The following is a 72,089-nucleotide window of genomic DNA, read 5'->3' as shown; positions in this document are numbered from 1 at the left end:
AACTATTGTCAGAGTATGGTGGCTTTTAATACTCTTGAACCATTGGACAAACAAGACATCTGCCTTTTTGACTGATTCGCAGTATGTAACATCATTTGGTATTTGGTTGAATGTATTATTTTCTCTCTCTGTGTTCCATCCTCTTACTCTCTTCCCTCTAGTTCTCCCTCTATCTCTCTCGTGTTAGTGACAACATCACTCTGATGGAGAGAGAGGATGGTTCAGTGCCCATTATCTTTTTTTTTATTGATGATTTTCCATTCGCTTTTATGAAGGAATGCCACAATTGTCATTTTGAACATTGTGATGTTAGTTTGACATCTTTCATTATCAGCAGATAGATTATAAAAAAAATCTACTTACAATGTCAAAATCAAGTTTGAATACATGTGTGCATGTTTTTTTTTTTCTCATTTCTGAACTCTCTGAAAGTTGAAACTAGATACAGACTGTAGCAAGTTACTTCAAACTAAAAGTGTAGCTTGGTATTCCTCAGTTTCATGTTGATCACAAGAGTCAAGCAAATGGACAGAAGTTTTTAACAAAATTAATATGAAATGTCAAAGTCTTGGACTTTTGTAATTTCATATTTGGAGCAATGTTGTTTACATCCACATAGACAAGGTGATGAGAAGTTACCTCATTTCATTGATCCTCAAAGGCATACACCCAAAGGCTATCATATTTGGCTATCATACAGCAGTGGAACATTGTTAAGCTGTGATTACAAGTTAGTGTCAAGGCAGATCAGAAGGATCACATTGCAAATGACTGCTGACATGTGTGCTTAAGTGTCCAGAGAGTCTGTCAACACTAACAGCAATTATGATCAAAATAGTCAACCAATAAAGGCATGAAGCTCTTCTTTATTAACTTAATTAATTTCAGATACATTATGATGAATCAAAATTTACAAGTGTCTTTGTCAATGTGCTCAGAACAATGAGGTTAAGGAACAATGGAAATTAGAACAACAACAACAACAACAAAGAACTTACACAGGTAGAAATTTTCTGCAGCTGTCATCTTTTGCACTAAATTTGTCAAAATTATGCAGCGTTGTGAAGAATCGGAGTTCACTTTCTTGTTCAGTGTTCCCAAAGGTTGCATATGTGGTCACTGTCCAAATTTATTGTTTTGCTCACATGCATTGTGTTGACCAATTCAAGGTAAAAATTTCAATGTTGGTAATTTGATTATATGCAATTTACGTTTCTTTCCCTCTCTCTGAAAAGCATTCAATAGCACCTTAGGAGCACAGTACTGAATGCACATGATAGCATGTAGTCAATCCTAACCTATCTCCCGTTCGTGCAATTTGAAGACCCTTCAAGCTTTCTCTTTAATTAAGTGAGTACCTTATTTTCAAAATGAGCTGATTTTGTTCATAGCACACATTTTGGCATAGACACCTGCCCGAGTATTGACCGATTCTGTGACTGCTTTGTGTATTATCGGCATGGGCAACGCCATTACTGCGGTGTCCCAGCCGACCCCCCCCCCCCCCCCCTCCCCCTCCCCTCATTAGCACGCGCACGGAATGAAAAAACTGAGGCCTGGCTGTTTCAGCCAATAGGCGTCTCGTACTGAGTGTGCGAATGCTTGCTAAATGCGCGAACCTTTGTTACAAGTGCGTGATAAACATGTTGCCCGGGGTGGGGGTGGGGAAGAGGGGGGTAAGCTGGGACACCGCACTTTGCGCTAAAGGCTGCGCCCAGTGCCACAAATTGTCTGCTGCCCTCAACGAACCCGAATCGGTCAATACTCAGGAATAGTCTTCAACAGGTAAATTACTTAAGTACAGTCTCCTCCAAAGCCCATGTCAGTACAGACAGGATTAGCAGCATTGCACAAGCCAGTTTCTTCAAATAATTTCATGGCATGAGATCTCCTCAAAGGGATAGTTTTGGTTGGCACCCAACTTCAGGTTTCTATTTGTGTGTGTGTGTGAAAGAGCATACATTTTGTACATAATTCCAAGAGGTACTCAATGTTTATTTGATGAAAATTGGATTTTAGATGGTTGAGATACCCAAAACAGAGCAATTGTAATAAAAAAAAAATGTAATTCCTGGATCTGCCCTGCTGCTGTGAACTGTTCAAACCAGCTAGAAGATGTACATTGTACAATGCTGAATTTGTTTAAAAAAAAAACCAAACAAACAAGCTATGCGTATAAAAGATGGATGTAGGGGGGGGGGGTGTGGAGGATGTCAGAAGAAGGAATGAGTTAAGAAACCAAAATTCTTAATGGAAAACTTATGATCCATGCATTAAATACAATGACAAAAATCTTGTGGAAGAGACCAAGTACCTTGTGGTACACATGTATGAAGAAAATGATATCTTTTTGATATCAACTCTCCTGTACATTGGAATCCAAAGAGTGGCTGAGGGCATTCAGCAGAACAAACGTGCAGGCTTTCATGGCACTTTCACACGTATCTAGATCATTTCAATGATATTTAGGAGATGATTTGAAACTTGAACTTAATAAGGAGCCATGGTCATACTAGGACATATACAACTGTTCTACAGTTCGGCTCAATACAAAACAAGTATCACAGTGAAATTAATAAAAAAATCAAACAGATGTGAGGATGGCACTACATGTAGCTTTCATTAATCATGCTATGAGTGGGGGAGGGGATGGCAACTGCAGCTCATCCTTCTGTACTAGACCTTGATGCTCTTGCTTTTCTAATGAAGCTATGCAGTGCTGCTGCCAGAAGAGATTCAATGGCTTATTGCCACTCCTCATGTTTTTTTTTTTTTTTAATGCTTAAGGAGAACAGTGTCAACAAGGGATGTGAAAGAGATAAATATAAACTGCCCTGCAGTGTACAATATATGCTTTACTTTTCATTTCACATGGTCACAGTTTGTGCTATTAAACAAGGACACTGTAGTCATTACCTTCTTTCGTGTCACTTATGTGTTAAATGCTGAATGTTTGGATGAAGCACTGCCAGCTACTTTTATTGAAAGGATTCCAGAGCTGAAAAACTTTCATCCAACTCTTCCCCCCCTGCATCCAATTCCAGTCTTAATTAGTGAATGGTATCAAGGTCTAGTGAACAGTATCAAGGTCTAGTAAATAGTATCAAGGCCTATTGCAGATGAATGTGCTACAGCTGTCACAGTGTTTTATATTGTACAAAGATCCAGTGTGAACAGTGACCCCTTATAAGATATTTCCTATCGTGTAGTGAAGGGATATGTATCTAGGAAGCTCCTATGAGATGAATAATTCATGTCACTTGGCCACTTTTATAGCTGATTAGTTTCAGCCATGCAATCATGCATGGTGCATATCCATACATGCTGGCTCTACATGATTATTTATCGAGTATCATGGAAGTACTCCCCCCCCCAAAAAAAAAAAAAAAAAAAAAAAAAAAGAGAGAGAGAGAGAAAAAAAAACACTTTGTAGATGACTTTTTGTTGCAATTGGGTCATAATTTGCATGAAAGAGTTATAATCACTCATAAAAGTACAGTGTAGTGCACTGTGAAGTCTTGTGAAGTGCTTTGAGCAGTGCTACAGGTTGACAGGTGCTGCTTGAAAATGTATGATTAATGTACTTTGGCTTGTAGCATGGTAGATGTGCCCTCAATTATTGTAGACTTGCTACTTTAGACATGTTTCAAAATAGTAATTACAAGTACATACAACTGTTCCTGCATACCTGAGCAAGGGTATTCAAATTCATAGATGCGTACTAATCTAAACCTCTGGTGAAATATCATGCTCTCACCTAGTCTTCACATGATATCAATCAGAAATTACATCATACACTTTGTACACATCAATTGATAAAAGCACACAAAATTGTATGGATGTAGGATTGATTTAAAATAACAGAAACCCCTCATTTGCACTTGTGCTGAGTTAACCCATTGAGGACAGGCTGATTTTGCTACAACACACATTTCCCTAGACTCATGCCCAGTTATGTACCAATGGTTATAATTTCCCATGCCATGGCAGTGAGATAGACATAAATACACAGTGTGCGAGTCTTTTGCAGTCTTTGCAAAATTTTAAGTACAATTGTAATATGGGGTGCTATATAAGATATAAAAACCTGATAACAAAACTGCATGTGTTATGATAAGTCTACAGATAAAAGAGCATTAAATGCCAGTACTTTGTTTAGATAAATAGGAATGCAAATGTTACCTAAAAGATGTTTGTTGTCAACTCTGCTTGTTCATATACTTGTACTGTTTCACTAAATATTCCAATGGAGCTTGTGAAGCCATTTTCACAAAGGACAAGACTAAAATGATCTGTGCGAAAAATCAATTAATGTAATCAACTGGTACTAGTGTATTCTACGAGCTGTACATGTAAATAATTATGTATTTCATTTTGTTGACAGTTTGACAAGTAAAAGCCTTTTGTGAGTTTTATAAATTTTTTATATTCTTGCCTCTTTTGCCTCGTTGTCATGAACAAACTTTCTTGGTGAGTTTTAGTACAATTGAATGTCGCTACAATGTTATGGTGCCTTTTCACCCCACACAAAGCTACTCAGGCACTCAAGCCACTCAAGTACTTGCCGCTTTGCGTGGGATCAGCTCCAAATAAAACAATAACGTGCCCATGAGACTTTTAAATGATTCACCTCACTACACACTTGAACAGCTCTTGTACCTTAAGAATCATGTTCAATTCTGAGTATAAAATGATGCATAGCTTGCTTGACATCCAGTGAACTTGGTGAGTGCACATGTCACACATGATGTAGAGATATGGCTCACAGGGAATTCTTCCTGGGGAATACTACACGAATGTGCATCATGATCAATTTGTTGTGCCTCTCCCACAAAGTGAGGCCGGAGGCATGATGTTGTCAACCAGATTACTTCTTGTCCATGAGCGATCCATATAAATGTTTTTCCAGGCACCATTGTATGAAACTAAAGAATGTCTTGAGGGATTTGCAGACAAACTGATGTGTGAGATAGCCTGACAAAGACATTTAGCTAGATTGTGAGTCATTAGTTGTGGGGTCAAAGGTCAAATGTCAGTCATATTGTATGCCACATTTTTTCATAGAATTCGTGCAAGGTATAGGAGATCGAAATATGGATGAAATTTCATCATTGTATCTGTACAAATGTGGAGAGACAATTTTGTTTGCATTTTTTTCTTTTTATATCTGAGGAGAGTTGAATTTCAATTATCAATCATGCCTAAGTTTTGACATTCTGAAGGCTCTCCTCTTATTGAGAAATATCTGATGAATATAAAGTGGGAATGTTTGGGGAAAAATTGTTAAATTCCACAGAGCAAATGAAAGTTCAAATTTCAGAAAATTTTCTTTGAATTTCATTTGTAGTAAGACTTGAAGAAAGTGTAATATCTGACTTTCTGAGCCACATTTTCATTCAAATTCTGCTTACCACTCATTCATATTGACAGAGTAGTTAGTCAATAGGAATAGAGTCAAGTTTGATATCTTTGAGTTTAAGAGTCTTGAAGATATGTGCACTTTATTCAAAAAGTAAAGTTTTGTGGAATTCTCTTTTTATTTTCCTTTGTAGTTGTACGCATGTGACATCATACACTGTAGTAGTCTTCTCATCCAGCAGTGACTGCACAGATACTGAAAATATTCATAACTTTTGAACGAATTGTCCGATTTTCCTCAAACTTTCACTGATGTGTTCTACTTATATTGCTGCATTCTCTCAATCCTAATGTATGTGAAGGTGGACTTATCCTTTAACTGATGGTCATTTCTCATTGATCGAATGACGCTTCTGACCTGCTTCAATACTTTTCAGTATTATAGTGTGCCTTATGTGAGTGCATAAACAAAAATAATGAAAATGGGATGGTCAATGTTTTTAACTGCTGCCGAGAAGATTATTATTATTATTATTTTTTTTTTGCTGGTGCCGGGTTTTCTGTCTCTTAGTTTGTTTGCAAAATAACTCAGAAAGTTATGGACAGATTTGGGTGAAATCTTAAGAAAAAGTCAAAACATAATGAAACAAGGAACAGATCTATTTGAATTTTGGTACTGATCAGAATCATCATCTGGATCCAGAATTTATTTTTATTCTTTTGAAGGATTCTTTGTCATTACCCCTACAAGGTTATGTTTTTTGTTGTTGTCAGCATTGGTTTGTTTGTCTGTCTGTCTCTTTGCAAAATAAATCAAAATTTTTGAACAGAGTTGGATGAGAGATTTAGGGAAAGTCTTAGTACTATAATGACATTTATGGTACAGATGATCAAATTTTAGCAGTAATCTGGACTATACTGTCTTGATCAATGATTTTTTTTTTTAAGGATGGAAATCACATTATGGATAGAAATGAGCTGCTTGGTGGAGGGCTTTGCTTTGAAAACTTTTTTTTTTAATGCTGTACTACCACTGCCATGTGTCTCTGTAGTTTATTGAACAAAAATAGATTTAAGTTAAAGAATAGTTTGCTTCACTGAGAAGGAGAAAGAGGGAATATTTTTGCTCTGATATTATTTCCTAGTATTCCCAGTCCAGGGAGCTTTAATATTTTTCCTGAGCATCAACGACTATTCATTGCCCTTAAGCACCAAGTTGTGATAGGATTGCATTTTGCCCATAATAATCCACTTCTCACAGGGCTAAAAGCTGGAAACCTACCAGGGATTATGTCTAGACATGAGCGCAGTTAATACTACATGTCAGAACCTGTGATCAGATAGCTCTCAAAGTCATAAATATCTTTGTTGTTTTTGATTCATTTATCTGTAGGAGCTTTTACTGGTTATGCATTGTGAAGCCAATCATTATTTTTAAAGATCTGTGTGAGTGTTTGGACAAAATTTTAGTAAAGTGTGACTCATGCTCTTCAAAGGGAGGAATATGTTCATGATTGCTAGTCAGTAGTGAAACACGTAAGGAAAACTTATCCAGCCTTCTCTATATTATTGTACAATAGATGCTGTCCTTGGATTTTAATACATAACTGGAATTAACAGCAATTGAATAATTATACACTCTCTTCAATCATTTATTTAGACAAGAGTATCACTCTATTTTACCTCTTATCTCGTTTGTAAGAAAAAAATAGTATTTGACTCAAATGGAGACTGCTCTATAGCAAGTTTGATGAAAAATCGGAAGCATATCCACATTTAGTTTTGTAGCAAAAGAAAAGGGGAGATGTATAGCAGAGCTCCGCAATTGCTTTGTTGAGTCAACCGCTAGCCTGCCCTGTGTCTTGTGCTGATGACACTCATTGGTGAAGAAAGATGACCTCTCCTCCTCCATCCATTTTTGTTATCTTTTATTTTATTGCTACAAGGAACCTATAAGTTTCATGATGGCAAGCCCTTCCTCCTCAGGAGAAAGGTACGGTCATCAGGATGATCAAAGTGGACAGATGTGGACATAGGAGCATTGGCCCGTTGGGCGTAGTCCAAACAATATTGATCGCATCTTAGTTGTTCTTTCATCAGGCACATCCGGGTGTCACTGACCGGTTCGATTGACATAATTCTGATCCGGGCTTTGCTTCATTTCCGATGATTCCTTGCCCATTTGTGAAGCAGGGGGCTTGATGGTCAGTTTTTGGAGTCAAGCTAATGGACTCGACTTCTTCACATTTTCTAGCCAGCTAGAATTTACTTGTCAAGGATGTCTGTCTGTACACCAGTCTGTCAGTTCAACAGTCTGATGCCACGTCTAGCTAAGTAATTACGTTAACTCAGTGGCACTAGAACTAGATTGTTAACTTGATGTACACTTTTTTTTTGATAGTCCACCAAAAAAAAAAAAAAAAATGAAACCAGAAGTAATCAATTTGATTACAAAAGATGGCTGTCATTTGATGTTTGAAAAAGTAATCATTAAAATTCATTATGTTACAATAAATGTTCATACAGTGCGAACAATAGTGTTGAAAAAAGCCATGTAGTTCTCACACTGTAATTGCAGAAGTATTAGAAGGATAGCATTTTTTTTTTAATCAACCAAATTAAGAAATTAAAGGAAGAGGGTAGTACAGTGTCTGCTGCATACTAGTAGTCTAATCTGGAGTGAAAGATGTTGAATTGTCCTCACAAACCCGTTGTAGACAAGTCCCGAGTAAACTTGGGGCAAGTATTTATGGGAAATGCGTGTTGTAGCAAAATCAGCTAGTCCTCAATGGGTTAATGCTCACTACAGAAAAAAAAACAACTGGTGTGTACAGCAGTTTGTTCACAGTTTTCCTTGATAATAGTTGAGTGTGCCCTTTACAATCCCACTACAATTCTCAAAGCATGACAGATCATGGCTTGATCATTTTAATTCTCCTCCATCGTACAGTGTACAGTGTTTTCAGCATTTCTACAGCATCAAGGATTGCCACTATCATCCTAACGTAGCATATTTACCCCTGACATTTTTACCTTTGACATGACTTTCCACTGTCATTTTTCAAGCATTTTGACACTTTTGCTTATAGGTGACATATCTACCCCTGACACTTATACTTGTGACATTTTTACATACAATTGTATTTTCCCTCTACATTTCCCCCCTGATATTTTCATCTGTAACATATTTACCTCTGATGTTTTCCCCTAACATTCAAAACCATTATAGAAATGTGTATGTACCCCCTGACATTTTTACTTTTTACATTTTCCCTCGACATCTAGACCTCTGACATTTTTCACCAACATTTTTACCCATGTCACATTTTAGCACTTACCAACATTTTTACCCCAGATCGATGATTTCCTTCATAGTGAGATGGGGCCCAGATGCATTACATGTCCAACAGCCCAGTGCATTGTATTTCCCTCCTTCTTATGCTCACATGGGGTTCATTTCATGAAATCACCACATTAAAGTCTTATACATAAATCTCAGAATACCAAAGTTGCTCATACTGTATGTAGCTATGCAGAGAAGTAACATCCGTTTCATGAAGTCTCTCATGTGTCTTTTATGAGCTAAAAGTCTCGTAAGCTTTTCATGAACTCAGCCACCAGATTCCACAAGCACCTCACAAAACAAAATGGTAGTCATTTCAAAGATTTATTTTTACAGCAATTTGATATTGATGACAAATATCATCATTGTATCATAGATTGTACAGAATGTGTGTAAATCAAACTCCAAAGAAGTCTTGCTCCAGTAGAAACAAGGTTATGCAGCCCCATTTCTTGAAGATTCAATTTCATTGCAACACACATTCCCAAAAGGTCTCCACTCCAAGTGCACATTCCCACTTTTGAATTGGTTTGAATTCCTTTGCTATATAGCAAACAAGTGTCTGTAAGCCAACCAAAGTATCCTTTAAGACAAAGTACATCAAAATTTACCAAAGTTGTAAATTGGAGTTTAATTTTCTGTTAATAGATCTGAAAGTGTATCCATACATGTTTGTATGTACAGTAGCTTGAAAATGTGGTTTGTGCAATGTGGACAGTTTACTGGGAAGGGACAGAGACAGTTTAATAGAGTGTGACATAGCTGTAGGATGTGTCAGCCACATGCTCACACCTTTTTATTATCGTGATAAGGAAGTTGTTCTGACAACCAAAACAATGTTTAATCTGTCTGGATGCAACATTGGATCTGTCTAGACTCAGCATGCTGTAAAGTGGTCTGTCACATGATGTACCATGTGATGAATGCCTTTTAAAACCCCTTATCCACTCAATTATTTTTATCTACTCATTCCAAGTTCACCTTGAAGGGTCTTGACAATTAAAAGGGAAAACTTCTCTGAAATTCAAAGCTGACTGTAATAAAGAGAGGGAAGTGTGGCCAATTTTCACTTTTTCATCTTCTTCGTGAAAATGCATGGTCAAATTTGTTACCAAACTTAACAGCTATAGCTTTGCTAGGGTGATAGAATTTTACAAATGAGCACCATGCCCCACATGGCAGACCCCAATATAGAGAGTCAGTTGAAAAAAAAAAGATCTTCTATAAAACCAGAAATGATAGTGCTTTAAGTATGATTTTGAGTCCAGTAAATCCACCTAAGTTTTCTGTGTTCTTCTTACAGTGTTGGTTATGGTCAGCAATTTTGCGTGAGTGGCAAATGAACTTACTTTTATTTCTTTGCTGATCACTTTAATTTAGAAATGACTTTGAATGGGAGGAGCTAGCAAACTTTCTTGTCATGATTTATTCCGTCTTTAAAATTCATTGCTGCAACTTTGTGTAACTCATTCAATGATTGACAAAGGAAAATTGAGGTTGATATGGGAATGAGAGGGAATAGCAAAGAAAACCAAACACGCAGTTATCAGGTCAGCTAAATCTAGGGCTCATTTCTGCCAGATTTATGCGTATGGAATGCTACACTTCCATTAATATAACCCTTTCATTGAATGCTGGAATTCAATAACTTTGCTGCTCCAGAAAGTACAACCTCGATTTCCACCATAACAAAATATAAATTTGTAGAGCAGCTGTCACATTCAAGTTGTTATGTCTATCAAACACATGAAGAAGAACTGATCACTTTCTTGGATTTTTGTTTTTGTTTTTTGTTTTTGCCATGGCTCTGAATTTATATACACACTTTGACAATCGGAATGAGGTTGAGAAATGGAATACAAGTACAGCTACGTGTATGTGATAATCTTTTCCTCATGAAAATCAGAACATATGTCCGCATTGCTTTGAAGATAGTAGAATTATAGAGGATTTTTTGCCTGCAGGTTTTTTAGAACCCAAAATAAAACCACCCACCCCTAAAAAAACAAAACAACAACAACAATCTGCAACCAAAAGACTTAGACAAGTTCACCTGCTTTGTAAATTCTATACATGTGGATTGAGAGAATGCATCAATATTAGTAGAGAATCTGTGAAAAATGTATGAATTTTTGAAGCTTTCGCATGAGAAGACTGCAAAAGCTTGTAATGTCACATACATGGAACGATATTTAGGAAAACCGGTTCAAGGAAATTCAACATATTTTCCCTTTTCTTGCATGATAAAGGAGCATTTGACTTGCCTAGTTCAAAAGGTGGGGTAATAGTGAACTACTCACACATCAGTAAGAAGTCAATTCAGTGTGTAGGCCTACTTTAAAAAAAAATGAATGTGGAATTCTATTTATATTTTCCTTATATCATTCTTCACATGTGACATCATAAACTGTAGTTTGGCTTCTTATCCAGCAGTGACTGCACAGAAGCTTTGAATATTCATTACTTTTGAATGGATCGTGCAATTTTCCTCCAATTTTCACTGACATCTAGAGATAGATAGATGCATTCAACTGATATTGCTGCATTTACTCATTCCACAGGGGCATGTATATCAAGGTGAACTTTTCCTTTGATGTATCTTTCATTTCTACCTTTGGATATTAGTTACGGGTATGTATGCTGATTTTTAACCGTGTAACTGCTTTTATAGAGCATTTCAGGCCCTTGGCTTGGTTAGCCAATGATGTACATGTAGACTGTACATGGTGAAGTTTGATACCAGTGCATTTTGCTAGAATGATTGATGTCCCAATGCTGTAGATGAAGAACATGCAAGAGTCATTGAATAGAGCACTTGGTAGATTGATGATTGTCTAGCTCAGCAGAGCTGCATTTTATATAATGGGTCAATCAAGAAGTATAGTAGTTGAATTGGAAATGTGATTTATGGGAACACTGCCTTGTAGGACAATACAAATTGTGGCAGGACATCCTTTCCAAGGCATGTCATTTTCTCCACTAATATGTGGAATGATATTTTGGTTAAATGCTGCACAGTTTTTCTAATGAAATCAAATTAGAAAGTTCTAATCAAATCTAACTTGCTGAAATGATGAATTCAATAAAGTAACTACTCAGTGTGATTTTGATTGTACATTGTAGATATCAGATAACCTCTTCAGAATGGAAAATACATAATATGTACATGCACTTTACATGTATATGAACGAACAGTTAACCTGTTTATTGCTGGTTTATTTTTCTTGTGCAGTTTTACAAAATTAGTTCACTGACATGCTGAGCTTCTGCCTTAGGTATTATGTTGCAACTGTTGCATTGCAATTCAATTTTATATCAACAAATACAAACAAACAGTCAATGATATTGGATGTATTATAAACAAGCTGCCTAAAATATTGCGTACCAGACAACAAAGTTTGATACTTTGCATGAAGTTACTCAGACAATTTTTGATAAGAAACTAGGTACCGTATTTAAAGGCAGCCGATCGCCATCCCTAATGGTACGGAAACTCTGAACGACCAAAGTTTGTGCAGGCAATTGGGCAATGCCAGACTCAGTGCTATATCCATAAACGTGTGGGACAATGCTACCACTGAGACAAGTGTGTGTGTGTGCGTGTGTGTGTACACATCATACACAGACATTGTCACCGCGAGCTGCGGTGATTGGAGGAGAGAGGCCAGAAGACACGCGCGTGTGTGTGTGTGTGTGTGTGTGTGCGTGTGTGTGTACGCATCATACACAAATATTGTCACCGCGAGCTGCAGTGATTGGAGGAGAAAGGCCAGAAGACGTGTGGCTCTTCTGGCCTCTCTTCATGCGCATGCGCACTGAGAGTGTGCGTCCATTCGGAAGCTCTCGTGGCTCGCTGGGACAGCCATTTTGGGTTAGGAGAGTAGCTTTATAGGGAGCTCTCTTGTAGCCTAGCGTTTTGTTCGCTGACCCATTGAGCCAGCGCTATTCTCATTCGGGGGTCACTACATTTGATACAGAATGGGGGAGGCAGCGTGTTGCGTTCGTCTCCGTGCCGCACAAACCACTAGCCACGACTGAGTGCCTTTAATTGTTTATACCTCTGTCATATGACTTCAACTGAAATATATCACGGTAACTTACACATTTTTAGCCAGCTCCTGGCCTGTGCTAAAATAGCCTATTAGATGTACACCAACCAGTCAAAATTGCATTCAGTACCTGTAGCAGAGTCAAGCTACTTTAACGAATACCCATTCACAAACTCCACCGCATACAAGATTACTGCCCTGGTAACTGAATGCGAAAACAGGGCTCCTGCGAAGGCATGGCCAGGGAATTGTGAGCTTTGTCCGTGCAAGGTATTTTGGCCGTACCCTAGTGCTGCTATAGTTCATACCCCTTTGGTCGGCGCCAGACCCATGCCTGGCGCTAGCATGCGCCAAATTAGCTCATAAGGGCAATTTCACGGTAACTGATGTTACGCGTAAGGATTTTCATAAAATTGTTTATGTTGTAGTTTTGTGAATGAAAGCACCTTGGGCTTGTAATTAGCATTGATGAATGAGTTTATGAGAATGAAGAAATAGGTGGCAAGTTTTTCTCTCAAACTGCATTTGTTATCACATAGCAAGTGAAAATGTGTCGGTAACTGACGTTACGGAAAAAGGACATGGGAAATTATGATGTAGATTTAAATGGAAATATCTCATGTCCCTGACTTCTAAACTTTATGTGTGTAATATGGCAATATACCTAGGTTCTTAGGAACAGGTGTGCAAAATAATGTGCACTTTGGATATTTCCTTTTAGCACCATGCCAATTTCAGTGAAGGCATGACGGTAACTGACGTTACGTAACTGACGTTACGCTTACATTTGCCATAGGGTTTACACATGGAAAATCATGTTTAGGAATAGTTTTGTGATATTTCATAATTCTGACCTTTCAGAGTGATTTGTTTGATATGGAATCATACCTTGGTTCATCAATTACAAATACCCAAATGAAATGAAACATAAGTCCATTTTCTTTATGTTTTATGAAAACTTAAAGGTAAACATGTCAGTAACTGACGTTACGTAACTGACGTTACGTAACTGACGTTACGTAACTGACGTTACACATACGTTTGCTATGGGGTTTACAGAAAACTAATTTATTTAACAGGTTATTATACTGCAGTATACCAGTAACAATCCCAGGCAATTACTTAGCAACAAATTAAAACAAAATCTAAAGACACAAATGGGGTGGGGCTCTTAGGGGGCAAGCAAGCCCCCCCCCCCCCCCAAATGCCATAGGACATTTGGGTAAAAATAATGTAAATGCACCAGAGGATATTTCTGGACATCTGTCCTAAGATTGAATGCTTATTCAACAGTTATGATTACACAGAGTCATTTAGATTCAGCAGTTCCAAGTATAAATATTGACATAACTAAGGTTTTTTTTTTTTTTTATGAACAGGAAAGTTTGTACCCATAATGCCCTGCAGTACTACACAAAACACAGATGTTTTTGTGTGTGAAAAAAAAATGTCTTTCAGGTCATGGGGAAAAAACACATACAAATAAAAATATTCATGAATATGTATGAAATCTACTGTGATATATTCTTTCTTCTTTTCTTTATTTTACTCCGTCTCCCTCAAGGCATTGTTAGGGCCACAAATAAAAAAATGATCTCCATTATCAATAATGATTTAAAGGAGTAGTGTTACACTTTTGATATTTTTTCCGTGAAGAAGAAACATGCTTTTTTGGTCAGAAGGGCATTATTTGTTTAGTCCTTGCTTGAAGGAATGTAATTGTTTTTCTTTTCCTTTTCACTGGTATATCAAGGCTTGCAAATACATCCCAGATACCAAGAAATAGGACTTTGCACCGAAAGAATTCTAAGATCAATATAAACGAATCTTCTGTTCATAATTATCATGTATTACAAAAATGTCCCTGCATGAATGAAATAAAGTAATCAACAAATATGAACAGTTTTTTGTTTTACCCTAGAATCACCTCTCACTTTTAGCAACATCAGTGTTAGTTTCAAACAGTAATAACAGTACATGCCTTATGTCAGGCCTGCTTATGTACCATTTCAAGATGTGCCATATTAACTATTAACTCTTAACGTGCCATGGTCGCCGAACGGCGACCTTAGTCCTGACGTGCCATGGTCGCCGATCGGCGACTAAGAACAGAGAGAAAAGCATTGATCATTTAAGTTCTTGTGATACCGTAATGTGTTACACCAAGCAACTGCCAATGATATGTACTGGTAGCTGATTAGCATAGCCATCGTTTCAACTAAAAATATGAGCATGCTTACATTGGAAAATTTTGAGTAAATACACAATTTTTCAGCTAGATGTATTTTTTTCACATCGGGAAAATCCGCAGCGGGCGCACCCTCTGCGAGATGTGTATGGATCAAAAGTCTCACAGGTAAACCACGCGTGTGTATGCTATTGACTCTGCGTGTATTGTCTATGCGCTTCCACTCGCATTGTTCCGCTTGGACGCTATCCTGCGGGAAGCTGCTTTGATTTTGTCCCTCAAAGAGGGTCAGCTTTCGTTCGTCGGTCAAGTGTTTTATCCTTTTGTTTTGGTGAACGTCACTAATCGTCCCCACGCTAGCATAGGAATTGCGCTCGGACAAAGGCCTGCCGATTTCAATAGAGTACGCCCGCCTGCGGTCCGCTTAGACAAAAGGAGGATTAGCAGGTTCTTCCTTCTCAGGTGGACAAAAGACACTATTCCAGGGCCCGGGACAATTACTTTAGTTTCAAATACAGGATCTGGGACTAAAGGACTCAGATTTGGGAATGAATTACTGAGGCAGAAAGAGAAATTGCTAAGACAAAATAAACTGCTAGTATCTTTGGAATCATACAATTCTAGAAGGCAATTTTGTTATCATTTGAAAGAGGAGATGTTGCTCTAAAACTTTCTCACAGAGTCAAGGGAGCGTTCCATTGAAGAAAAAACACGACTGACTCTCTTTTTCCATACTACACAAAAATTTCTAATATTTTTTTTGATGTATCAAATATTTCTGCAATATTTCAGATTCAGATAGATATTGTGGCAAACTGACTGCATGACAGGAAAGAGCAAACATTTCTTGATATATGTTGTGTAGAACTCAATTCAAAACAGTCAATAGTTTCAGAGATATGGCGGTTTTAAATTTAATTGTCAGTCCAGTTTCGAAACGTTCTGGCGTAAGGTAAAATCCTCTGGCACGTTAGGGGTTTTGGGCCTGGCACATTAAGAGTTAAAACCACACATTTAAGTGCAAGCGAAGAAATATATCTGTTCCTGCATTTGCCTTGAGGTAGAAACTCCACTAAGTTTCCAGAAAAAAAGAAAAATGCTTGCAAAAGCAGTCATTAGTAAAGATTATAAAACTGTTGGTATAAAGCTGTACACAAGCTTTTTAATAGAAAAAGGTGGTTACCATGCAACCACATCATTGATTAGGCCTACAAATTTGGTAGCTTTATCATCCCGTAGGACAGTGAGTACTGTATAGTAATTTGAGTGCATTATATATTGCATGTGGTAAACCTAAACTTCCAGATGAATTAATCTTAAACTTGTGCTGAACCGAAAATCAAAATCAAAAGCTCAAGCCTCTCCCCCCCCCCACCAAAAAAAATCTGATAAATAAATAAGTAAGATAAAGTGAAAAAAAAAATGTATCCATGGATATACAGTGTACCATGGTGATGACATCATTCCCTATCAAAGGGATTGCTGCTCTTTGTTGATAACCTTTGACTTCCCAGATGTATTGAAATGGCCTAAAGTCAAAAAATTTGCCTAAATTATAATTACTGTCATGGTAACTGACGTTACATACTGGTATATGACCTTTCAGTAACTGACGTTACACATTTTGATGTGTTCATTTTACTCTCCTGTAAGCCAAGTATCCTTATTTTCTGGTATTGAAAGGAAGGCATATGGGCATACATTAGAAATCCTAAGTTACATCACACACCTCACTTTCTTCGATGAATAAAGTTTAAAATTCCTTGTTTTTGGTAACTGACGTTACATTCATCATTGTCAAACTAATCAAAAGTTTTTATAAAATTCTTTAAAGCAACCAGCTTTTTCTTTCTGATCATGTGGTAAAAGACTTGTCTGGTAAGTGCATGCATATAAAAGATTGTTATTTAGAGTACTAGTGAAGTGGATATACAGAGGGTAAATTATGTGACAATACACTCTTTCTTACCATTGACTTATAGGCATATTTTGGCAGCCATTTTGAAAATCAAAATGGCCACTTTTATTGAAAAACATAATGATTCTTAAAACTTCAACTCAAGTATTGTCTGAAAATGTATGGTGTTTGAAACAAATATCATTTTGAATTTTCGGCATCTGTGTCCTACATACCGTGGAATTGCCCATAAACTCAAAGTTTTACAGCTTGGCTATGGCCTGGCCCTCACCATAGAGTTCTGAAAGGGGTGTGAGATTACTCCCTGTGGCCACACATGAACTACAGTATGCAGTTATGATTGCATGCAGGCAGCTTTCTAATCTCACCACAGTGATTTATAATCATTAGTATCGGGATATTTTCCAGTGATAATAGGCTCATTACAAACAACTGATGCATCAAAACTGACATTTTCACAGAATCATGAAAACTTGCAGAACGTAAACTTCTCAAGGGACACCAATCCTTCCAAGTAGGCAGAGTGTGAAGGAGCGTAACAAGAAACTGGCATTAATTTGTTATTGGAAAAAAAGCTGTGAAATGAATACATGGACTTGTTAAGTGCTAGACTCTTCGATTTCAGATCCTAAACAGATGTCCTGCAGGGGCGGATCCAGGAATTCCAAAGGGGAGGCGTCTTTACAAAAGTAAAGGGGGTGCATGCGTCCTCCACCCCCATTTGTTTCTTTTTATTTCTTTTGTTTTGAAAAAATAAAAATAAAGAGGGGCTTGAGGCAGGTGCCCTCCCCTCTGGATCCGCCACTGCTGCTTTGAGGGAAAAATATGTAGACACTAGAATGGCCGCCAGTGGACAATATCTTAAATCTTGACTAGTCCCCAGGAAAAAAAAAAGTAGATATGTTATATACATGTAATATAAGTCAAATTTCACAAAGAGCAACAAGTAATTTTTCCTATAGCCAGTCAACCAGCTACAATACATGTAGTCAGTTTATAATTCCACTTTCTGCATTAACAGAAAAGGGGTTTTTTAAATTCACTGAGATACTGATCTGGGATGTTAAAGGATTTTTCATGTAATCCTTAGAAATGGTACTTGCCAGCACGTCCACCTGGCAGCAACAAATTGTTAAAAAGATGTTCAGTAGTTGGCAGTGTTGATGGAAAATCTATTTTATTTATTCAAATCAAATGCAAAAGCATGAAATGTTCATGCTTCCCCAGCTTATCCGAGTGTTGTGTGACAGACCATTCTGGTCACGTAGGCCTCGTTTTATCAAAAAAATATAATCGATTGTATATTTTCTTACCACACAGGCTGTCATAGACTTACCATAGAAATGAACTATATAATCAATTATTACTCTTCATAAACCAGGGCCGTGGACTATGCAAGTTCATTCTTTGTTTGAAAATGAATTCCACAAGTTGATTCATTGGACAGGCTCATGCATTATGTCACTCTGAAAATGAGTGAAACACCGGACAATTTTGCCTCATCAGATCACGCCCGACATGCCTACACTGACCTGATAGTTGACCAACACAAGTCAGATTCGTCAGACTGCAATCTAATACACTTCGGTTGGTGGCCGTAAGCAAGAAAACTTTGATTATGACGAGTGACCGATTAGAAAAAACCCCTCTGTGAAACAGGGGTACTAAGTAACAGTACATGTAAGTCTGTAGTCTGTCAGTTGTTAATTATTTTGCAGCCACCCACATTTCAATTTGGAGCCACTGGTAAACATGTCTAGGAATTTGTGCCATGCTATTAAATTGACTTTACTTTCTCAAAACATCCGGAAGCAAGCATTTATAGTGAAATGTGTTTAGAATGCATTTCTCAAATCATATGTAAAAAAAAAAAAAAAAAATCACATTCCAATTAGTATGTGTATTCCTATGCTATTCTGGGTACAAGCTTGTCTGCATTTGTAATCAGCATTGTTAGACCATTCTTTCTGTAAGGTGTTTTATCTTCTTTCTTTTCTTTTTTTTAAATAGGGTATGTTATAGTACAGTGTATGTAACTTATTGCAGTTCTGTTGAATATTTTGATTAATTGTTATGCTAGAGAAATGAGTCGGAGCTTGTGCACCCGAGTGGGAAATTCATTAAATTTGATGGAGATTTTCTGGCATTCATAGAGAAAAAAAGAGCTGTTTTTCTTTCTTTTATTCTAAGAGACTTCACTGTCAGGTTTCAAGCCTACAGAGTCCTATGATGTATGCAGAAACCACAAACAGAATACCAGGTAGTGCAAAGATTTTGCAAGTACACTGTATCTACAAAAAAAAAGAAGTTATCAATAACAACTTACTGCTTTTCAAAGAGATTTCTAAAGGTTTCAATACCGGTACTAAAATTCATACAATGGTAGATCAGAGCCATGATATAAGGTACACAAAATATTTTGAGTTTTTGTAGTGATACATAAAAAGAATGAAACAGATTACTGGTACAAAAAATGAAGTTACATGTAGAAACGTATTCAGATCATTGGAAATTTCAATGTTCAATATTAAGTTTTGTCTACAAATTATTAAGATGCGACATTTGTTTTAGCAGCCAGCAGCCTGTATGGTACTTGTAATTTGTTTGTTTGTTGTTGTTGTTGTTGTTGTTGGTTTTTTTTTTGGGGGGGGGGGGAAGGACGGGGAGGGAATTTTCTGACATTTTCAGATATTTTCATGCACAAAATTTCATTAGTTGTGACGGCTTACAGTTGCTTGTCAAACCAAGCTTGGACAATGAGGTCGCCAGCACAAGATACAGAGCAATCAATAGTTAAACATGCCATTCCTCACAGGAGTGCATCCATGCATGTGCTTTGCATGATGTAGATGTGTCCAGAGATGTGCTCTTCGTGTTTGGCATAGCTGACAGAGGTTTCTTTATTGAATATTAATGCTTCATCAGAGATTTCATATGATATGAAGATAATATTTCATAACGTTTGTATGGAATGGAACATGTGATATCTGGCAAGTTTAAGTAGGAGCTATGATCATTCATGTACACTTAACAGACTGTATGAGGGTTTCTTCCCCTTCTTTTAATGTATAGATTGATGCTGTTGTATGATTTAGATGTTTAGGAAGCTATAGCATCAGAAATTCTTCTTGTAAAAGAGCAAGTTTGAACTGTCAAAAATAGAAAAGATATGAAAATTACATTAAGTGTGAAAACACGAAAATATTGTAAGATGTCATTAGGTACTGATCGAGAGGATGTTGAACGTTATGGGGCAATGACTGCACAAGAGTATTGTAGAGATATCAGTCGGCATTCTATGACATTATCCTGTGTCATTTGTGGAAATGAGATCTAGAAGGATTGGGGAAAAAAATCATAAAACAGTTAAAGTTGCAAAGCAGCAGATATTGCCAGAGAACATATTTTTTGACAAATATGTTATTGTTGACACGCGCCCATATCTTCGCCCATCTACATATTGCTTTTTATTCCGCACGCCGATGGTACTGTAGAGTATGAAGGAGAAATGAGAAAATGTGTGCCAGCAATACCCGACTCACATTACTCCTCCCGGAGTGATTCCAATCTTTTTCCTTTGAGTGATAAGTGAATACAGCATGACCTATATTTTCATTTTTTCCCTATCTTTTTTTAGCAGGGCACTGTATCCCATTGCGATACAGAAATATCAAAATTGTCAATAACACTTCATCATAGAGCCAACTGTAAACAGGATATGCTGCTGTCTTCAGTAGTTTGCAAAATTGACAATATTTGGTGTCAGCGGAATGCTTGTCCTTAAAATGAAGAATAAAAATAGCTGAAGCCGCCTCTGAACTAGGTCAGAGTGGGAAACAAATGTAATAAAAAAAAAAGAAAGAGGAAAGTAGTGTAGGAGATAATTTGAGGACATTTGAGTGTTTTCAGTAGTATCGTACCTCACAGTCTCTTTAAGCTTGGGTGTGGATGTTTAGATGATTTTAGTTTTGTGTGTTTTTTCGTATAATTTGGTTATTCTGTTTTGATTGTTTTTTTCATATCAAATATAACCATGTAAAGGTTGAACTCATACACTTGTGGTACATCCAAAATGGATGGGTTTTGTAATGAAAATGGACTCATTAACCCGTTGAGGACAAGTCCCGAGTATACTTGGTGTCTAGGTGTTTATGGGAAATGTGTGTTACAGCAAAATATGTCCGTCCTCAGCGGGTTAATCTAGCAATGCAACTCAGCCATTTTTGTCTAATGGTATAAATGGCATTTATGTCTGATACAGTTCTGTACATGTAGGTAATGTAAGAAAGGTGGTTCCATAAAGGTTAGAATTAAAACTAAAATGAACAAACAAATGAAAGATACCTCCTCCATACATGCATACATACACACACACACACACACACACACACACACACACACACACACACACACACACACACCCTAAACCAGCTGGTGTAATGGTAATGTGCAGAAAGTTGACACCTACAACTAATTACCATTATTTTTTTTATCAAATCATCCAAACAAATGATGCTCTCTTATAGAATGAAAGAATGCTTCCACTATTTAAAGGCAGTGATTCATTTCATATACTCAAGCAAGTACAGTAATAGATGAAGAAGATGAAAGTTTAATGGAAGTAAAATTCAGTGAATTGAAATGAAGCAAGGTACAATGTACACAGTGACTGAAGAAATCCCTCCTTCCTTTTTACGACACAGAAACCAAGGAAAAACAAAGCCCTGACTGAGTCTGAAGTATAACAAGTTTCCACCGCTGAAAATTCAAGAGAAAAGAGAGACACACACCCGCCACCATGTTTGCTGCCCGCCTAGCGAGGATCCCCACAGTCCTGTGCACCTCGGCCTCACAGACCCTAAAGAATGCCCACCCCAACACCACCCCAAGGCTGGTCATGTCCCTGCGGTCCCAGCCGTACGCCAGTCAGACCCGTCTCGGGGCCAGGAGGGCTGCCAAGGTCAAGTCGCTGAGGGAGGCTGCTGAGGCTCCGGCCGCTGGCACAGGTCAGTCCACCTTTCATTTATTAATTCATACCATCAGCATACATACACTGTATGCCTAAATCACATTTCTCCCCTCTCTCAGTTGTTGTTTTGTTGTTGTTTTGTTGTTGTTTTTTTGTTGCCTTGAGTACCTAGACAATGATAATACTGGTAGTTTGGAATGTGAATCCTTCATGGATATTCATATATCCCTCTCCGACCTGTCGATCAAAATGTGTAAAAATAGCTCAAACAGTGAGAGCAAGATGACACTCAATACTCGAAGTGACGTGTGGGATGTGAATACAGGAGAATCCTTATTATCTGAGAACGGGAGTGAATGACGTGGGATTCGTTGGCAGACGCCTGATTCTGTTGTATACACGTTGACATACATTTGATAATATTGCCATGGTTTCACGAAAGTGTGTATTTAAGAGTGTCTTTGCACAGAGAGTTGGTGCAAAAGGAACCACAGCACATGCTGGTTCTATGATATTGCTTTTGAATCAATCCCAATTCAGTGCCAATGCCCAATACAATGATTTGTATCTGCAAACTCTTTGCGATGCAAATAACAGTCCTGGAAAGTATGTTAACCAATCCAACACATTTATCTGTTTATCCTCCTTGTAAATATTCAATTTTTTAAACCATAGTAAGATACTATAGTAACAGTTTTGGGGGAAAGTGGGACATTGTAAATGAACATATTCACGACAATGTCTTTGTGAATTGAGTGCAGTTGGTGGTATTTATTTGCCTTCAACCCTTATATTCAGTTTATATTCTTTGAAACTTTGATGGGCAAAAGGTAACAAAAAAATTCTTTGCCCAGTGAACAGAATGTATTCACCAGATGTGGATTTTGTCTTTTGTGTGATTGAAGTCATGCTGTGAGGGTAACATTAGATGTTCTGTTGGGGTGCATTCCCCTGTAATGTGCTTTCAAGACCTTTGGTGTGTGTCCCAATGATAGATGGATTGCTTTTCACAAAGCGGCAAGATGATAAGTGAGAGCTCCATGATATATTTATTTTTAGAAACCCAGAGGGGCTTAATTTCTAAATTTCAAAGTTTTGCTGTTGAAAGTACAATATTGTATGTGATGCGCTGTACCGATGATGAAAGTATGTGAAGATTAGGAGGGAACATGAAAAACAACAACTACAATGCAGGGTGAAATTTAGTCAGCTGCTTTTTTTTTTTTTATAATAATTCACATTAAGGGAGTCATCACTATTGATCATATGATTAATCTTTACTCGGAATATGGTTTTATTTCTAAAGTGGATGGATGTTTTGTTTTGTGTTTTCAGCTGATATGATGGGTCGAGGCCTCCTGATTGGTGCATCAGCTGCAGGCATTGGTGCGTTGTGTTACTACGGGCTTGGCTTATCACGAGAAGTTGGGGCGATCGAAAGAGCAGCGTAAGAACCAACAGCCATTTCTCCCCCAGGTTTTATGTACCACATTGATTTCATTATGCTCACAAAAATGCACTTTTCAAGTAGATTGAGCTTCACCATGTTCATCTTTTTATATGTACAGATACTGTATTACATTGAAGGTCAATTTCATTCATACTGTATGTGTTCTTGTGTGAGTGTGTGTACTATAGTACTATGTATCTTTATTTATTTGACCTTTCAGACAAAGTGTCTGCATAGAATGTCACAAGGCAATTTTGATTCAGCATTGCATAGAAACCAATTGAAATACCGGTATAAAGACACAGTACTTTATTTACAGCAGCTATCTACAACTCTGTTAACAGTCCTATTGAACTGAAGCTTTTACAGTAGTCAGAGTATATCTTGTCTTAACCCGTTCCTTACTGAATTCTGAAATGCCCATAGATTTAATATACAGGCCACCAGGTTCCCGTATGGAACGGGTTAAATAAAGTAGACCCATAGATTAATGTGCAGTGTAGGTATATTATAATATGAATATCTTGAACTGAACAAAAAAAGACTCATAAAGTAGCATAATATGACTACGTGTATGTTTGCTGATAATTAGTTCATCAGTGGAGAATACAAATAAGTTTCTGCCCAGACTGTTTTATGCACACTACAGATCTTGCAGTGTTTATTGAACCCTTGGAAAATTGCCTAAACTGCAAGCATGCTTCCCCCATACATGTAGGAACAGAATAATTTTTTTTTTTTTTTTTTTTGGTCATCCTAATTACAGCATACGCTCGGATTCTTGGAATTACCAAATTACTTTGAGCTCCCATTGTTTGTTAGGTTACATCAGTTCATGGAAATGTGTGCCTGCTAGAGATGTCATATTTGTGTTTTTATTAGATTTTAATAGACCATATTTAGTTTTTACAACAAAATATGACATCACCTAGAAAAGCAGATACTGAGAATACAAGTGCATGCTGGTCAGCTTCTTCAGAACATTTTATACGTGGGGTTTAGTTCGAATGGTTTCAATTCAATTCAATTCAATTCAAGTCAATTCATACATTTATTCAGTAATAAAAAATCGTTTGGATGTAAAATGTTTACAAAATGTAGCAGGTACAGGTTTCTTTTTAATATCGAGGTTCATAATTATGTCAAGCATTCTGTGCATGCATGATTCAAGGATTACAATGTATTCCTGAAAAGAAAAAAAAAAGTAGATGGGGTAATCTGCTTGGCAATTATGACTATAACAAAGAGCTTTGTCCATGTCAACATTTAAATTGTTATCATTTGGGAACAGTAGGGATGCTATTCAAATCCAAAGCAATATTATACAAATGATGCACAGGATAGAGTGCGTTAGTGGAGATGTAGCGTACTCGAGGGTATTTACAATTGTGAAACATGGACGAGGCGAAGCAGAGTGCATGTTGCACTACATTGTAAATACCCGAGAGTGAGCTGCATCTCCACTAATGCCGCGAAATAATCCTGTGCATCATTTTTAAAATAAAATGGGTCAAAAACTAACAGCATTTTTCACGTACCTTTGTGGATCAAGATGTCCAAAGATGTTCGTCCCAAACATTTACGCACGTCGCGTCACACTCGGACATCCCGCACATATAAGTACTGTATGTACAAGAGTACTAGTATACGTACGCCACATGCTATGCACAAGAAAGGCCGGCCGGCAGCCCGAACTAGAAGTTGTTTACAGGATTGACAGCGTGTATAGTAGCGCGCAACGCACTTGTAACAACGGATTGAGTGCACACTGCTAGTGTAAACATTGATGTCAGGCCGTACATGTTAGTGAGAAATTAATGCACGCACACGTGACTCATTTCAGCGCTTCCAATTGGCTACATTCTTGAACCCATTTTATATTCTCTTCTAACTCACTTCCAGTATTGCACTCTGCTGCTATTGATAAACAATTCTTCTATGTTTATTGGTATCTACTGTGTGTTATTCATTAGAGAGCCAGATAAAGGTATGAAAATGTGCTTTTGAATCGTTTTTGCAAAAGACAGAAAGAGTAATTATTGTACCTTTTTATGAGGTTAATAAAGAATATATTAAATGAAAAGAAAAGCCTTGTCAAAATAATATAGTGAGTATTTAACCTAGATAAGTTTTGGACATGCAGGTTTTTTTTTAGATGTAACATACATTGATACTTCAATTAGTTTTGAAAATTCATTTTAAAAGTATTTTCTATTTTCCACCCAAACAAAACTGTAGATTTTAGTACTTCAGAATATGAATTTGTTTTTTCGTTTTATATGTTTGTTTGTTTGTTTGTTTCTTGTAGAATCTGGCCCCAGTATGTAAGGGACAGAGTGCGATCAACGTATACCTACTTCGGTTTGGGTGTGGCAGCCACTGCAGCATCAGCGGTTGCCATGGCGAGGAATCCAGCCCTGCTCATCAGGCTCACGCCAACATCATGGGTGGTGAGATTATTGTCTTTGTCAATCAATACATTCATATCAGCTGCTGATTTCACACAAATTCCATTCAGCTATTGACTGTGTTTGATTGACTTGTTTTGCTTATGTACTGTTGAATTTGTTAGCATTTTATCGTCAGTGCATTTATGAGATCAATATTTATGCAAATGAAAAGAGAAAAGATAAAATGTGCACATGTTGATTAATCAATGTACACAAAAGCAAAAAGAATGGGAAAAAAATGTAGATAGGTCAATTTACATACAAAAACAGTAAAGAGAAGGTTAAAGGGAAAAATATATATATACATATATTGATAGTCCCTGAAAACACTACCATCACTATAAACACTTTCAATGCCAGGGATTTTAGACAGTACTGTAAAACCAGAAATATTCATGGCATGAAATGTTCACAAATTGGAGACGAAGACCTTTTTCACAGCATGAGATTTTTGCCCATTGCCACTGGCATTCAATGCATGTAGTGTAGGGAAGAACTTTTGTGTGCATTTTTAATTTCACGAATCTTGGTTCGCCCGAAATTATGTACAATACTATGGGGTGTTCTTTGCCAATTGGCGCTCAAAGCACACAAAAGGCTAATGAAACCGTATTCTATTCTATCCCCCACTTTTCAACTAGTGGGCTGGGATTTCGGCAATAGATAAGATGAAATAAATAATATGTGATCTAATGTGTCTAAAAAAAATGTAGGAACCAAAGTGGGCCTCGGGTTGAATAAATGTTTACGAGCATGGTTCTATTTCACCCTCTTTTCTCGTATGCAGCGTAGTTTTCTGTTTAATAATAATAATAATAATAATAATTGATATGATTTATATAGCGCCAAATCCACTCTGCAGAGTGCTCGAGGCGCGGAAGGAAGAGAAAGTGACGAGGTAAAAGACATACAAATATCAAGTACATGTAATGAGTAGTCAAATTGAGGCTTTAAACAAGTGAGTTTTTAGACTGCTTTTAAAGGAGTCTGATGAAGAACAATTTTTAATGGCTGAAGGTAAGTTATTCCATAAGGTGGGAGCAGCATGGCCAAAGGCACGTGTGCCCCATATTGTAGTGAATCTTGGAATTATCAGAGAACCGGAGTTGGATGAGCGTAAAGATCTAGCAGGGATGTAATTATGGAGTAAGTCAATGTTATACTGAGGAGCAGCGCCCTGAATGCAATGAAAAGTCAAAAGTAAAATCTTAAAAATAATGCGATCTTTGACTGGTAACCAATGAAGTGATCTCAAAATAGGGGTGATGTGAGTGTGCTTCTTGGATAGTGTGATGATGCGTGCTGCCGCATTTTGAAGCCTCTGTAGCATGGAGAGCTGAGTTTGTGGTAAGTTAAATAAGACAGGGTTTAGTGCAAAGTAGGCAGGAGAAAGAAAAATGATGGGGGAGGAAGACGGGGAGAGCAAATACCAGAATGTATCGTCAATAATGTGATGCACATGTCATAAAACCACCCCCACTCACCCACAGTTAAACTTTTTGAGCTCTGCCCTATGCAGCTTTAGATACTGCGTGTAAAAACTATCAAAGGCTGGTGAGCGTAATTTCTCATTCTGTGGACCATCAGCATGGAATACCTTGGCAAAAGAACTCCGCCCATCACCCTCAGTGTCAATATTCTAAAAAGAATTTTAAAAGTTCTGGTATTCTTATTGAGACCATGTATAGCACATTGATCAGTTTGATTGGAAATGTGCCATACAAGACACTGTTTATACCATGATGATATATTATTATAAACCTCAAGAGATGAGCTATGCTCCAAAGTTTCCTTGCCTGTACTTCCCAGGGAGCACTGGGCGGCATGGCGGTCATCATGGCCTCTGGGATGGTGACCATGTCGGTTCCGTACACAGAGGGGCTAGGCTTGAAGCAGCTGGCCTGGCTGGGCCACAGCAGCCTCCTGGGGGTAGTTCTGGCCCCCATGTGCTTCCTTGGTGGTCCCCTCCTCATTAGGGCAGCATGCTACACGGCTGGTGTGGTTGGAGGTTAGTGATCTTTCTATTATTCTTACTTCACCTGTCACATCATCTGCAGAGAAACTAACGGTTTGTTTTTGTCTAGGATTTTGTTACTGTTTTTGCCAAAAATACTGCAGGTCTTGTAGAAAAATACTGTTTTCCTCCAAAATTGTGCTTCTACACTTATCTTTTGCAAACAAAGTAGAAATACTGTTATTTTACCAAAAATATGCTTTTTCTGACCTCTGAATACTACGGTGCTGTTTTACACATGGCTTCCACCCCTGAATCTGCTTTTTTAAAGTTTTCAGTGTTTGTTCCCTCTACCTTGAATCTTGATTTTGTTCAGCTGCATTTTATGTATTATCATTGGATCTTGTACACTAGTAGCCATGGATTTTGTATACATTCCAGTAAAAGAGACTTTTCCTGTGTTTTAGTTGAACTTGCACTCCCACAATACTCATCATGAAACATACAGATGATAATTGATTACATTTATATGGAACAATGTTTCAAAGTGCGTCTGAAAGAACATAGCATATTAAGATGTCCAACATTAATAAACATTAGAATTACTGCAACTGAGAATTTGCAAGGTATCAAATGCATAACTATTGTAAGTAAATGTGTCTTAGAGTCTTGAAGATGATTCATTGTCATGTAAGATGTAAGTACAACTGTAGTTAGTGAATGTCTGTCACTTTAATAACTGCATTGTTCTTTCAACTCATAACTGTTAATATCGTACCACTGTGTTTATCTGTCAGGTGAATGACGAGTCGTTATATTAAGATTTCTTGTCAATCCTATTTGTTTACTTTGTCAGGACTATCATGTGTTGCTGCCTGTGCACCAAGTGACAAGTTTCTGTACATGGGTGGAACCTTGGCAATGGGCCTGGGAGCCGTGATTGCAGCATCTATTGGTATGACACTCATAGTGGCTTGCAGATTGCTATACTCTCTTTACATTGCTTTACCTGTGCCATATATGGCATGGTCTTTTTTTATATCTCTCTGTGTCTTTATAAGTGTGTGTGTGTGTGTGTGTGTGTGTGTGTGTTTGTGTTTGTGTATTGTATCAGTATGTTAAAAAAAAAGAATGTGATTCAGCAGCACAAGTAAGAATACAGAACTGTTTATTTTTGTTCATACTAATTTCATTGTGGAAGTGAGCCTGATATCTGATGAAATTCAAGTAAAGAATATCATTAAAAAAATGTGACTCTGTGTTTGATGTGCAGGCCCTGTGGATCTTTTACCACAAAAGCTTGATAATGTCGCAGAAAGCATGTTGAAGGTTCAGCATCAGATTTGCACAAGTGATGATGGTAATAATGATAGTAAAATTTAAAAATGCTAATAATACATTTTACATTAATTGATCATATAAAAATGATTATGATGCTTATTATAATGATTAAAATAATGACATTATTATTGATAATACAGTGGACTCCCATTATAACGAAGTCCTCGGGACCGGCAGTTTTCTTTTGCTAAAGTGTGTATATCGAAATTTTGTTATAACCAAACAAATAAACAATAAGAATACATAGACCAGATAATGTTTTGGCCTGAATTTTTACTTCGTTGTAACCGGAATTTTGTTATAACTGTGTTCGTTATAACGGGAGTGCACTGTAATAATGAATAATGAATGGTAATGATGATGATGATGATGATGATGATGATAATAATAATAATGATAATAATAATGGCTGTACTGTAACAAAGAGAATGCATCATTTTGTGCCATGTTCTCATGCATGACTTCAGTCAACAACTTGCTAACTTTGTATACATGTATTTTGCTCAAACTCACAACAATATACATCACAGCAAAGCTTTAAAATTTCTCTGCAACTTTGCTGTAGACTGCATGTCTAGTAAAAGCACTTCTTAATTACATGGCTTTGAAAAAAAAAAAAAAAAAAAAATTATTTCCAAAAGTGCTCCTGCATTGCTGTGTTACAATAATGTGGCACACACAAATTGCACATTGTAGGTTAAAAAAAAAAAAATTGAGGGGCATTTTACACAGAGTTTTTGAAGAATGTGCAATATTTCTTGTACTTGAACTAGATTGAGCTGTACATGTAATGTCTCTTTTATACAAATGCTGACCCATCTTTTCTTCACCTCGGAGATTTTGTCTTCAGAATTCCCCATAACACGTGGTACGTCTAATGTGTAGGCAGTGAACAGTGTGTACCCAGATCAGTTTCAATTTGCATGCAGGGATGAAGGTATACCTTGCCTAGATATAGTGCTGGATTATTGAGAGGTAGCCTTAGCCTGATAAATGGTGATGTCTTTCCTGTTACCTACACTGTATATATCAGAGGAGATAATATGCATTGTGAGATGCAAAAACATTTGTAGCTTTAGTCCAGGGGAATATCCTGATATTTCAGTCCCTGAAGTAGCGTTGTAGTCATCCTGGGCTAGTTAGTGCGCAAGCTTTTTACAATGTCAGTGTTAGAGTTGATAGTGTAGGATGTCTTTTATTAGAACTTTGTGCAGATTGTTGTAGCACAAGTGCCTAGTGAATTTGAATCCTTCATGCATACAAGTATGGAGAGAGAGCCTCGAGCAATTTCCATTCAAAGAAGGCATCATGTTGCGCAATAGCCACCGTGTCTGCACCCAAGTGCATTCCCTAGCAGACGTTAAGACATCTCATGCGTTATGTATGAGGTATAAGTGGTATCATTTTATCTCCCTCTTGAGGTATTTAGTAAGCGCACGCTCAGATTGAGATGCAAATCTCAGCCGTAAATTCCATTCATGGGGCTGTCAGTATTTTGTGTCAGGGATACTTCTCAAGTCACAGGTTGCTCGTTTAATGACTTTTTGCCAAGAATTCAAGGGATGCTTCTATAGCCATTATGTGCGTGATCACTTTAAGGGCATCTGAATGGGGTCAGCCAACATCAGAATCTACTGAGCTCAGCCTCGGTTGCTATGTACGTCTTTGTGCAAATTTTACAGCAAAAACAAAACGGGGAAAAAAATCAAGAAAAAACAAGAAATCACATCTCGTATTGGAAGAGATACATTACGCAAAAAAAAAAAAAAGAAATTCAACTCTTAGACAGAGTAAGAACAGATTTTGGTAGCAGAATCTCCAACCTATCGCTAAAAGTCATTTTCCTACTCAATATGATACAAATAGTAATTAATTCAGGCCACAAATTTAGATACTGACATGTACGTTTCCGGAATCATGTCTGTTACAAAGGAATTCCTGATATACATGTAGAAAACCACACATTTTTTTTTCTTTTTTATGCCTCCGCCACGAAGTGGTGCCGGAGGCATCATGGTTTTGGGTTGTCCGTCCGTCCGTCCGTCCTTCTGTCCGTCCTTCCGTCCGTCCTTCTGTCCGTCCTTCCGTCCGTCCTTCCGTCCGTCCTTCTGTCCGTCCTTCTGTCCGTCTGTAATGAATTTTGTGGACAGGGTAACTATCAAAACCTTTTGAGGTATCCTGATGAAACTTGGCATGTATGTGTATTAGGGGATGAAGTTGTGCCTATCAACTTTTGGGTGCACATGCTCAAGGTCAAAGGTCAAGGTCAAATACAAAAAATTTCACTATTTCCACCATATCTATGCAATGCCTGAAGATATTTTCTTGAAACTTTTTTAATAGTGTATACATGTATCACCCAATTAAGATTCTCTGGTGAAAGTTTGGGTCATGAGGTCAAAGGTCAAAGGTCAAAAGGCCAAGTAAGAATATTAAAACTTCACCTTTTTCCTCTGTACCTTGGAAATTGTTCAAGGTATCTTCATGGAACATAATATATATACATGTACTGTTTGGGAGTGATTATCTAGAAAATTTAGGGTTCATGGGGTTAAAGGTCAGGGGTTAAAGGTCAAGGGCAATACTTAAAAATATTTCCCTCATGTTTATGCAGTGCCAGCAGGACTATGTTTTTTTTTTACACTTGGTGTATGCATCTATAACCTAATAGAGATTCTCTGGAAAGTTTTATTTTTTTTTGCCTCAAAGGTCAAAGGTCAAAGATCAAGTGAAAGTGCTGAACTCATTTTTTCCTCCATATCTCGGAAGTGGCTCAAGTTATCTTGACGCGTACTACATATTTATGCATGTTCTGCCTGACAGTGATTATCTTATGAATTTTAGGGTCAAGAGTCAGATGAAAATGATAACAATTTGCTATTCTATACAGAAATTGCACTTTTTCTCCATACCTTAAAAATTACCCAATGCTTAAAAGTATGAATGGGTCAAAGTCAAGTTAAAGTCCTTAAATCACAAATGCTCTCCTATTCATCCAATTGAACGTAGGTCAAGGAAGGTGAACCTTCAACACATTTGTGACAAACTTGTCATTTTAATATTTTGCCAATTTTGTGAAAATGTAATCACACATTGTCCTCATGTACTATAGACCTATTAGGAGAATCATGCATTATGGAGGAGGCATACCAGTCGCCATAGCGACATTTCTAGTTGATTATACTTCAGTCCTTATCTGTGGTAAATGTGTTGTTTGCAAGTTTTGTTCGTGTCTACTAATTGCTTCTCAAGTGGCATTGTTTGTATATGATTTTATAATAAAGTGAAATCCAAAATCAGCAAAACAAACTAAAACAAAATATTCAAACTATTCGAATATAGATCTTTGTACAAAGTTGTATACAATGATGGTTTTGCACCAAAAAAAAATCGAATTTCACAGTGTAATTTTTGTAATACATCTGAATGATCAAACTTGTCTACCTTTTTATGCTATTATTTAGGGGCTTTGAGAATAAGAAAATGCAAGGAAATATTGCCTGTTTTCGTTTATTTAATGAAATTTAACAACATGTCATACTTACTTGTTCAATACATGGTGTGGCACCTACATCTTACGTAGCTCAGTACTTTCTAGATAGAGCAGACGTCAAACTGTCGCACCAATTTCCATTGTGCCAGAATGATAAAGATTTGTATCATTGTCAATATTCCTAACAAGATGTGTCATTGACAGTCTCCCGTGTCATTGACAGCCTCCCCCGTCATGGCATTGGAAAAGAAATGAGGCTGTATAAAGCCAATTAGTGGGTATTCGTGTACTATATGATGGCATTCTTAGAAGTGACGTACATGTTGCAGCAAATACATACTGTGACCCCTGAGAGAAACAGTGGCATAGTGTTAATTTGTCTTTCAATTGGTGATTGCGAACACATTGAGCAGTTTATGATTACCAGGTGTCAGATATTTACTTTGGTCAGCCAGCTGCTCCACTGATATGAAGATGTTTCCAGGAGATTGTCCTCATTAGATGAGTTGGTTGCTTCCTGTACGGTCTGGTAGTTGGTTGCTCTCAGAATTTAATCAACACCAGCACAAAAAGTCTCGAGAAATACAAAAAAAAAAAAAACAGTCCACAAAAGTTTCATGTGGCCTTAAAAACAATCTCTGGGTATAACCTGGCATAAAAAAAAAAAATAATAATAAAATAAAAATGCTCAAGAGCTAGAAAGTGACCTTCATAGAACATAATGACCCCATTGGGGGCCATGGAACGGGGTTCCCAATGGCCCAAATTCTGCTAATTTCGAATACCAGCCAAACGTACAACAGAAGCAGTACAGCGAAATCATGCTGTGTTCTTTAAATGCTGCATAGGCGAAGAAGGCAAATTGTGCATGACAGTATTAGTGAGGGCCTAATTAGGACCCTTGGGGGTTGGAAGTACCAAATGGGGGGGGGGGGGGGGAATCGACGAGAAGCAAAGCTGCTTAAAGGCATACAATCGTGGCGAGTGGATTGTGCGGCTCGGAGACGAACGCAACACGCTGCCTCCCCCATTCTGTTTCAAATGTAGTGACCCCGAATGAGAATAGCGCTGGCTCAATGGGTCAGCAAACAACACTTTAGACTACAAGAGTTCTGTGCTACAAATCTCCTGACCCAAAATGGCTGTCCGAGCGAGCCACGAGAGCTTCCGAATTGATGCACATTCTCAGTGCGCATGCGCATGAAGAGAGGCCAAAAGAGCCACGCGTCTTCTGGCCTCTCTCCTCCAATCACCGCAGCTCACGGTCACAATGTTTGTGTATGATGCGTACACACACACGCACATACACACGTGTCTCAGTGGCAGCATTGTCCCACACGTTTACGGATATTCATATAGCACTGAGTCTGGCATTGCGCAATTGCATGCACAAACTTCGGTCGTTCAAAGTTTACGTACCATTAGGGATGACGATCGTCTGCCTTTAAGGAAGGATTTAGGGTAAAAGCCATTGTCAGGAGAACAGGTAGGAAATTGTACTGATAATAATGTCTGTATAGAACAGGGGTTCTCGCAGAAGCAGGGCCCCATAGCAATGCCCCAAGGCAGTGTCTAAAGGGCCATAGCACTAAAAATCAGTGAAATATGTTTTAATCTTTACATTAAGTATGCCTTTCAAACAAGATAAGGGCCATTGATACAGCTCACTCATGACAGTGTGCAAAGGTGAAATCAACTTGAGATTTAAAAAAAAAGAAAGAAAGAAAGAAAGAAATCTCTGCAACACTCTCTTCTGTATGTAAGTTCAGATTTTAATCAAACCATAGGCGTATGATACCATGCATTAATCTGTTGAGGACAAGTCCTGAGTATACTTGGGCAAGGGTCTATGAGAAATGCGTGCTGCATCAAAATCATCCTGTCCTCAATTGGTTTAAAGACTTTTTTCTAAGATTCTTTCTCGTCTTCTGTCATAATTATGTAACCCTGCACCACAAACCCAACAATCAGTCTCTAAATAGGGATTTTTAATAAGGGCAGATTCTAAAGGGCTTTTTACACTTGTAAATTTTTGCTTTTAGTCCCGTACCAACGGTGGGGCTAAGGGGGGGGGGGGGGGGGGGGGGGGGGACTTTTTACAGTCCCAAAACTGTCGTTTGTAGCTATATTCTTCGCTTTGGAAATAAAGGGGGGGGGCGCACCGGGCACAACTGCTGGCAATTATTGGCAGCATGCAACATCAGGAGAATGGCATAACGATTGAATGCGAGCAAGCGAAGCGAGCGAGTTTGAAAATTTTGACATTACAGTCCCCAAAGTGCCGTTCGTGGCTGTATTTTTTCGCTTTGGAAATTAAGGGGGGGGGGGCACACCGGACCAACTGCCGGCAATTATTGGCAGCAACATCAGGAGAATGGCATAACGATTAAATGCGAGCGAGCGAAGCGAGTGAGCTTGAAAATTTTGATATTTTACAGTCCCAAAAACTGTCCTTTGTGGCTGTATTTTTTCGCTTTGGAAATCAAGGGGGGCGCACCAGGTGAAAACTGCTGGCAGTTACTGGCAGCAACATCAGGAGAATGGCATAATGATTAAATGCGAGTGAGCGAAGCGAGTGAGCTTGAAAATTTTGACATTTTACAGTCCCCAAAACTGTCGTTTCTGGCTGTGATTTTTTCGCTTTGGAAATTAAGGAGGCGCACCGGGCGAAAAATATACTGGCATTTACTAGCAGCAACATCAGAAGAATGGCATGATTAAATGCGAGCGAGCAAAGCGAGCGAGCTTCAAAATTTTGACATTTTACAGTCCAAAAACTGCCGTTTGTAGCTATATTTTTCGCTTGGGAAATTAAGGGGGGCGCATCGGGCGAAAACTGCTGGCAATTACTGGCTACAACATCAGGAGAATGGTATAATGATTAAATGCGAGCGAGCTTCAAAATTTTGACATCATGACGCAAATCTCTCGTTTGAAGAGGCTACACCCCAGTAAATAATGCCAGTGCATATCTTGGCAATCAATGACTTAAAGTCAAAGATATAAAACACCTGTTTCTTGACCCTGGCCTAATCTAAGCATCAGTCATCGCCACAACGCCACAGGAGGGGGGGGGGGGCACCGCGAGAGGAGGAGATTGTTTTGGTTTTGGCATGGGCCATGTAGCTCCATGGCGCGTGTGTGTGTGTACGTGTGTGTGTGTGAGTGTAGACATTCAGCGTATGCAGACAGAGCATGCCTGTACTGTAGTGACCGGAACTATTGTCATTCCATTTTGCTCTCCCCTTCTCCCTCCCCCATCTCTCCCCCCCCCCCCTCTCCCTCCCTCGCTCTCCACCCCCCCCCCCCCCCCTCTCTCTCTCTCTCCCTCTCTCTCTCTTTCTCAATGATCCAGTCAGCAGGCTGATTGTAACCAGGGAGGTAGTCTCACCTCCCCGTTGTAACTCACTGCCAAATAGCACATTGTCAGCACCGGCAAACTGGCAATGCTCTCCTTCTTATTCCTGTATTTTCGTTATTTACGGGTCGATTTTTTTCGTTCGAAATGTAAAATGGATGACCATAGAATTTCTCAATAGAATATAAAATTGAAAACTTTAGAAAGGATAGAGAAAATTGAGTTCACTTTGAATGGTCTGCCACAGGCAGATATCCTTATCATGCTCTTACGTAATACGACAGCTGCTTTCTCAATGATCCAGTCAGCAGGCTGATTGTAACCAGGGAGGTAGTCTCACCTCCCCGTTGTAACTCACTGCCAAATAACACATTGTCAGCACCGGCAAACTAGCAATGCTCTCCTTCTTATTCCTGTATTTTCGTTATTTACGGGTCAATTTTTTTCGTTCGAAATGTAAAATGGATGACCATAGAATTTCTCAATAGAATATAAAATTGAAAACTTTAGAAAGGATAGAGAAAATTGAGTTCACTTTGAATGGTCTGCCACAGGCAGATATCCTTATCATGCTCTTACGTAATACGACAGCTGCTGGAGTCATCAAACCCTGGCTTGGCCTCCAGGTTTGTCACGCCTGAGCAGAAAGTTTATTTGCAATGGACATAGTCCTTCGACTCCCAACTCCCAAACGACAAATATACGCACCCCACTTTGGGTATGCCCCAGTTGGGGACTCGCCTCAAACGAGGGATTGACGGCATGTTTTACAGTCCCAAAACTGCCGTTTGTAGCTATATTTTTCGCTTTGGAAATTAAGGGGGGCGCATCGGGCGAAAACTGCTGGCAATTACTGGCAGCAACATCAGGAGAATGGTATAATGATTAAATGCGAGCGGGCAAAGCGAGCGAGCTAGCTTCAAAATTTTGACATTTTACAGTCCAAAAACTGCCGTTTGTAGCTATATTTTTCGCTTGGGAAATTAGGGGGGCGCATCGGGCGAAAACTGCTGGCAATTACTGGCTGCAACATCAGGAGAATGGTATAATGATTAAATGCGAGCGAGCAAAGCGAGCGAGCTTCAAAATTTTGACATTTTACAGTCCAAAAACTGTCGTTTGTAGCTATATTTTTCGCTTTGGAAATTAAGGGGGGCGCATCGGGCGAAAACTGCTGGCAATTACTGGCAGCAACATCAGGAGAATGGTATAATGATTAAATGCGAGCGAGCAAAGCGAGTGAGCTTTAAAATTTTGACATTTTACAGTCCAAAAACTGTCGTTTGTAGCTATATTTTTCGCTTTGGAAATCAAGGGGGGCGCACCAGGTGAAAACTGCTGTCAGTCACTGGCAGCAACATCAGGGGAATGGCATAGCGATTAAATGCGAACGAGCGGAGCGAGCGAGCTTGAAAATTTTGACATTTTACACTCCAAAAACTGCCGTTTGTGGCTATATTTTTCGCTTTTGTTTGTCCCACTTTTATGGGGGAACCATCCCCCCCCCCCATAAATATACGTCAATCTCAAAAGTGTACAAAGTCTATCGAAAGGGATCCTGTATAGCGGAGCTTTTGCATGTTTAAGATTGCAGTACAACGATTGGTGCATAGTTCTGGCGATATTTGGACTATTTTCCATTAAGAAGGTTGAAAATTTTGATATTTTACATTCCCAAAAAACTGTCCTTTGTGGCTGTATTTTTTCGCTTTGGAAATCAAGGGGGGCGCACCAGGTGAAAACTGCTGGCAGTTACCAGTCAGGGAGACTACCTATTTTGAGGGAAGATTGAAATCCCCCAAAAGAGGGAACATTGAACCGCGAGTAGATGTTACGTAACGGAGCGACGCGATATGGTCAGAGCGAACCGTTACAGATGTTCTTTTTCCAGTCGCTATGAGAATAATTCACCGAGAGGGAGAGAGAGAAACACGTACACACACGCGAGCGTACACACACGGAGGGTCATCCGCATCGAGTTGGAGGACGGATCGTTGTGTGTAGCTATTTTTAGCGCTCCTCTCTCTCCCCCTCTCTCCCCCTCTCTCCTCCATCGTTCTGTTGCTGCGTACCCGTGATCAGTGATGATGCTGATAAGCAAAATCCCCAATCACTTACCTTTCGCGACCCCCATGGCAGAAAAAACAAAACAGCAAGTGAATTGACCATGCACATCGACATTGTGTTGTTGCAAGGAGCTTCAAACACAAGCTCCTTGGTTGTTGGAAGGCGGAGCATGGTCGTGCAGACCTATGTTTTGATCGAAGTTAGAGCTCGAGGAAGAGACATGCAAGTTTGAAGAACAACAAAAACCTTCACAAGACAAGACTAATAGTGAGAGGTAATTATCATCTATTAACTCTATTTCAATTTCAACTATTTTAGTTAAAAGCATTTAAAAGCATATGTGATTGTGACGTGTTGATCAAACATTTCTAGAGACAAAGTGAGGGTGGACGTCGCAATATAGTTCCCTGGTTCATTACCGTGATAGTGTACGTGTGATGTTGCGATGATCTAGATGAGGTAACCTTGTGGTTGCATGAGGCTTGTAACTTTTAACCCAGTGAGCATGATCGCAAGATAGCAAGAAAGTATGAGGACACTGATGGTCATGTAGCAAAAGAAAGAACCCCGGAGCTCCGGCGGTCCGCAGTTGACGTTCGACGGCTGTGCGAGAGCTCCAGCGTCATGCAACCTATTAGAACACCTACGGTGGCGGTCCTCTCTTGCTCTTTTCATTCGGACATTCCACAGAAATACGGGCAAACCAGGAGTTTAGGGGACCGGACTATCTAAGTTCAATACCAGTTCTCACCAATTCTTGATCATTTGACGAAAAAATAACTGAATTGTTGATAGAAATATCGGCAAAAGCATGACAGGCTACCACAATTCCCACAGACGTTGAAGCTCAGCGGTAACAGCGCTCACGTACGCACGGTACGTGCGTGCACTGTGTTAACGCGATTCATGCATAGCGCATTGCAGACACACACACAGTCCGTCCCTGTGTTTCGTTGAATAAGAACGCCTTGAAAGAAACTATGACACGGAGATTCAAAAAATACACTTTGGATTCGCGTTTTCATCCTTCAATTACAAATTTTCCTCACTATATGTGAATATTGATTTTTGGAGGAGATAAACTTTATTTATTCATCTTTCATTGGGTGAAATTTCAATATCAACATTAAACTAGAGATTGTAATTTGTCATCACTGACAAATTAAGGTGATCCGATTTTTTTTTATCAATGATTCGAGTCCTGATCGCAATAGGCATGACCATACAAGTTTCATCTGTGTTTAGAGACATTGGCCGTGTGATGTTTGCATTCTCATTTAGAAAAGGGAGTCATATCTGCCATCTTTGGTACCAAATTCTGTATACACTGAATAACGAAGATACAGCAATGAATACATATGACCTTTGACCCACCTTTGCACTCCCAAGATTGCATCTGATGAAATAGTGGTTATTTTGTGAAATGATTCTCGCGACATCGTCTATACGTGTGGAAAATATGGGAAAGATAGGACAGGTATTCACTAAGATACAAGATGAAACATTTATGACCTTTGACCCTAATTTACATACCCAAGATGTTGTCCGATCTAGTAGTTGTTATTTTATGAAATAATGTACGAGACATGAACTAAACATGTGCAAAATATTTCAGTTGGGTGATGATGAAAGTGTGACATACAGCTTGAATTTCCAAAAATGGTACACCTGTACATAAAAAAATATTGCAATCTAAGAGCATACCTGATCGTGGTTGCTGCGTGATGTTTTATATTCAATTACATTGATTACAATATATCAGGCCATAGCAGGATCCATTGCACCGAAGAGTGAATTGAATCACATGCAACTCGTTAGCTGCAATCCAGCATGCCATTGAATACCACTGCTAGGGCATGATTAAATTATCACATACTAATAACATTCTACCCATACACTTCTGTACTGGGAGGGTGTTTCAGGAATAAAAGCGGTGCACTATGATCAAAATAATTTAACGCTTTTGATCTCAAAATACTTCCAAACAACTCATTATCTTTGCAAATTGCACCAGCCAGACAAGTTTCCTGTGAACCTTTCGATACATTGCAAGTAAATTCCAAATGGTGGAAGATGAATTCTAAGCCTTTCTGAGCACTTTGTTATCCAGGGTGTTCAGAGCAAGAAATTTATACTATAAGGGTATAGCTATACCAAAACAGTATAGCTATACGATGAATCTCTACGTCTGAACTCTGACTAACGAAACAACGTATAATGAAACGACGTATAAATAAACGACGTATCACAAAACGACGGTCAGAGCATCGTTTCGCACTAGAACTCAATAAAAAATGAGCATTCCCTCGTGTCCACTGTGCGTCTGAACATATGGCGACCATAGAATGGTATAACTGGGCGGGGCTTAACATGAGCTTGCGCGAAAGGTGACCCTATTCCTCTCGCTAGAGTTCACGTCATGACCATAACAACATGCGCAGTGAGAAACTGCACATCTATACGACATATTCCAAAATAGTTCAGATTAGCATCTGAACCACGTCTGAACAGTCTGTTGGCTATACGATGATTCTTTATATGTCGTTTCTTTATCGAGTCTTGGTATAAACTGGCTTGCGTCTGAACAGGGGGTTAGTGTTAACATATACTGGTATACAAGCTACAGAGACTGCAAAAGAAATTTGATCTGGATATTCACCTTCATTGATGACAAATGAGCAGACATCTGGCCCAAGGGTGTCATAGAGAGGGACATTAGTGATGGTGTAGGTGACACACGCCACATCAGTCAAACCCCACTGAAACAGAAAACAGTTCTCGTTGGTTCACTTTCACTGATATTAGTAAGTACCAAAAACCGCCAGGCAAGATTACATGCTACCTCCAACAGTGATAAATTCACACATTCTTCTTGTATCATGCACCCATATTTACTACATGTGGATACTCTGTTATTCTCATTATCAATTTGTAGGCTTTGCATGACTTGTTGTTGGTGGGTTTAATTTCTCTTTGTATGGTGATTATGTACTCCCAACAGTATGCTCTGGGGCTCTGTGACTTTCAGTTGAAATGTTAAACATAAAAAGAGATGTCAGGTAACACTTTCAACTATGGTACAATCATGATGGATATCACCTGCGCTTGATTTGTATGATAAAAAATCTCAGCTATAAAAATCTCCATTCTCTCTTGAAAATATTTCATCTACACTAGTGCCTCTATGATGTAAAAATTACATTAGTACCACAATCCTTCCCAGTGAGCTTTAGGAACTGTGGGCATCCAAGCTCATCCTTTGTTCCTCCCCCTAAGAAACAAACAAACAAACCATACAAACAAGCACATAAATCTCAAACTACTTGTCATTACCTCAAGTCTGTTCTGTGCATAGATGCCAAGCAGTGAATCTGATTTGGGTTTCAGTCCCAGGTGTATGAGCCCTGATCCTATTTCCTTTGCAGCAACTTCAACCTGCAGAGTTGGAAGAGGATATGCAGAATCATGGAATGAAACATTACTGTCAAATTTGTATTCATTCATATCAACATTTAATGACTTATGAAATATATCTGATAATAAACGGATTACCTGAGGTGACTAAGGAATATTTTACAGGGTCTAGAATTAGCCATCGTAGCTTATTGGTTTAAGACCTCGCAGATGATAAGACTGCGAGTTTTTATGCATGCACAAGGTTCGAGACCCAACCTGCAGTAGTGCCCTTGGCAAGACTCTTCAAGATCTTTCGGAGGAGACTTCAAGCTGTCAGTCCCACGTGTGGGAGAGTCTCACCTTATGCATGTAAAAGAACCCGCTTCACTTCTCTCGAACAGAGTAAGGAGATCGTCAAGAGGGAGTGATCAACACACAAAACATGTTGATACACTTGGGTAGTGAGGCTGACAGGTCACAATAAGATGACTTTTTGTTGCCATATGTGGCAGATTAGGAGATTGCCAAAGACCTCATAATTGATAATAATTAACTCGCTCTGTGCATCATAACTAAAGATAATGATACACTCATAACTGCATCATAGCAGCCATGAGAGAAACAGAGATGGACTTTATAGACAAATGATCACTATAGACAAACTGGTAGCCAATTTGAACCATACAACTTTGTAAAGCTTTTTCACGGACACATCTCCCATGGACACACACAAATGAATGTGAATAGCCATGCTAGATGTTACTCATTGTCATACAATAATTGTGCAGATCTCAGAAACAAATGAATGCATCAAAAGCAATATCTTGTGTATATATATATATATATATATATATATACAGTCAAACTCGGATACCTCAAATTCGTCGGGACTGAAGAAAATGGTTCGACGTACGCGAATTTCGAGGTACGCGTACGTCGAATTTTCTTCGACTTATCCGATGTTTATCGATGTTCGACGTTTATCGATGTTCAACATGGTGTCTGTTATAGTGCCTACTGATTGTTTGCATGCTTGTCAATTTGAATTGAATCAACTTTTATATGAATGAATTGAGTGAAAATCGGAAATGAAATCAAAATTTCAGAAATAAAGATTTTGATGGCCCGATCACGCCACCAAAAAAAAAAAAAAATCGGATGTTTGCCTTTACTTTTGAAAATGAACAGCGGTAACAATCGGCTACGTAAGATGCTAAAATAAATGTCAGGGGTTTGCGTTTAATTGTGGAAATGAATGACGGTAATATTCGACTCTGTATGATACTAAAATAAATGTCGGATGTTTGCTCATACTTTTGGAAATGAATAACGATAAGACTCAGCTCCGTATGGTGCTAAAACTAATGTTAGATATTTAATTTTGCGTTCGGAAATGAATAAGGATAACATTCGGCTCCGGAAGACGCTGAAATAAATCTCGAATTTTTGCTATGACGTTCGGAAATGAAAAACAATAACATTCAACTCCGTACGATGGTTAAATAAATGTCGGATGTTTCCTTATACTTTCGAAAGTAAATAGCAATAGCATTCGGCTCCGGAAGATGCTAAAATAGATGTCAGATGATCGTTTTTATGTTCGGAAGAAAATAGCAGTAATATTCTGCTCCATCATGTCCATATGATGCTAAAATAACTGTCTGATGTTTGCTTTTAAATTTCGAAATGAATAACAGTAACATTCAGCTGCGTTTAATGGTAAAATTAATGTTTGATGTTTGCTTTGACGTTCGGAAAAGAGTAACAATAATATTCAACTCCTGACAATGATGAAATAAATGCTGGATGTTTGCTTTTACGTTCGAAAGTAAATTGGAATAACATTTAGCTCCGGAAGATGCTAAAATAAATGTCGAATGTTTGCTTTGATGTTCTGAAGTGAATAACAATAATATTCAACTCCGTACGCTGATAAAATAAATGCCGGATGTGTGCTTTTACGTTCGAAAGTAAATGTCAATAGCATTCAGCTCCGGAAGATGCTAAAATACATGTCGAATGATTGCTTTTACGTTTGGCATGTTTGGAAGTGAACAGCAGTAACATTCTGCCCCATACGATGATAAAAAATATTGGATATTTGCTACGGTACATTTCGGAATAAATATCAGTAACATTCAGCTATACGTTTCATGGTCCAAAATGTCTGATGTCTGCCTTGACGTTCAAAAATGAAAAACAGTAACATTCGGCTCCGTGCGATGATAAAATAATTGTCAGATGATTTATTTCACTTTCGGAAGTGGACAGCAGTAACATTCGGCTCCGTTCAATAATGAAATAAATGTCGGATGTTTGAAATGAATAACGGTAATATTCTGCTCCGTACGATGCAAAAATAAATAACAGATTGTTGCTTTAACATTTGGAAATGATTAATGGTATTAATCCGCTCAGTTAGATGCTAAAACAAATAGCGGATGTTTGCTTTCACGTTTGGAGATGGATTAGGATAGTATTCAGCTCCGTAAGATTCTAAAATGAATGTCGGTTGTTTGCTTTTACATTTAAAAATGAATAACGGTAACTTTCGGCTTTTTACAATGCTAAAACGAATGTCGGATGCTAACAAATGTCGGCAAATGCTCCCATTTTCTCATTTCAAACGTAAGTTTTGACCTCCTCAATATAATGGGCATCAACTTTTTAAATAATCTCTACGCCCATTTGTCAAATCTTTAAACACAGAGTAAGATGATTGAATTTTCTATTCATTTGTTTTAGACATGGGCATCTGTATCACTTCAATAATGCTTAATATTAATTTGTCTATGTTTAGTAGGACCGATTTAGTTTTTCTAATGTTTTTCCTGATTTTTTTTTTTTTGTTACCAGATTTTACTTTCGACCACCAGAAAATAAAAATCAATGATATTGGTGGCCCGATAAAACTTAGTGCGGAGCCCTGTGTATTCTATTCTTCATTGTGATCGGCCTATACTTCCAGATTTTCATAATCGCATTGCTGGAAAAAAAAAAGTTTCAGTGCTTGCGTTCTCGGGGAAGTAAACTTCGTGAAAGGCAAAAAAAAAATGGTTTAAAAAAAGGCACTACGAGGGAGATTGATGTTTTGACAGTGGAGCGTGATTAATGGCAAAGATATAACTGTCAACGTAAGCAGGTGCGCCCCGACGGTTGAGAAATCTACGCGCACGGTATGACTGTCTCGATCAAAAATCAAAACACAGTGGTTAAAGAAAAGCAAATGATGGGGCAGCGCGTAGTGCTATCGTAAAGCACTCCATTGGCACGGGTGCTATGTGCATACCATGTACGTGTGTTGGTAGGTGTTGGGGATTTTCCTTGTCAGCTGTGTATCGGGTATTTCTTCTTGGGCGCGCGATTGTTCTGGGTCTCAGAATATTTACAATCGAGTGTGAAAACATTTGTGACATGTCTTCGCTGTCCACGCGCGCTTAATCGGAGATGCTGAGTGATGTTTGCAATTTCGATTCGAGCAACATGCTGGGAAAAACAATAAGTTGATAAAGATCGGGACATTAGATTTCCCTTCGAGGTAACCGAACTTCGAGTTATATTTTTCGAGCTACGCGAATTTTAATACACGGAAACTCCATCGGAACAATCGGGACTTTCATTTTGCCCCCGAGGTAAGTGATATTCGGCTTATCCGACGTCGAGGTATCCGAGTTTGACTGTATATATATATGTATATATATATATATATATATATATATATCTTATAACAATGACCTAGTGTATTGTTCTTGACCTCTTTTGCATTATGTTAAATATTTGATGTGCTTAATAGGCTGTTTAATGGTGCATTGCAGAAATTCTAGCAAAAAGCAGTGTACACCAACAGATGGTTAGTCAGTGACTCCTCTTCACAGTGAAATACAGTATGACCTACTACAAAGGAAGGCTGTGCATGAAGCATGTGGCTGCTGCAGGCAGGTGGCCACTACAACAGGCTTGACTGCATACTCTTTGCATACATACATGTACTTCTATATAACTTGCATATATACGAACTGAACAAAATGCTCCAAATTAACATGGCATTGATAGATCATTTCCTCAATACAAGGATGTCCTCTTTGGAACAATCCAAACCAGTGACCTTGTGAACACTGTCTTTGACAATCAATCATGCAGCGGCAGGGTTAGCTGCAATTGCCATGTTATAAAGCACTGGATCTCACTGGGGAGAATTGCATCACTGCTCTGATTGAAATCAGTGAAATTAAAGCAACATATCAGCATTTGAAAAAAGATGAAAAAAAAAAGAAGAGGTTATTTTAATTTACCCCTAAGAATTATACTTGGAGATTCACAGAGATCTTGAATCTGTTATCTCAGTCTGTATTTACCAATATACAGGTAGCAGAAAATAGTTTTAATTGCATGGCAGGATATAATTTCCATTGTCCTAGAAGACGGGTAAGAATGTAGCCACCCAAGAGGAGAGCATTAGAGAGCCTGGAGAATCTAGAGTCTTTGGAAGCAATACACACAAAACCTATAAAAATACACAAAATATCAATAACACCAACATTTCACCCACTGACAAATCTTTGCAGAATATCACATTCTCCACAATCTCTACATTGTGTCCCGTTTATTTTTACTTATTTATTTATTCATTATTATCATTATTATTGGAAGGGAGGTCTGTCATTGACATATAGAACTTGTGAAATATGAAAAGGTAAGACCACACACTATGCAGAATGAGAATGAATGGTATGGTACTAGACAGTAAAATGTGTAGGATTTTCTTATTTTACATTCATAGAATATGGCACACAATACAGAAGATAAAATCATACTTTGGTCCAACAGTCAATTAAGTTCGAATGACATTTGTAAAGGAGTGTTGGTTCTCTTGCTAATCAAAATAACAGGAAAAAATGTGGAGATTCACTGTGAGCAATTATTACCTGATGTACCTTTCATCGAAAAAACTATCTGATTTTCATGACAACTTGCAACTCTATAATACTAATGAATGTGAGTCTGCAGTCAGTGTGAATAGTGGCTTCCTTTTTCTGGAGTGCACACTGTTGCAGGATCACTGAACTGACAAAATGGTGAATGTCTCATTCTGTAATATCACAGAGAGAGAAGAGGCATTTCCTATCTAGTGCAGAGAGGAATTTCCTGTTTTTATCTCACAATGTGAAATAGCGTAAAGTTTTTACTGATGTCCAGTCATAGAGAGATACACCATGTGATATTTAATTTCACTGTGTGATTATCTGAACAAGGTTATACCTTTACGTATCTGTGTAGGTATGACACATTCTCAGCTAAGTAAAACACAGTCAAACACAATGTATTCATAGCATGAAAATTTTGTGAGTTGGAGTTAATGGCCCTTCTCGCTGCATGAAATTAACATGAATTGCCACTCGCATTTAATGCATATAGTGTAAGCTAGAACTTTCATGTGCATTTTTAATTTCGCGAATCTTGGTGAATTTTTGAGAAGTCCTAATTCGCGTGAATTTAGACTCACTAAATATATGGCATATATATATATATACAGTATCATAAATCCATCAAATTCTGAAAAGAAGGTATACTCCCATCATCAAGACTGGCTGTTGGCACAAAGGAGGAAATCAACTATGATAGAATATTGAGATACGTTATCAAAATCATACATGGACTGTACAGTATTAACAGAGAACTTGTCTAATGTCAAGATGAATTTGAGTTCTGAGGGGAGGAGGTGAACAGACCTACTATCTGATACATTAGTGAACTATTAATTGATAAGATATTTAATGTTTATGAGAGGTCCCAAAGATTCAAAGTACATTTCTATTTTTGATTACACACACACACAATATATATATATATATATATATATATATCATAAATAGCTCTCTATATAGAAATATATTGAATGAAGCAAATAGTAAACTTCTCATGTCTGGGTCAGTGGTGGTCAGGGGTAGCCTGTATTTGATGCTGTGATAGCATTAAATTATTCCCCGACACTGAAATTTCATATATTCTAACCGTTTCTTGAAATGGAATTATATCCTTGACCAAGTCCACACAGAATATCTGCTCATAAAAATTATAAATGACCTCACATATATCTACAAGTAAAAGCTCTTTCCAGTAATATCTCAATGCTGTTTTGGTGTGGAAATCAAAAACATGTGATGTGATGCGATATGAGTGATATTGAAGCTGCAAGACCATGAAAGCTATCTTGAGCTCCACATAAAAACCATTTTGATAATGACTCCCACATATCTATTTCATCGTTTTCTGAAAAAGATTTCAGTTTCATAATGAAATTACCTTATTTTTATTCTTTCTTTCAGTGCAGCTTCTTAAACCTTTTAATCATCACCCTGTCTCATCCCAGATCCTGCCTGATAGTCATCTCTGCCTTGTATGTATGGTTCAGAGAATCTCTACCTTGCTATATCTCTCTCTGTATAAAAGGATGGTCTTCATGCACACACACACAAACAAACAAACACAATCACACAGGCAAATGCAGTCACAGATACAGTACGACAGACAGACAGACAGACAGACAGACAGACAGACAGACAGACACGTTCACACAGTTTCTGCACAATAGCCCAAATTGAGTGCTCTTCCATTCTTGCGCAGGTGATGGCCGCTAATCTATTTAGAAATCACACGGGCGTGACTCACCTGATTGAAGCTGAGGTACTCCACTGTACCACTCTGCATACATGATCCTAGGCAGTCTGCATTACCTGTAATAAAACATTGATTAAATTATCAATTTCACAAGACCTCCCACTTGCATTCAACAGTGCACAACATATTGTGTGTGTATATATATATATAAATAAAATATACACTGTAGGTGAGAGAGGGGGTCGTCATGACATCCATATTCCCACGACTTTATTCAAATTGGGTATGATTGAGACTAGTTGAGAGCACACACGCAACTTACTTTGCACTTTAAACATTATTGAGCAAATTGCAATATTTTTTGTTTCACTCCTACAGTCTGACTTCAGAATCCGGCTCTTCATTATATACATAATACTAAAATTTCACAGCTCAGAATATGTCAACAGTATTTGGAATACACCTAAATTGTGCCAACTATAATAATGCCACAAAGCTAAGATAAAACATACCAACTGCATTAAACTTTTTTTGAAATATCCCACACAGACAGTGCATACTGTATATTCTTGTGAAAAAAAAAAATTGAGTATTGTTCCTAAAGATATATTAATGTCACAAAGCTGTGATAAAACACATACTATCTGCACTAAACTTACCATCAAAGGACTTGCCCTTAATGAAGGCTTCATACACAGTTGTTCTGTCTTCTGAAATACATCTGATGAATTTTCTATCTGGTGTAAAAGCAGATACATGTATCCTTTCCTCCCCCTATATATAAAAGAATCATGCAGAGGATATTACTACACATTAAAATGAGAAAAATGCAAGATAAAAAGACAAACAGAAAAGCAGACAAACAGATAGAGATAAATAGATAGAGATAGATAGATAGATAGATAGATAGATAGATAGATAGATAGATAGATAGATAGATAGAGATAGAGATAGATAGAGATAGATAGATAGATAGATAGATAAATAAATATATATATAGATAGATAGATAAATAAATAGATAAATAGATAGATAGATAGATAAAAAGATAGATAGATAGATAAATAGATAGATAGACAGACAGATAGATAGATAGAGATTGATAGATGGATAGATAGATTGATAGATAGATAGATAGATAGATAGATAGACAGACAGATAGATAGATAGATAGATAGATAGATAGAAATAGATAGATAGATAGATAGATGAATAGATAGATAGATTGATAGATAGGTAGATAGATAGATAAACAGATAGATAGATAGATAGATAGATAGATAGATAGATAGATAGAGATATGTAGATAGATAGATAGAGATATAGATAGGTAGATAGATAGATAAATAGATAGACAGACAGATAGATAGATAGATAGATAGATAGATAGATAGATAGATAAACAAATAGAATAGATACTGATTTGGTTACATGGCCAGCCAAACATTTACTTGCCTCATCTACAAAGCATCTACGAATCATCAAAACCAATGTGTTTATACAAAATTTTGCAGTATGATGTGGTATATGGTACTCTGGTTTATTGACTAAAAATTTGCCATTATGCTGAATTCAATGCTGCACACTGACACTGGTGTGACGGTCCCAAACCAGTAAAAACTAACTGTCAGACCAGTAACTTCTTTAGGAATGGACCAGTAAAAACACAGAAAAACCGGGTACCTACTGGGGAAACAGACAGGTTGGACCAGTAGAAAAATGTCTTAGTGTGCAGCCCTGCTGAATTATCAATTTTCCTTTAGTACACTGGGTTGCCCCCTCCCCCCCCAAAAAAAAAAAAATAGATAAATAACAATATATAAAAACAATGAATAGATATATAAATTAAAAAAAAAAAATAAAAGTAATTTGTAATGCTATATGCAAGAAGATTTGGTTGAAAATGTTAAATCTTAAATGAATGCAAACATGTCACATTTTCTCATCTGATTATGGTACCATACCATGTCATATGCCAATGCCCTGCCACCAAAGTAGCATTAAACATGTGTAGGGCAATACATGTATACTGTAAAACGAGAAATGTTGGCGTGCATTTTAATTTCGCGAATTTCGCGAGCGCCAAAATTCGCGAAATTAAAATGCACGCGAAATTTCTTATCTACACTATATGCATTGAACGCCAGAGGCAATTCGCGAAAATTTCTTGCCACGAAAAAGGCCGTGCTGCGAATATATCATGTTTTACAGTATATATATATGTGCAGCTCATCAGCACTGGTAACGCCACAGCACCGGACATTATTAGTCCACATACGAAAACAAGTAATCATGGGCATAGTTTGAAAATCAAAACGGTCTCTATCTGAAGTACTGTCCAAAATCATAATAACATCAATCAGGAAAATACATACCAAATCTGTTACATTTGCAGTCCCTTCATTATGTAAAATGTCCTATAACAAGGATGAATTAGCATTGGGATAATATGCAATTATGCTAAAATTTGGCAGCTGTGACTGCAATGTGTATTAAACTGTACACAAGGTGACACTACACAGCACTGTAAGTCGAGGTATTTATGACAGTATCGTGAGCATTGTATGACATAGGTAGATACATAAATTGTATCTACCTATGTCATGTGAGTATTTCCACAAATAAAAAGTGTCCATCAGTGCAGAACTGAGCAAGGCGATCAGGACATACATGCGTTGACATGTGTACACTTGTGTCCATGATTTGTTGATTTAGGACTTTCCAGTTGGCACATACATTTTAATTATGGTGAGATTACAGCACAACCAGTCTATTCATGATGGCTGAGATTTTACAGCCCACCCATAACTTGATGGGTTTTGCATCATACAACAATAGGAAGACAATGGAAAATGCCTGTTACACATAAAAGGTTTGGTTGGGCTCCAGTACGTCACATAATAGATAGAAGTAGGTGTAGTTTATGAATGTTAAATCGATGCTACAAAGCAATGAATCAATATAAAGAATAAATCAAATCAAATCAAACCAAATGACTAAACAGACCAAAAGAGATAAACTCAAGTCTTACCGGCAGTACAATGGACTGCTTCTTGAGATCAACTGGTGATGCCATGTCGTCTCCTTGGAGTCTTCGGCGCAAGAGCTCTAGGGATACTGCTACCAGGACGGCACCCAGCGTACCATACACTGCTGGTTCCCGTAGCACCTCTAGCACTGTGCTATCCCAAGGCATGATGGACGACACAGGTCACTCCAGGAGACGAGATAACCCAAAAAATATCTTTAAAAAAGACAGTGAGACAGAGAGAAAAAACAACAACAACAGATTAGGGGACTATGAAACGCACACTTGTACAAAGATATGTATGCAAATTAAGTGCTAATATTGATTATTTGCATTGAGTGAGATACCATATCTACAACAGAATCATTACTCCGCACTCCGTATTGTCGAGACATACATGTAAATTACAGTAGATTATGGTGCCAAGCATGAACTTTAAGTCTTTTCAAATTGAAGAATCTAAATACCTCTGATCATACATGATCAGACACAATTAACCCTTTTAATACTGTGTCCACTGAGTTTCTCAGCCAGTGTAAAGGTTTTAATCTCCCAGTGCCCGATAATTTAAGGGCTTTAAGAAGGATAATTAACAGCAGTTAACTTTAACAGGAAAAGTCAAAACAGTTGACAGAAATAATCAATGTAACCAAGTCATGTATTACTGTATACGCTAAATATTTCGCGAGGTTTTTATTTTCGCAAATTTCACGAGTCAGGTGCTATTTGCGAAATTAAAGACACGCGAAAATATTGACTCTGAGTGATCTGTGTACAGTAAATCTACCAAGATCAATCTTATAGGCATGGACTACGACCTAATGCAGGGACTGTGGAACATTTTTTTTTTTTTTTTTGGGGGGGGGGGAGGGGGTGTAGAATGAAGGGCCAATGTTACCTCCCCCCACCCTGATAATTTTTTCCCCCTAATTTTTATGCTTTCTTACCTAAAAACAAAGCCACTTCCTCCAACCATGGCATGCTCATTACTTGCACTCCACTTTACTGCTGATAAACATGGCCACAGCACTTTAAGGATTTATTGCACTTCTTCATCAATGCATCTAAGTATGTGTAGCCCCATTCTTGTCCTATCCTACCTGTGAAACTGGCATCAAGGAAACTGGTTGATCCTCTTACATGTACCTGCAAATTCTTAACCCTGTTCTCCAAAAGTTATCATACTACAAATATGCACAGGCAGGAACTGAACTAGTTTAGAAGCAAAGTGCGTTACTTTCTGCAATACAGTAGAAGGTATGTCTAGATTGATATCAAAGAAGACAAATTCACTAATATGCTTGGGTAAAATAGTGAAAAATGTTTTTTTTTTCCATTGAATAACAAATCAGTGGTAATGCCTTATCTAAAGCATGAAGTTTCCTCAATGTGTAATCATGTGGATTCAAGCGAGTACAGAAGGAATGAAGAAAGATTCATTGAAACTTTGAGGAAAATTAGGCAATCCGTTCAAAAGTTTACATGTATGAGCTTATACATTCTATTGCAAAGTTACAAGTTTTGGTTAATTCTACGGGCAACCCTTCCAAGATCGGCATTCTACAATAATATGTGCTGTCACTATAGTAGAATGAAATAAAAGAAACTGCAGACTTTGCATAGGAGACAAAGATTTTATGAAAGATTTTTTTTTTAATTAAAAAAAAATCTTTCATAAAATCTTTGTCTCCTATCTCAAAATTGCAGGAGGCAGGGCGAGTATTATTCACTCCGTATCTCAGTGAGAAATCAAGGATATTTTATTTTCATTAAGAGAAATGAAGATCAGTAAAACACATCATGGCAATTAAAAACACTCTTAGCATGGAATACTATCACACTAAAAATCAATTCTCTCTGAGAGAAAAAGCATATTTAAGAACCTGTCTATAGTGGCCACCTGTCTGTAACTGCAACCTTTTTCGTCTCCCTTGGGTGGCTGCTATAGACAGGTTTGACTGTTAAGCTTAGAACTCTACAATGCTGCCACAATCCCATGTCATTATGATCTGTTGAGAACTTGATGTCCTCTGTCTGAGAGCTAGTGACAGATCCTTAAAGGGGAAGGCTAGTAACTGATCAGTGGGAATCAGTGGAAATGCTGGGAGATGATTGTTCCAATCCTTATGGGATTCATTCAAGAGTTCATTGTATATCTATTATTGTGTGAAAATGATTTGCTTCAGAATGGTCTTATATTCAAGTAATGTGCAGTTTAATGCTTCCAGGTTAGCGTCCCTGGTCAGTGACGGAGCATTAATCTGCACATTACTTGAATATGAGACCGTTCTGAAGCAAATCATTTTCACACAACAATAGATATACAATGAACTCTTGAATGAATCCCATAAGGATTGGAACAATCATCTCCCAACATTTCCACTGATTCCCACTGATCAGTTACTAGCCTTCCCCTTTAAAGGACAAGTTCACCTTCATAGACATGTGGGTTGAGTGAATGCAGCAATATTAGTAGAACACATCAGTGAGAGTTTGAGGAAAATCGGACAATCTGTTCAAAAGTTATGAATTTTTAAAGTTTCTGCTCAGTTACGGCTGGATGAAAAGACTACGTAAGCTTGTGATGTCACATGAGTACAACGATATAAAGAAAGAATAAAGAAAATTCAACATATTTCCATTTTTCTCGCATAACAAAAGAACACTTGACTTCTCTCTTTCAGAAGGCAGGGGGAATAATATTACCCTTATCATACGTCAGTAGCAAATGGAAGAAATGTGCACTTTATTAAAAAACTGAAGTTTTGTGAAATTCTCTTTTTATTTTCCTTATATAGTTGTATGCATGTGACATCACACACTGTAGTAGTCTTCTCTTCCAACAGTGACTGCGCAGATACTTAAAATATTCATAACTTTTGAACGGATTGTCTGATTTTCCTCAAACTTTCACTGATGTGTTCTACTAATATTGCTGCATTCTCTCAATCCTAATGTATAAATGAAGGTGGACTTGTCCTTTAACAAAAGCTTTCATTGATAGGCTGGCTATGATACAGTCAGATGGTACCTAGTATGCATCCAGATCTATCACAAACCAACTCACAATGACCACTACTTCAATGCTGAATCAAATCATCCACTTCAAAGCAACAAGTTAGGAGTTGTCCAAACTCTGTTCCATAGGTATAACTGAGTCCGAAGTAGATGAAGAAAAACTTCCCACATCAAAAAGACTCTCTAAAACTGTGACAATCCTACAGTCAGCAGGCATTACATACAGATTTGTAAGATCAGCAAGGGTAAGAAGAAGGAAAAGTCAAATGGGAATAAAGAAGGTAATTCTACACCATCAAAAGGGCAGATTAATTATATCCCCTTTGTATATTAAATGAGCTTGTGATGCCCTGTGGAGGAATTTCAACAAATTTGCCATTAGGCTTTATAGTTTGAAGACAACTAGTACACTGCAACTGATCGACACATTGCCCTACATAGACGTAAATAAGCACTGAATTGATCAGTGTTTTAGTGGTAGCCACGATAAAGAATCATCCATGGGCGTACATACTCGAGCAGGATTTGAACCTACGATCTCCTGATCTCCGGACAGGAGACATCTCCACTAAACCACCGAGCTTCCCCCTGGCAACAAGTGTGTTGGTTCTAATCCTTATAGCATGCAGCCGGTACTGATGTCTCAAATTCATGAAATTCTTCTGTTGAGATGTTTCCATGATAAATTCATTCATAAGATACAATCATTTGGAATCAACCAAACATCAAGTATATGAATGAAGTATTATTTAATAAAGATTGGGTTGAAAAATGTATTATTTATGTTAAACAGTTGACAGAAAATGAATCATGGAAAAATCATGAACAAATATGTGAAATAATGAATTTGAATTCTTTATTCATATTGTTTCAATATGAAAGAATTAAAAAAGCATTGCCACAGGTTTGGTTTGATTATTTGTGTAAAAGGCAATGTACCCGAGATGTTTTGCTCAATCAAGAATTGTTTCAGATGAATACTGGGCATTATACAATTAAATTAATATCTTTAAAAACAAAATAGTTTTATTCGTTACTGCTTGATGAAAAGAAATGAGTTACATTGTAAGCATGATATATTCTTGGACAAAAATATTACATATACACTGTCCCTCCAGAATTTGATTGGAAGGTGTTGTTTGATTTCAGGTTTGGAAAATTATTTAATAAAAAGATAAAGCAATAAGTTATTACATAGAATCTTACCTTTTAAAGAAAATTTAGTGAAATGGAAAATTACGTCTGACATGATTTGTAAGAAATGTAGCGCAGCTGAATCAATCAATTTGGCATGTTATGTTATATTGCTCAGATACAAAGTTATATTGGGAAAAAATAACAAATTTTATATGCACTTACAGTGTATTTTCATATTGATATTACTGTGGATGAGCAAATGGTATTAACAAGATTAAATTAAGAGATAAATCTTTGGTGCTGTTGAATTTGATGTTAGTTTATGCCAAATATATGATTTTTTGTTTCTATTTATAGCAATTATACAACAAAAGCAACGAATGTAGTATGCATTATTGACAGATTTTAGACAAGAGCTCATTATAAATTTGAAATTTTTGGTTAAAAAAGTTATTTGATTTCACAAAAAGACAACTATGAATTAGAACAGAAGTTGAATCAAAAGGAATTATATTTGATTAACTGTGTATGCAGAAATTAATATGTTGAGGTGATATAAAGTGATGTCACACTCATGAAGTATTTAGAAAATATTTGAAGTATATTTTCACTAACAGAGGAATTGAAATTCATGTGATGATATCATTTTGATATATAATTGTTCGTACCCTTATTTTCTATGTTCTTACATGTTTCTTTCTGTATGTTTTTGTGAATTTTTTAGATAGAAATGAAATAAATTCCCTTGAAGGAGGATAAAGAAAAAAGCAAACAAACAAACAAACATTTTTCTACCACAATCAGGCACTTACTACCTCCGCAGAGATTTTGGCAAATTTCCCTGTAGTGCCTTTTGGTAGCAACCACTCAACCCAGGCTCGGGTCAGAGCAGTAAAGTGTGCACTTGCTTGTACAGCATGGCTGATCATGCCAAACAATGCCATTCCGCAAATGGAGAAAAGCGGGACAAATCGGCATACGAGTACAGGCCTCGAAATAGGATTTTGGAGGGGCAAGGCCATTTAGAAAAGGGCACTTTTTCCAAGAGGCCAGGGCACTTAAGTCAGTCAGAGGGGCACCAAGGCCACATTGGAAAGGGCATGTTTGGTGTTTATGAAAAAAGAAAGAAGAAAAACAAACCGAGAAAAACAAACAAACACACACACACACACACACACACACAAAGTGCAACACACAACAAAAACCTCTTCCCTACAGCTGTAACACATTCCCGATCTCCGCGTTTCTATCAGGTGAAACAACATTTTTAAAAACAGGAATAAAACAACAGTAGGTATTGATTGAAACTCGACACCCTTTCAGGCCAGCCAGGTTGCCATGAAACTTCAAAGCACATTCCGACAGCTGGCTGGCAAAACCGCAAGGCAAAGGAATTTGCGTGCGCGTGTAGATTGCTATGATTTATGTCTGTGACAGACAGTTCATGACCTCCAAGAATGCGCCAGTACGCGCGGTTTCTTCTGTTGATTGGTTTCTCTCTCTCTCCACCCCTCCCCCATTCCCCAGTCTGGCACACCTTGGCATCGTGGGATTTTTCTTTTTTCTTGGTGAACTTGGTGTTCACTTACTCTATCTGAATATGCGCTGCCTAGCTAGTACATACTCGCGGCCGCTGCGCTGCGGAGGCAGTCGGGACGGTAAAAGCCGGTCGGGCGTACATGTACGTACACGTCGTCTCGTACCTCGGAAAGATACTTTGAGTTTGAATCAGATATATCGGGACGCGAGTGAACTGAAGGTATGATATTTGAGATCAGGAAAGTTGTTCAAGCTTATTAAAGAGACTTTGAGAAAGGGCATATCATACGTCATAAATGGTAACTTTCATTCTAAAAGGGCACCACGGCCCCAAGAAAAAGGGCACATTTTTTTTTGGCCGTAACTTTGATCAAAAAACAAAAGGCATTGCGGCCAACGAGAGGGGCACCGACGGCCATGGCCGTCGGTGGCCGTCGGTTAATTCGAGGCCTGCGAGTATGCCGAAGTCCGGATAAGAGAGGGCAAGATACTAGAATGTTCGAATGTCTAAGTGTAGTAATCGAGGTTGGACTGTAGTGTCGATCTAGTGCATACCAAATTGTAGACCTGGATTGGCTACTAGTGTCGGTACACGGTATAGTAGTGAGCGGTAGCATCAGGTAGGTGCACTAGGTGGGAGGTAGCATCGAGTCGACGTCGTGTTGTCACCGACATCGTCTGTCATAGTGTCATTGACCGAACGAAAGATCGGTAGTCTGTATCTGGTCGTCGGGAATATGTTCCGCGGAGACTGCGTCTGGCTTCATGGATCCCCTCCGGGGGAGAGCAATAACGTCAAAAAATAAAATAAAATAAAAGACTCCACCGGACAGACGGATCTTCTGTCTACGTCTGTCACGGCGGCGTCAGAATGATTGTTTCCTTCAAATTTCTCTATAGGTGGGACTAAGCCATTTACTTATACCGTATTATTCTGCAACACAACATACAGTATTTATCCACTACATTTCTAAACATATTTTCTCTGTCAATGGCATCCACGCAAGTCTAAATATTAGTAATGAAATGACCAACGGAAATATTCGACTCACCTTACGAGATCTTGATTTGCAAGTCCTCTAACAAAAGTTCAGTTTTCCGTCTACAACTAGCTAGTGTAGTGTGTATGGACAGTGCAGTGATGAACGAAGAAGGTCACAGCAGCATAAGCACCGCACAAACACTGCACACACACCACACACAGCATACTATTCAAGTACAAAGCGCTAAGCGAGGGAGCGGGTTGAGGGCGGGCCTATCATGTATAAAAAAAAAACAGACCAAAAAAACAACAACCAAAAAACAAAAACAGAACAACAAAAACAACAACAACAACAGGTCAATCCGAATGCCCCCTACAAGCCACTTATTCTTTCACAAATATGAAAAAGAAGACTGTTTGTAAATAGAACTACATAGACACGCTTGAATTAGCTCGAGCATACGGTTTAGGTTAGGTATCAAGAGAAAATGTACAGAAATGTTATTACATAGATCCAAGATAATAGATACTAGATTACCAGATACTAGGTTATATATAGAAACCACTTGATGAAATGTTAAGAAGTCTATAATTCTAAGAGGAACTTCAAAGTTTGGACTTATTTGATGTAAATCGGTTTTTAAATGGTTGAGAGTTCCCCAAACAAAAGGTGGGTCCCTCCTTTTAGTAAGATTGTGTTTGTTTTGGATATCTCAGCCATTTCAAAACTAATTTTCATTGAATAAACGTTGGAGTCCTTTTACAAGGCTCTTTCATATTTCATAAGAGGTTTCTCATTATTAAAAAAAAAAGAAATCATTAGAAAAATTAGTTTCAAACCTCAAACCTCATCTCAACCGAAAGTGTGTATGGATTCCAAAGGCAATGCGTGACGCAATCTATTCTCAACGTCTTACTAGTACCTATATCTTCTTTTCCGGCGGTCTCAAACTGCATGTATAATCCATACTAGGCTTAATGGTGTTCGTGTTTCTCATTCCGCTTTTTTGTGCACTGTGTGCTCGTAACGGTATAGGCCCTAATACTAAATAGAGTGTTTGTGTTATGCTTAAATTGTATAATTCACATCACTTTGCTTTATATTTTTGCCTGGATGGTGACTATGAAGCTCATTCATCCCTTTATTCAATTAAGTATCCAAAATAAGACAGTTTATGATATGTTGATGTTATGATTTTGTTAATGTATAACATTCCACACAACCACTGTTGCTTTTTTTCAAATTTGATTATTATTTCGTTTACAAACCAGATATTTGTTGATTTTTCGTGTTATCTTAATTTCACAGTCATGAAACTCAACCATTCTCAAACTTTCGGCAGATTTTGTGATTTGAACTTGGAATCCGACTCACTTTTAGTTTTCATACACAGTGACAATATAATTATGATACAATATACTTTATTTGACTCAGTAATTGGCTAATCTTTTGAGATTCTTCTGAGGTGTCAGAAGCCATGTTCGGTATATCAAAGCAAAATATGCCATATCGACAAAGGGTGGTATTCTAAAAATCTTCCTGAGTTTCTTCGAAGTGTCTTCCTAACTTTTTTCCTAAACCTAAAGGAAGAAACTTAGGAAGATTTTCAGAATACCACCCATCTATAGTAATTAATATTTTAAAAGGATGAGAAAATACTCCCTGTGATTTGATCAGGGAATGAAGATGAGGTGAAACCTGAATAAATTTTTCCTTCAGTGGCCTATACTACTGTACTTTCATTGAACTATAGAGGGCCAAGTTAAGACAGTGTTGATGGAAAGAATTGAGGTTGTGCAAAGGAGGAACGATCCCGTGGGACGAATATTGATAGGAAACAAAGTCTTCGTCAAAGAGAGTCATTGCGTGCGATTCGATCTCTACTCTTATGGTCTTCACTACGTACATTGTATTGATAGACATTCGTATCTATAAGTTTAGCATTCTGGAACACTTGATTAACTCTATATCTAATCTTTGGTCAGTTCCATGCACCGCGCGCCGGGAACGAATACAGTATATCAACACCGGCGCCACGTTTTCAAAAGTGTGTGTGTGTGTGTGTGTGTGTGTGTGTGTGTGTGTGTGTGTGTGGAGGGGGGGGGGGCACTTCCGGGTTTCATGAGTTAACAAGAAAAAAAATAGGTCTTCAGCTCATCTTTCTCATTCCACTCCCGGGTTTCTTCAGATTACAAGCAAGCAAGCATGCAAGCAAGAAAAACAAGCAAACAAACAAACAAACAAACAAACAAACAAACAAACAAACAAACAAACATGGTTCCGCCGGCTATGCATGGACTCTATTTCTCGCCGGTCCTCCCTTCTCTGATCCTTTGAACCACCTGCTCCTTGAGGCTAAAAGGTCTAATTACAGTGTTTGTTTGTACAATCCTGTCAAAAATAATAATATATCCCTTGTTGTCTGATTAACTTTTATTAGATTCTGCCACTTGCACTGTGTATCTTGACCCTGCTGACGTTTTGAAGCTTGACATTCAAGTTATTCAATAGTTGTACTTTGCATTGTCGGGGCCACGTTTTCAAAAGCGGGGGAGCAATTCATAGGCTATGTAGTTGGTAGATGGTCACATCCACCTCAACTGCACTGCATTTCTCCAATCATTCAAAGCAGACACCAATATGTTGACACCAAGTCGACCACGCAGAGTAGTTCACATCAGCAAACTAGTACACGCCTGCAATTGGTATCAAGCAGCAGCAAGCTGCTAGTGGCAAAACCCCAAGCCGACTGGCTAGAGAGCGAGCGGTTCAACCTTGATTTAATGACAAAAGAAAACAAGGTTCAATGAGTATCATGAACAGTGTACAACAGAACAATTACTGTTAAACTCAGTAAATCATCACTTAATAACCATCTGACTGTACAATGTATTGTATTCAGATACCCCCATATGTTTATACTTGATGTGTACCTTCACTATATGATTTATAATACACATGTACACTCTCTACAGATACCCACATCTGTATATCAGCAATCATTGTTTGCCTGCATGAGCACACCACTGTCTCTTGCGACTCAAATTATGTATATGAATAAATCACCCTTTTCTTACACAACATGACTGTGCTGCTTATTATGTATCTATAAACTGTATGAACATCTGAACTGTAACGAGACTGACTACTGTAATGACCCTGCGACCTACTTTCATACACAAGGCTCCTACATATCTAATCACTATACCGTACTCACTGTGCACTGTAAGCACAACTTCTCTTACTATTCATCTATAACAATGACTGTAACTACGGCCAAAACACTCACTATAAATCTCCTGACAACTAAGCTACCGTACATACACTCATTTGCAACTTGTTTCATTACAGTACATATACAATTGTACAGTTTATCCATGTGTGTCTACGATGCCTACTCCGTTGGAACGAACGGCCCGCTATCACATAACGTGCATGCAATGCAATACACCAACCACGCAATCTTCATATGCATCAACCAATTTTCCAACACAAATTTCTCACTCACGCATAACTGTCATTTAATGCGCTTTGGCATATCGGATCTGGAATACTTAAATTTCTGGTAATTTACATCATTGGGCTACTTACGACATTGGGCTTGTTGAAACTATCGAGAAATACAGCTGGATGCACGACAAGAAGTCATCTCCAACGACATGTGACTGTAAGCAGTAAAAATACAACGCCCTCTACGTGTGAAATTGTGAAATGCGCCCAGGCTCTCGCTTCTGACGTCACACGTCTCTTACATCCCGGCCCCTTATATGTGAACCTACATGAACATATACCCAATCTATTATTCCTAATGCCTTTCAAACACACATCATACATTATGTGCCTTTAAATCTGACCAGCTATTAACACATATAATACTCTTCGAACTTGACACCTTTCGTAACAAATCACGTCTGCACAAATGCGTCAATCTTATGAAATGAGCATGAGCTTTTCCTTCAACACCTGATGCGTCTAACAATGAAGATAACATCCAAAATATCAAGCTGCATCAAACGATGCATTTCTATACATTCCTGTAAATGCTAGTCGTGTATAACATACAACAGATCACAAAATATAAACAAAGGAACTATTCTCTGAGAGGAAACCTCTTTCCGTCTGTCACACCAAACTGGAATAATCACTTGTATTCCCTACCTTGTACTCATACAGTTGTACACGCTGCGATTAATACAGATTCAAAGTCATACACTAAATTGGATGCTACACGTACAGTATATTCCTTTCCCTATATCTGACCAACAATATGCTCTGGAAATAACTTCCCTGTTGTAAAATAATATGACCCCTTGTGAATCAATGGTACTATATACTTGTACATTATGCACAATGCTCCATATACTGAGTAATGCAAAACAATCAAAGTATGCACTTTGAATACCACTACATGTTGTAATCACCACAGTAGTCTTAAATCAGACCTCAAAATATCTTGTTGTAGTCTTAAATCAGACCCCACAAGGTCTTATACTACCAGAGTTATTACAATGCTAGTAGTCTTGCTCCAAAACCTCATTATTACCGAAACTTAGTCTTGACTTCAGACTCACATCTGACGATGCTAGTCTTTGCTGTCCAGACCCTATATATACCTAATCTCAAATTCAGACCCTGAATCACCCACCTTTTAAACTGAAGTGCTAGTCTTAATTTCAGACCTTACACGTTCCAGCTCCACATATGATCCAAATAATCAAAGGGGGAAGGTATATCTTTACTCTCTCTCCTTTGCTATGATTCATATATACACAAATGATGAGTCATAAAGTGTCTAGATTAAATAAAGTTGTTTTCCCCAACTCAAATGCTACAAGTCATCCCTCCACTCTAACTTAAAGGAAGACATCATACAGGATATATATTTACTCATGAAATAACAATAACTTGCAACTTAACAACAAACATAATGCGAACGTTCTCAAATGTTCTCCAGAGCTGTTCAGAGTTTGTTGCTTCACGCATCGGTTAATACCAATGTCCAACATTTCAGTCCAGCGTTCTCTCTACCTCTGGAAACTGTTCGCTTGCAAGCTCTGTCCACGATGTCAATCAAACTGTGACTTTGAGGAAATCCCACTTGAAGATTAAAGGCACTGAGGCGGCGCTTGGCTCGCACCTCTTTGTACTATTTCGCATGGAAATTCAATCTCAATAAGTACATCGCTATCATTCGCGCTGTAATGACACACTTGACATCTTGCAGATGATCCAAATCACCATGTACCACTGAGCATTGAGGCGGCGCTTGGCTCGCACCTCAGATACTCATACGGCACGTAGTAAGAAAATAACCAAAACTTCCTACACCGACTTTTCCACACACTCCAGAAGACACAACTTGCTTATAGGTCGCGTCATCACTCCACCTGATGTCTTCACGTTTGCAGACCGCACCAGGCCATCTCCACCGACGTGGGTTTCCGTTACTCGTCCCATAGGCCACTTGTTCCTCGGTGTGACCTCCACAACCAGAACGATGTCACCTACTGCAATGTTTCTGGATGCACTGGTCCACTTCTGTCTCAGCTGTAAAGTCGGCAGATACTCCCTGATCCATCTCCGCCAGAAGAGGTCTGCCATATACTGCACCTGCTTCCAACGTTTGCGGCAGTACATGTCCTTCTCGTCAAACACACCAAGAGGCAGTGTGTTGTTAGGTCTCAGCAACAAGAGGTGGTTAGGTGTCAAGGCCTCAGGATCCGCTTTATCTGTAGATACCACAGTCAGTGGTCTACCATTGATGATAGACTCAACTTTGCACATCAGTGTAGCTAGGCTGTCATCGTACAGGCTCTGCTGCTTTAGCAAGGCATTCATTACCTTACGAATTGTCCGGATCTGGCGTTCCCAACATCCTCCCATGTGTGATGCCGATGGTGGGTTAAACTTCCACTCAATTTCCCTCTGCAGGAGAAACTGATGGATGCATCGCTGATTCCACTGCTGGATCCCTTCACGCAGCTCCCTGTCTGCGCCGACAAAGTTGGTACCGTTATCAGACCAGATCACTTCTGGCCTACCTCTGCGTGCGATGAACCTCTCCAGGCCATTGATGAAAGCGTCTGTCTCCAAGGAGTGAAGCACTTCAATATGCACTGCCCGCACAGCTAGGCAGGTGAAAATGCACCCATATCTCTTCAACTGGTTTCTGCCCTGCTTGACATAAAACGGTCCAAAACAGTCCACTCCTACGAAGTTGAAGGGCGGCTTGCTGGGCGTGACTCTTTCACTCGGTAGATTACCCATCTTCTGGACACCGGGCTGGGCTCTTTGCCTTTTGCATGTCACGCAATCTCGCAAGACTTCTCTAACTGCTGCCCGTGCACCCAAGATCCAACACCGCTCTCTGAGCAGTGACATCATGTGTTCCCTTCCTGAGTGACCACATCGCTCATGGTAGTGACGAATCAGCAGCTTCACAACATTGTGCTTCCTTGGGAGGATGACTGGATGTTTCAGCCTCGTTGCAACAGTACTCCCTTGCAGCCGTCCACCTACACGTAACAGTCCACACTCTGTCACTTCAGGGTCCAAGCGGGCCAGACGGCTGGACTTGATGACCTTTGACCTACCATCTGTCTCATTCACCAAACACCTGTACTCCTCACGGAAGCACTTCCTTTGAATGAAACGAAAGATGGCTTTCTCTGCTCCATCCATCTCCTTCACTGAGAGTGGCTTACTCATGTCAGCTGGGTCAAAGGCGACGTCGTGACCTGCTTTCTGTCGTAGAAAGCTTCCAACTCTCCTCAAATACGCCACAGCTTTCTTCACTCTTGTCCATGAAGAGTATCTACTGAGTAACTCATCAATCGTTGTTGCTGACTCAGCTTGGGTAGCAAAGACTGCCTCGCTCTTCACTTCTGGGTCGTTTTCACCATCATAGTTCCCGGTCACTTGGTGAATTGGCCATTCACCCTTTGGTTTCCACAGGAATTCGGGTCCCTGAATCCACCTGTCAGACAGTCCATCTGGTTTCAACCCACGAGAGACATCATCAGCTGGGTTGAGATCTGTACTAACATGTCTCCACTGTCTTGGTTGTGAACCATCGTGTATCGTAGCTATCCTGTTTGCCACGAACGTACGAAACCGTTTGTCCACATTGCAAATGTAATGCAATACGATAGTGCTGTCAGTCCAAAAGATTGATTCAGACAGCGGTAACTCCAACTCCCTTCTGATCATTGCATCTATGGTGACTGCAAGAGTTGCTGCCATCAGCTCCAGCCTGGGAATTGTCATCTTCTTCATGGGAGCCAACCTTGATCTCGCCATGACAATGTTGCAGCGGACGTTTCCTCTGCTATCAGCTGTGCGGAGATACGACACAACGCCATACCCCCTTTCAGAGGCATCGCTGAAGTGATGAAGTTCATAGGCAGTCACTCCTTCCAGTTCTGCTGGATTAAGACACCTGCTGACTTTCACCTTACTCATTTCAGGCAGACATTCCTTCCATTTCAGCCATCTTTCACGATGCTCGGCTGGTATTGGGTCGTCGAATCCCAACTTCAAGGCAGTCAGTTCCTGAAGAAGCATCTTCGCATTCATCACAAATGGAGCTGCAAATCCATAAGGATCATAGATGGAGGCAATTTCGCTCAGAATCCCTCTTCTCGTCAATGGTTTGCAACGTGGGGTTATCTGATACGTGAAACAGTCATGCTCCGTATCCCACGTAACTCCAAGAGCTCTCTCCACAGGTAGGGCGTCATGGTCCAAATCTAAGCCAATAACAGTCTTGGCTCTCTGCTCTACTGACACTGCCTGGATTACACCTGGGCGGTTGCTGATCCATTTCATAAGTCTGAATCCTCCTTTTTCTAAGAGGCGAGTCAGCTCATTTACTAGTTGTATTGCCTCTTCCTCAGTCTTGCTTGACACCAGGCAATCATCCACATAGAAATTCTGCTTGACAGACCGTACTGCAGCTACAGAAAATTCCTCCTTGAACTCCTCAGCTGTGTGTCTCAAGGCATAGCTGCAACAACTCGGGCTCCATGTTCCTCCGAAGAGATGAACGCACATCCGGTACGTCCTGGGACTCTCACTCAAGTTTCCTTCTGGCCACCAAAGAAACCTGAGCATGTCTCGTTCATCTGGTGGTACTCTCACTTGATGAAACATCTCCTTTATGTCTCCCATCACAGCTACTGGTTCTTGCCGGAACCTCAGCAACACACCCAAAAGGTTATTGGTCATATCTGGGCCTTGATGCACTACATCATTCAGTGCCTTCCCTTGACACTTCGAGGCACAGTCAAACACAATTCTCAGTTTGTCAGGCTTGTTGGGGTTGAGTACTCCATGATGGGGCAAGTACCAAACAGGTCCTCTTGCGTTGGCGTCTTCATATCGCACCTCTTCTGCATAGCCTTTCTCCAATAAGGCAGCTACTTCACAGCTATACTTCTGGTGCAGCTGTACATTACTCTGTAGTTTCTTTCGCAGAGACTCCAGTCGGCAGAGGGCGACATGTCGGTTGTCAGGTAACTTAACTGGTTCCTCCTTGAAGGGAATGGGGAGCTCATAGTGCCCATGACTCATGGAAACGGTGTCATTCCATACCTTCAGTACCCTTTTGTCATTGACTGACATGGCCTTCTCATTACTGCACAGGCTTTCGGTAGATTCCAAAGTCCAAAACCTCTTTACTTGTTCTTCAAGAGCTGTGTTGGAAATGAAATGTGCGCACACATCTCCCTTCTCTCCTGTCTTCAAGGGACCTTGAAGTGCCCATCCAAGGGCCGTCTTCGTGGCATACGGCTCCCCAGGTCCACCAGAGCGCACCTCTAACGGCATCACCGCCTCCGGAACATCTTGACCGATGAGGAGCTCAACATTGACAGGATGCACACAAGGAAAATCCAAATCAGAGAGGTGTCTGTATGAATCGATATCCTCAGCTCTTGCGACGTTTGCTGTGCTGATGTTCAGAGACTTCCTTGTATAGACGGTCGGCAAGTCAACGGCATGCGACATGTCTGGATTCTGTACCACCAGACTGGTTACCATGGTCTCCACTTGGCTGCGTGCTTTCTCGAGAGTAGACATCGCCAGCACCTGTCTTTTGCCTGTAACCCCCAGCTGCATCACAAGGTCTTCTGTACAGAAGGTGCTGGTCGAACCACTGTCCAACAAGGCATACGTCTGTACAGTCACTGTTCCTCCTTTGGCCTGAACGCTAACCGGAACAATAGGCAACACAACCTTTTGGCTGCCGGCCCCTGTGGCATGACCGGTTGCGACAGAATACCCATTCTGCGCCTCGACAGGTTCACCTTCTGAGCTCCCAACTCCTTGTTGAGAAGGCTCTGGTTGCGCACGCGTAGGAGATGCTGGGACATGAAGAAGCGTGGCATGCTTCCTCCCACATCCGTCGATCTGGCATGTTCTCTTCAACTGACAATTTCCCACCATATGCCCTGGCTTGAGACAGTTGAAGCAAAGCCGCTCCTTTCTCGCTACGCCCAATCGTTCCTTTGGAGTCAGTCTTTGAAACTGCTGGCATTCAAGCAACTGATGCCTGCCACGGCATCGCACACACAGTGCCTCTTTCGATGTGCTGCTCACAGCAAATGATGCCTTTGGCCTGGAGCTCCTTTGTGACTTTACTGTCGTACCCTGGCGTGGGCTCTTCTCCTCAGGAAGATTCCCTCTGCTATAGACAGGATCGTTCTGCTCCACTGCCATAGCCCTTACAAACTCAAGTAAATCGTCGAATCTTGGCACTCTATCCTGACTCCGAATAGCAGCCACTCTCGTCAGCCATCTCCCTCTGATAAAACTCGGAAGTCTTCCGACGATCGCAAGAAGCACACTCTGGGGGGAGAGCTCACTCTCGAACCCCATCGCCTTCATAGACATAGAGCAGACCGTCATATCGTCGGCTAATTCGGTCAAGGCCTTTCCATCATGCGGGGAGATCCTTCCGCCTTCCGTGATTCTCTTCATCCATGCATCAGCAATGGAAACGGAGTTGCCGAACCTCTGCTTCAATAGCTGCTTGGCCTTCTGGTATCCTTGCTCAGGTGGCATGATAACACACGCTTGAAGCAGCTTCCTTGGCTCACCGATGCAATAATGAAGAAGGCGTGTCAATTTCTCCGTGTCGTCTACGTTAACACGATCGACGCTGACTTCGAAACCTTTCCAAAATTCCCAATACCTCAAAGGGTTTCCATCAAACTTCATAAGCTGCACTTGTGGGAGCCGAAGGGTATCAACCAGCTGCTGTTGACCTTGTTGCAGCATCTGAATAGCAGGCAAACTTGTTACTCCACCAACTGGGTAAGGCAATGTGTCATCGCCTCTTCCTTTCGCATCTGGAGACTCAACAGGCGTACTCGACGCTTCAGCCTGCTGGTATATGTCCTCCTCCGCCTTTGCGATGCGAAGTTCCGTTCTCAACTTCAGTTGACTCTTTCGCTGCTTCAACTGGAGTTCCTGCAACTCCAGCAACTGCTGCTCCTCCAGGGCAGCTGCTTCTGCCTCCAACGCAGCTCTCTTGGCCATGGCTTTCAGTCGTGACGAAGTGGAGCTCGCCTTGCTGCCACACTGACTCACCGAGTCCTCTGGACGCACGTCATCAGGCTGGACACCACCACCTGACGGTTGCGGGCTCCTCTCCTCACCACCATCCATGTCGTTCATCTTGGATGACTTCAACTCCAAGTTGTCGTTGAACTGTGTGTAGTTGGTAGATGGTCACATCCACCTCAACTGCACTGCATTTCTCCAATCATTCAAAGCAGACACCAATATGTTGACACCAAGTCGACCACGCAGAGTAGTTCACATCAGCAAACTAGTACACGCCTGCAATTGGTATCAAGCAGCAGCAAGCTGCTAGTGGCAAAACCCCAAGCCGACTGGCTAGAGAGCGAGCGGTTCAACCTTGATTTAATGACAAAAGAAAACAAGGTTCAATGAGTATCATGAACAGTGTACAACAGAACAATTACTGTTAAACTCAGTAAATCATCACTTAATAACCATCTGACTGTACAATGTATTGTATTCAGATACCCCCATATGTTTATACTTGATGTGTACCTTCACTATATGATTTATAATACACATGTACACTCTCTACAGATACCCACATCTGTATATCAGCAATCATTGTTTGCCTGCATGAGCACACCACTGTCTCTTGCGACTCAAATTATGTATATGAATAAATCACCCTTTTCTTACACAACATGACTGTGCTGCTTATTATGTATCTATAAACTGTATGAACATCTGAACTGTAACGAGACTGACTACTGTAATGACCCTGCGACCTACTTTCATACACAAGGCTCCTACATATCTAATCACTATACCGTACTCACTGTGCACTGTAAGCACAACTTCTCTTACTATTCATCTATAACAATGACTGTAACTACGGCCAAAACACTCACTATAAATCTCCTGACAACTAAGCTACCGTACATACACTCATTTGCAACTTGTTTCATTACAGTACATATACAATTGTACAGTTTATCCATGTGTGTCTACGATGCCTACTCCGTTGGAACGAACGGCCCGCTATCACATAACGTGCATGCAATGCAATACACCAACCACGCAATCTTCATATGCATCAACCAATTTTCCAACACAAATTTCTCACTCACGCATAACTGTCATTTAATGCGCTTTGGCATATCGGATCTGGAATACTTAAATTTCTGGTAATTTACATCATTGGGCTACTTACGACATTGGGCTTGTTGAAACTATCGAGAAATACAGCTGGATGCACGACAAGAAGTCATCTCCAACGACATGTGACTGTAAGCAGTAAAAATACAACGCCCTCTACGTGTGAAATTGTGAAATGCGCCCAGGCTCTCGCTTCTGACGTCACACGTCTCTTACAGGCTATACTAACTTGTGGTGCAAATTCCGGGTTTTATCAGCTAACAAGCAAAAAAAAAAGTCTTCAGCGCGAGTGTCTGTATGTGTGTGTGCAGGGGCGGATCTAGAAATTCTGTAAGGGGGCGGGCGGGCGTGACTAATATTTCTTATGCCCCTTCCGGGTTTCATTTCATTTTTTTTTTCTTTTGTTTTTAACGGAAAATAAAGGGGGCGTGCGCCGGTTGCGCCCCCTCTGGATCCACCACTGTGTGTGTGTGTGTGTGGGGGGGGGGGGGGGTGGGGGGAGCACAAAGTGGTGACACCTATTCCTATGTAGGGCCTAATGGTGCATAAAGGGGGGGGGGGGGAGCCCCCGATCACCCCGGTTCCTCCGGCCTTGCTTTGATTTCAATCACCCCCGAAACGTTGTGCACGTTTGTGAAACGTAATTGATTATTCATTTCACAATGTTTCTGTATTCAACTATTACAGTACAAGTATAGGCCCTATTTATAAATCTTGGAATAAATGAAGAGTATATATATATATATATATATATATATATATATATATAGGAAATGTATGTTTCTGTATTCAACTATTACAGTACAAGTATAGGCCCTATTTATAAATCTTGGAATAAATGAAGAGTATATATATATATAAGAAACAAGGGAAAAGAGGAAGAAATGAGGAAAGCAAAGACGCGTACGGAAGTTGGTGATGCGTCAAAATCAAAGATCTAAAAAAAAAAAAAAAATGGTCAAAATGAACAGACGCTGTGATGGGCGGGGCCTGGCTGGGTGCGGTCAGAGACCTCAAAGGGCCTTGCTAGCTGGGTACGGTGCGGTAACTAACGATTGTGCGCGATTCCCCAACTGCATGCATGCACTGGCCGCAACGACATTGGCCCGACCCTTCCCTCATCGCAGTGGCGCCGCCGATCGGGACCATGCACCATCATGGAGGTGGTGGAGCCTAGCCAAAGTGGGAAGTGGAAATCGTATTGGAAATCGTTCTGCTGCAGAAAATATTTGAACGACATCAGTTACACGATACTTCCTGCTATTGGTGCTGCAAGTCATACTGCATTCGCTGTCCATATATTAGATCGCTCTCTGTTAGTGGGGTAAGTTATCGACTCTCTTGCACTTGTTTCCCCTCTTCACTGGTGTGTGTGTGTGCATACAGCCAGCTGATCGTATTGTTCGCAGTCCGGCGAACGGACAAGTGCGAGCACTATAGTCCGATACCTAATCATTGATGTGAGCTGATAGCCCAGCTAACAATGAATGAAAAAGCGTTGTTCTAAGCCCGTTATCGTCCCCTCCCCCTTTTTTTCCCCCCTGTCCACATCATGTGTATGCTCTGGCCCTGACACATTTTGTCCTGCCATTGACATGGGATTTCCTGTCAACTTCTTTGTCAGTGTTCACACAAAATAAAGATAATTGGCAATTGTGCATGCCAGATCTAAAATGTAAATTTACCAATTATGATATAAATTCAAATTCTGTTGCAGATGTTTTCCAAAGTGGCATCTTGCAGTGGCCAACAGCTTGCTCTTCAATGCACACCTGGGCATTGGACTCTACATCTATAGCAGACGATGTCTCCAAGCGGCCAGCATCTCCAACCGAGTTCTCTTCAGCCTCTATGGCAGCGCCATGTTCAATTTTGGTTCGGTGCTCCTGTTTGGCACAGGCAAGCAAGTTCTGGTGGAGGACAGATTCATTGGAAGTGTCTATGCTGTGTGTGCCAGCCTGTGCTTCCTCTGTGTGGGGCGATACTTCTTTGAGTTTCTGGACAGCCAAGTTAGAAAAGATTTTGATGTGTAGCATACATGTATTTGTTGAGTCAGCTGAAGAGATCAGTGTAGAAAGAATACAATGCTTTAATCTTTTATTGTTTTTAACTGTGTGACAGGGCGCTGTGGATATGAGAAACAGAAATCATACATTTCGCAAACAATCTACCAAATTCATTTCTCAGTTCTTGTAAATTTGATCTGAGCAGGATTTTTTTACATACAGAAAGATAGCTTGGTGTTGTATTCATTATGCCACCATACTGAAATGTCAAGTTATTTGGTTTCAGAGACAGGTAATTTTGGTGATAAGCTTTAGGACTCTCTTGAAGGGTAGACATACAATTGTTGATGAGTTGTCAAACTTAAATGCAGAAGGCAGGGCCATAATGAATGACTTGTAGAGCTGCAGAGATCTGTTTCAACTCGAGGGCCAAGTTGCCTATAACTCATCTTGGATTTTAGATTTTGTTTGTCGCTGTTTTCCTCATCAGTCTGATGGTATTCCTTGTACAATGAAAGTGAAAGACCAAGTCGATGGTCACATCAGATATGCTATTTGAGGTCCTGCTTCTCCTTCATAGATCACTACCTCTGCCATCATTGTGCTAATCTGTGAAATTAAGTTCAATAGGTGTCATAGGTTGGATTGTGTTTTACAAGGCATGTTTGACTCAGCCATCGGGACTTTGCCAAGTTTAGTGAGAGTTAGAGTACCGGTATGTCATTGTTTTTAAGGTAATTCAGA

General features: G+C 39.1%; 4 protein-coding genes across 4 annotated transcripts; 2 read left to right on the top strand and 2 right to left on the bottom strand.

The window, feature by feature from the left end:
• The first annotated feature begins 21,654 nt into the window (after positions 1 to 21,654).
• LOC139715827 (growth hormone-inducible transmembrane protein-like) lies at positions 21,655 to 32,768 on the top strand. The gene is made up of 6 exons (XM_071627366.1): positions 21,655 to 21,862; positions 23,161 to 23,272; positions 25,584 to 25,725; positions 27,535 to 27,733; positions 28,536 to 28,634; positions 32,737 to 32,768. The coding sequence occupies exons 1-6, from the start codon at positions 21,655 to 21,657 to the stop codon at positions 32,766 to 32,768; spliced, it is 792 nt and encodes a 263-aa protein (XP_071483467.1).
• Positions 32,769 to 40,435: 7,667 nt separating this feature from the next.
• On the bottom strand, positions 40,436 to 51,174 carry LOC139715784 (long-chain-fatty-acid--CoA ligase 1-like). The gene is made up of 5 exons (XM_071627324.1): positions 50,984 to 51,174; positions 48,612 to 48,726; positions 48,004 to 48,068; positions 41,272 to 41,373; positions 40,436 to 40,697 (listed from the first exon to the last, which is right to left on the bottom strand). Exons 1-5 carry the CDS (start codon positions 51,146 to 51,148, stop codon positions 40,488 to 40,490), a joined length of 657 nt encoding a protein of 218 aa, XP_071483425.1. The 5' UTR covers positions 51,149 to 51,174; the 3' UTR covers positions 40,436 to 40,487.
• Positions 51,175 to 62,979: 11,805 nt separating this feature from the next.
• Positions 62,980 to 68,334, bottom strand: LOC139715826 (uncharacterized). Its single transcript, XM_071627364.1, has one exon. The coding sequence runs from the start codon at positions 68,332 to 68,334 to the stop codon at positions 62,980 to 62,982; it is 5,355 nt and encodes a 1,784-aa protein (XP_071483465.1).
• A 2,123-nt stretch (positions 68,335 to 70,457) lies between these two features.
• On the top strand, positions 70,458 to 71,468 carry LOC139715783 (uncharacterized). Its single transcript, XM_071627323.1, has 2 exons — positions 70,458 to 70,663; positions 71,057 to 71,468. The coding sequence occupies exons 1-2, from the start codon at positions 70,497 to 70,499 to the stop codon at positions 71,370 to 71,372; spliced, it is 483 nt and encodes a 160-aa protein (XP_071483424.1). The 5' UTR covers positions 70,458 to 70,496; the 3' UTR covers positions 71,373 to 71,468.
• The last annotated feature ends 621 nt before the right edge of the window (positions 71,469 to 72,089 follow it).

This window comes from Diadema antillarum, unplaced genomic scaffold, assembly GCF_040938485.1.
Source record: "Diadema antillarum isolate AM-2024a unplaced genomic scaffold, OU_Dant_1.0 scf00000055, whole genome shotgun sequence".
Taxonomy (NCBI): Eukaryota; Metazoa; Echinodermata; class Echinoidea; order Diadematoida; family Diadematidae; genus Diadema; species Diadema antillarum.
This window is presented reverse-complemented; position numbering and strand designations above follow the sequence as displayed.

Bases quoted from the DNA above. Each gene is read 5' to 3' on its own strand.
- LOC139715827 (XM_071627366.1), top strand. From the start codon at position 21,655: ATGTTTGCTGCCCGCCTAGCGAGGATCCCCACAGTCCTGTGCACCTCG. The intron at 21,863-23,160 runs GTCAGTCCACCT...TTGTGTTTTCAG, and splicing joins GGCTCCGGCCGCTGGCACAG to CTGATATGATGGGTCGAGGC. The intron at 23,273-25,583 runs GTAAGAACCAAC...TGTTTCTTGTAG, and splicing joins GGGGCGATCGAAAGAGCAGC to AATCTGGCCCCAGTATGTAA.
- LOC139715784 (XM_071627324.1), bottom strand. From the start codon at position 51,148: ATGCCTTGGGATAGCACAGTGCTAGAGGTGCTACGGGAACCAGCAGTG. The intron at 48,069-48,611 runs GTAAGTTTAGTG...GTTTTATTACAG, and splicing joins TAAGGGCAAGTCCTTTGATG to GTAATGCAGACTGCCTAGGA. The intron at 41,374-48,003 runs GTGAGTCACGCC...CCAACTCTGCAG, and splicing joins AGTACCTCAGCTTCAATCAG to GTTGAAGTTGCTGCAAAGGA.
- LOC139715826 (XM_071627364.1), bottom strand. From the start codon at position 68,334: ATGAACGACATGGATGGTGGTGAGGAGAGGAGCCCGCAACCGTCAGGT.
- LOC139715783 (XM_071627323.1), top strand. From the start codon at position 70,497: ATGGAGGTGGTGGAGCCTAGCCAAAGTGGGAAGTGGAAATCGTATTGG. The intron at 70,664-71,056 runs GTAAGTTATCGA...ATTCTGTTGCAG, and splicing joins GATCGCTCTCTGTTAGTGGG to ATGTTTTCCAAAGTGGCATC.